This window comes from Bombina bombina, chromosome 7 (assembly GCF_027579735.1).
Source record: "Bombina bombina isolate aBomBom1 chromosome 7, aBomBom1.pri, whole genome shotgun sequence".
Classification (NCBI taxonomy): Eukaryota; Metazoa; Chordata; class Amphibia; order Anura; family Bombinatoridae; genus Bombina; species Bombina bombina.
In genome coordinates, this window is record NC_069505.1 from 240,141,385 (window position 1) to 240,213,473 (window position 72,089).

General features: G+C 38.2%; 1 protein-coding gene across 1 annotated transcript; it reads left to right on the plus strand.

Moving 5' to 3' along the window:
• The first annotated feature begins 24,246 nt into the window (after positions 1-24,246).
• LOC128636321 (pro-thyrotropin-releasing hormone-A-like) lies at positions 24,247-59,900 on the plus strand. The gene is made up of 3 exons (XM_053689351.1): positions 24,247-24,442; positions 27,481-27,495; positions 59,320-59,900. Exons 1-3 carry the CDS (start codon positions 24,247-24,249, stop codon positions 59,898-59,900), a joined length of 792 nt encoding a protein of 263 aa, XP_053545326.1.
• The last annotated feature ends 12,189 nt before the right edge of the window (positions 59,901-72,089 follow it).

The window sequence follows — 72,089 nt, forward strand, 5'->3', positions numbered from 1 at the left end:
CAGCAAAATGAACCTCACAACTCAGTGCCAAGGCAGCAACATGAACCTCACAACTCAGTGCCAAGGCAGCAACACAAAAATCACAACTCAGCACCAAGACAACAACACAAACTTCACAACTCAGCACCAAGCCAACAACACAAACCTCCCAAATCAGCACCAAGTCAGCAACACAAACCTCACAACTCAGCACCAAGGCAGCAACACAAAACTCACAACTCAGCACCAAGGCAGCAACACAAACCTCACAACTCAGCACCAAGGCAGCAACACATACCTCACAACTCAGCACCAAAACAACAACATAAACATTCTAACTCAGCACAAACCCAGCAACACAAACCTCACAACTCAGCATCAAGCAAGCAACACAAACATCACAACTCAGCACCAAGTCAACAACACAAACATTCCAACTCAGCACCAACCCAGCAACACAAACCTCACAACTCAGCATCAAGCAAGCAACACAAACATCACAACTCAGCACCAAGTCAACAACACAAACATTCCAACTCAGCACCAACCCAGCAACACAAACCTCACAACTCAGCATCAAGCAAGCAACACAAAACTCACAACTCAGCACCAAGCCAGCAACACAAACCTCACAACTCAGCACCAACCCAGCAACACAAACCTCACAACTCAGTGCCAAGGCAGCAACACAAACATCACAACTCAGCAGTAAGTCAACAACACACACCTCACAACTCAGCACCAAGGCAGCAACACAAAACTCACAACTCAGCACCATGACAACAACACAAAAATCACAACTCAGCACCAAGCCAACAACACAAACTTCACGACTCAGCACCAAGCCAACAACACAAACCTACCAAGTCAGCAACACAAACCTCACAACTAAGCACCAACCCAGCAACACAAACCTCACAACTTAGCATCAAGCCAGAAACACAAACCTCACAGCTCAGCACAAACCCAGCAACACAAACCTCACAACTCGGCACCAACCCAGCAACACAAACCTCACAACTCAGCACCAACCCAGCAACACAAACCTCACAACTTGGCACCAACCCAGCAACACAAACCTCACAACTCAGCACCAACCCAGCAACATGAACCTCACAACTCAGTGCCAAGGCAGCAACACAAACATCACAACTCAGCACCAACCCAGCAACACAAACCTCACAACTCAGCATTAAGTCAACAACAAAAACCTCACAACTCAGCACCAAGGCAGCAACACAAAACTCTCAACTCAGCACCAAGGCAGCAACACAAAACTCACAACTCAGCACCAAGGCAGCAACAGAAACCTCACAACTCAGCACCAAGGCAGCAACACATACCTCACAACTCAGCACCAAAACAACAACATAAACATTCCAACTCAGCACCAACCCAGCAACACAAACCTCACAACTCAGCATCAAGCAAGCAACACAAACATCACAACTCAGCACCAAGTCAACAACACAAACATTCCAACTCAGCACCAACCCAGCAACACAAACCTCACAACTCAGCATCAAGCAAGCAACACAAACCTCACAGCTCAGCACAAACCCAGCAACACAAACCTCACAACTCAGCAACAACCCAGCAAAACAAACCTCACAACTGAGCAGCAACCCAGCAACACGAACCTCACAACTCAGTGCTAAGGCAGCAACACAAACATCACAACTCAGCATTAAGTCAACAACACACACCTCACAACTCAGCACCAAGGCAGCAACACAAAACTCACAACTCAGCACGATGGCAACAACACAAACCTCACAACTCAGCACAAAGCCAACAACATAAACATCATAACCCAGCACCAAGCCAACAACACAAACCTCACAACTCAGCACCAAGCCAACAACACAAACCTCACAACTCAGCATCATGCCAACAACACAAACCTCACAACTCAGCACAAAGCCAACAACACAAACCTCACAACTTAGCACGAAGCCAACAACACAAACTTCACAACTCAGCATCAAGCCAGCAACACAAACCTCACAACTCAGCACCAACCCAGCAACACAAACCTCACAACTCGGCACCAACCCAGCAACACAAACCTCACAACTCAGCACCAACTCAGCAACACAAACATCACAACTCAGCACCAAGGCAGCAACACAAAGATCCCAACTCAGCACTAAGGCAGCAACACAAACCTCCCAAATCAGCACCAACCCAGCAACACAAACCTCACAACTAAGCACCAACCCAGCAACACAAACCTCACAACTTAGAAACAACTCAGCAACACAAACCTCACAACTCAGCACCAACCCAGCAACATGAACCTCACAACTCAGTGCCAAGGCAGCAGCACAAACATCACAACTCAGAACCAACCCAGCAACACAAACCTCACAACTCAGCATTAAGTCAACAACACAAACCTCACAACTCAGCACCAAGGCAGTAACACAAACATCACAACTCAGCATTAAGTCAACAACACACACCTCACAACTCAGCACCCAAGCAGCAACACAAACCTCACAACTCAGCACCAAGGCAGCAACACAAACATTCCAACTCAGCAAAAACCCAGCAACAAAAACCTCACAACTCAGCATCAAGCAAGCAACACAAACATCACAGCTCAGCACCAAGCCAACAACACAAACATCACAACTCAGCACCAAGTCAACAACACAAACATTCCAACTCAGCACCAAGTCAACAACACAAACATTCCAACTCAGCACCAACCCAGCAACACAAACCTCACAACTCAGCATCAAGCAAGCAACACAAACATCACAACTCAGCACCAAGCCAACAACACAAACATCACAACTCAGCACCAAGCCAACAACACAAACCTCACAACTCAGCACCAAGCCAACAACACAAACATCACAACTCAGCACCAAGCCAGCAACACAAACCTCACAACTCAGCACCAAACCAGCAACACAAACCTCACAACTCAGCACCAAACCAGCAACACAAAACTCACAACTCAGCACCAAGCCAACAACATAAACCTCACAACTCAGCACCAAGCCAACAACACAAACATCACAACTCAGCACCAAGCCAACAATAGAAAACTCACAACTCAGCTCCAAGCCAACAACACAAACCTCACAACTCAGCACCTAGCCAACAACACAAACATCACAACTCAGCACCAACTCAGCAACACAAACCTCACAACTCAGCACCAAGCCAACAACACAAACCTCACAACTCAGCACCACACAGACCTCACAACTCAGTACCAAGCCAACAACACAAACATCACAACTCAGCACCAACTCAGCAACACAAACCTCACAACTCAGTACCAAGCCAACAACACAAACCTCACAACTCAGCACCAAGTCAACAACACAAACCTCACAACTCAGCATCAAGCCAGCAACACAAACCTCACAACTCAGCACCAACCCAGCAACACAAACCTCACAACTCGGCACCAACCCAGCAACACAAACCTCACAACTCAGCACCAACTCAGCAACACAAACATCACAACTCAGCACCAAGGCAGCAACACAAAGATCCCAACTCAGCACTAAGGCAGCAACACAAACCTCCCAAATCAGCACCAACCCAGCAACACAAACCTCACAACTAAGCACCAACCCAGCAACACAAACCTCACAACTTAGAAACAACTCAGCAACACAAACCTCACAACTCAGCACCAACCCAGCAACATGAACCTCACAACTCAGTGCCAAGGCAGCAACACAAACATCACAACTCAGAACCAACCCAGCAACACAAACCTCACAACTCAGCATTAAGTCAACAACACAAACCTCACAACTCAGCACCAAGGCAGTAACACAAACATCACAACTCAGCATTAAGTCAACAACACACACCTCACAACTCAGCACCCAAGCAGCAACACAAACCTCACAACTCAGCACCAAGGCAGCAACACAAACATTCCAACTCAGCAAAAACCCAGCAACAAAAACCTCACAACTCAGCATCAAGCAAGCAACACAAACATCACAGCTCAGCACCAAGCCAACAACACAAACATCACAACTCAGCACCAAGTCAACAACACAAACATTCCAACTCAGCACCAAGTCAACAACACAAACATTCCAACTCAGCACCAACCCAGCAACACAAACCTCACAACTCAGCATCAAGCAAGCAACACAAACATCACAACTCAGCACCAAGCCAACAACACAAACATCACAACTCAGCACCAAGCCAACAACACAAACCTCACAACTCAGCACCAAGCCAACAACACAAACATCACAACTCAGCACCAAGCCAGCAACACAAACCTCACAACTCAGCACCAAACCAGCAACACAAACCTCACAACTCAGCACCAAACCAGCAACACAAAACTCACAACTCAGCACCAAGCCAACAACATAAACCTCACAACTCAGCACCAAGCCAACAACACAAACATCACAACTCAGCACCAAGCCAACAATAGAAAACTCACAACTCAGCTCCAAGCCAACAACACAAACCTCACAACTCAGCACCTAGCCAACAACACAAACATCACAACTCAGCACCAACTCAGCAACACAAACCTCACAACTCAGCACCAAGCCAACAACACAAACCTCACAACTCAGCACCACACAGACCTCACAACTCAGTACCAAGCCAACAACACAAACATCACAACTCAGCACCAACTCAGCAACACAAACCTCACAACTCAGTACCAAGCCAACAACACAAACCTCACAACTCAGCACCAAGTCAACAACACAAACCTCACAACTCAGCACCAAACCAACAACACAAACCTCACAACTCAGCACCACACCAACAATACAAACTTCACAACTCTACACCAAGCCAACAAAACAAACATCACAACTCAGCACCAAGTCAGCAACACAAACCTCACAACTCAGCACCAAGTCAGCAACACAAACCTCACAACTCAGCACCAAGCCAACAACTCAAACCTCACAACTCAGCACCATGCCAACAACTCAAACCTCACAACTCAGCTCCAAGCCAACAACACATACCTCACAACTCAGCACCAAACCAGCAACACAAAACTCACAACTCGGCACCAAGCCAACAGCACAAACCTCACAACTCAGCACCAAGCCAACAACAAAAACCTCACAACTCAGCACCAAACCAGCAACACAAAACTCACAACTCAGCACCAAGCCAACAACATAAACCTCACAACTCAGCACCAAGCCAACAACACAAACATCACAACTCAGCACCAAGCCAACAATAGAAAACTCACAACTCAGCTCCAAGCCAACAACACAAACCTCACAACTCAGCACCTATCCAACAACACAAACATCACAACTCAGCACCAACTCAGCAACACAAACCTCACAACTCAGCACCAAGCCAACAACACAAACCTCACAACTCGGCACCACACAGACCTCACAACTCAGTACCAAGCCAACAACACAAACATCACAACTCAGCACCAACTCAGCAACACAAACCTCACAACTCAGTACCAAGCCAACAACACAAACCTCACAACTCAGCACCAAGTCAACAACACAAACCTCACAACTCAGCACCAAACCAACAACACAAACCTCACAACTCAGCACCACATCAACAATACAAACTTCACAACTCTACACCAAGCCAACAAAACAAACATCACAACTCAGCACCAAGTCAGCAACACAAACCTCACAACTCAGCACCAAGTCAGCAACACAAACCTCACAACTCAGTACCAAGCCAACAACAGAAAACTCACAACTCAGCTCCAAGCCAACACACAAACTTCACAGCTCGGCACCAAGTCAACAACACAAACCTCACAACTCGGCACCAAGCCAACAACACAAAACTCACAACTCAGCACCAAGCCAACAACACAAACCTCACAACTCAGCATCAAGCCAACAACTCAAACCTCACAACTCAGCACCATGCCAACAACTCAAACCTCACAACTCAGCTCCAAGCCAACAACACATACCTCACAAATCAGCACCAAGTCAACAACACAAACATTCCAACTCAGCACCAACCCAGCAACACAAACCTCACAACTCAGCATCAAGCAAGCAACACAAACATCACAACTCAGCACCAACCCAGCAGCACAAACCTCACAACTCAGCATCAAGCAAGCAACACAAACCTCACAGCTCAGCACAAACCCAGCAACACAAACCTCACAACTCAGCACCAAGCCAACAACACAAACCTCACAACTCATCACCAAGTCAGCAACACAAACAACTCAGTACCAAGCCAGCAACACAAAACTCCCAACTCAGCACCAAGCGAACAACACAAAGTTTACAACTCAACACCAAGCCAACAACACAAACATCACAACTCAGCACCAAGTCAGCAACACAAATCTCACAACTCAGCACCAAGCCAACAACACAAAACTCACAACTCAGCATCATTTCAACAACACAAACCTCACAACTCATCACCAAGCCAACAACAAAAACATCACAACTCAGCACCAAGTCAGCAACACAAACCTCACAACTCAGCACCAAGACAACAACACAAAAATCACAACTCAGCACCAAGCCAACAACATAAACATCACAACCCAGCACCAAGTCAGCAACACAAACCTCACAACTCAGCTTCAAGCCAACAACACAAACCTCACAACTCAGCATGAAGCCAACAACACAAACATCACAACTCAGCACCAAGTCAGCAACACAAACCTCACAACTCAGCACCACACCAGCAACCCAAACCTCACAACTCAGCACCAAGCCAACAACACAAACCTGACAACTCAGCACCAAGCCAACAACACAAAACTCACAACTCAGCACCAAGCCAACATTACAAACCTCACAACTCAGCACCAAGCCAACAACACAAACATAACAACTCAGCACTAAGTCAGCAACACAAACCTCACAACGCAGCACCAAGGCAACAACACAAAAATCAGAACTCAGCACCAAGCCAACAACACAAACCTCACAACACAGCACCAAGCCAGCAACACAAACCTCACAACTCAGCACCATGCCAACAACACAAACCTCACAACTCAGATCCAAGCCAACAACACATACCTCACAATTCAGCACCAAGCCAACAACACAAACCTCACAACTCAGTACCAAGCCAACAACACATACCTAACAATTCAGCACCAAACCAACAACACAAACCTCACAACTCAGCACCAAGTCAGCAACACAAACCTCACAATTCAGCACCAAGCCAAAAACACAAACATCACAACTCAGCACCAAGTCAGCAACACAAACCTCACAACTCAGCACCAAGGCAACAACACAAACCTCACAACTCAGCACCAAGCCAACAACACAAACATCACAACTCAGCACCAAGCCAACAACACAAACATCACAACTCAGCACCAAGTCAGCAACACAAACCTCACAACTCAGCACCAAGGCAACAACACAAACCTCACAACTCAGCACCAAGCCAACAACACAAATATCACAGCTCAGCACCAAGCCAACAACACAAACATCACAACTCAGCACCAAGTCAGCAACACAAACCTCACAACTCAGCACCAAGTCAGCAACACAAACCTTACAACTCAGTACCAAGCCAACAACACAAAACTCCCAACTCAGCACCAAGCCAGCAACACAAACCTCACAACTCAGCACCAAGCCAACAACACAAACCTCACAACTCAACACCACACCAAAAACACAAACCTCACACACAAACCTCACAACTCAGCACCAAGCCAACAACACAAACATCACAACTCAGAACCAAGTCAGCAACACAAACCTCACAACTCAGCACCAAGTCAGCAACACAAACCTTACAACTCAGTACCAAGCCAACAACACAAAACTCCCAACTCAGCACCAAGACAACAACACAAAAATCAAAACTCAGCCCCAAGCCAACAACACAAACCTCCCAACTCAGCACCAAGCCAACAACATAAACATCACAACCCAGCACCAAGTCAGAAACACAAATCTCACAACTCAGCACCACACCAACAACACAAACATCACAACTCAGCACCAAGTCAGCAATACAAACCTCACAACTCAGCACCAAGGCAACAACACAAAAATCACAACCCAGCACCAAGCCAACAACACAAACATCACAACTCAACACCAAGCCTACAATACAAACCTTACAACTCAGCACCACACCAACCGCACAAACCTCACAATTCAGCACCAAGCCAACAACAAAAAACTCACAACTCAGCACCAAGTCAGCAACACAAACCTCACAACTCAGTACCAAGCCAACAACACAAAACTCACAACTCAGCACCAAGCCAACAACACAAACCTCACAACTCATCACCAAGCCAACAAGACAAACCTCACAACTCAGTACCCAGCCAACAACACAAACATCACAACTCAGCATCAAGTCAGCAACACAAACCTCACAACTTAGCACCAAGACAACAACACAAATATCAGAACTCAGCACCAAGCCAACAACATAAACATCACAACCCAGCACCAAGTCAGCAACACAAACCTCATAACTCAGCACCACACCAACAACACAAACCTCACAACTCAGCACCAAGTCAGCAACACAAACCTCACAACTCAGCACTAAGGCAACAACACAAAAATCACAACTCAGCACCAAGCCAACAACACAAACCTCACAACTCAGCACCAAGCCAACATTACAAACCTCACAACTCAGCACCAAGCCAACAACACAAACCTTACAACTCAGCACCAAGGCAACAACACAAAAAATCAGAACTCAGCACCAAGCCAACAACACAAACCTCACAACTCAGCACCACACCAGCAACCCAAACCTCACAACTCAGCTCCAAGCCAACAACACAAACTTCACAACTCAGCACCAAGTCAGCAACACAAACCTCACAACTCAGCACCAAGCCAACAACACAAAACTCACAACTCAGCACCAAGCCAACAACACAAACCTCACAACTCAGCACCAAGGCAACAACACAAACCTCACAACTCAGCATCAAGCCAACAACACAAACATCACAACTCCGCACCAAACCAACAACACAAACCTCACAACTCAGCACCAAACCAGCAACACACAACTCAGCACCAATATTTTGTTGATTTTCTAATTTAAAAAAAACACTCACATAGTTAACATATCCTCTGCAGTGAAAAAAAAAACTAAAAATGCGGATTTTAATGAGTTATGTACTTGTCTGTCTGCTCTGATCTGCAGGGGGCGGCATTGCACCAGCAGTTCACAAGAACTGCTGGTGCAATGATAAATGCAAACAGCGTATGCATTTATCGATGTGTAGCGATGTGCAGCGGACATGGTACGCTACTTTGTATCAATATGCCCTGTAGTTATAGGTTTTCTCATTTATGTTTCATGTTAAAAATCCTCACAGAGATTAAAATATATATATTTTATTATATATTTAATTATAAATATATATATATATATTATATATATATGTATATATATATATAATGAAGCAAATAGCGTCAGCACTTATTCATACAAAATTTCCACTTTATTGAGGTAACAGACAAAGTTAAAAACAGCGACGTTTCGAGTCAACACAGACACTTAGGCATGACTAAGGGTCTGTGTTGACTCGAAACGTCGCTGTTTTTAACTTTGTCTGTTACCTCAATAAAGTGGAAATTTTGTATGAATAAGTGCTGACGCTATTTGCTTCATTATATCTATATATGTGGGCTGGCAGATCCCACTCAGCGGACGTGCACTACTCCAATTTTGGAAAAGCTTGCTGAAAAATGCTGAAATAATAGCATTAAGAAAGGTGCTGGACTTACCTGTTAAAGTTGTGTATTTATATATATATATATATATATATATATATATACCAAGGAATGCACTCACTGGTCTTTTCAAAGCAAACGTGTTTTAATTTAACGTTTCGGGGACCGTATCCCCTTCCTCAGACGGTCCCCGAAACGTTACATTAAAACACGTTTGCTTTGAAAAGACCAGTGAGTGCATTCCTTGGTTTAGAGTTATTGATTTACTGTTTGCACCCTGACAGTTGAATGTTGAGTGAGAGTACTCTTCACCTGCTACCATATATAATTCTTAAAACTTCATATTATGTTTTTTGTTTTTTTTAATGAGTTTATAGCTGGTTATGGATAATTGTCTTGTTAGAATATTTTCAGCTTACATTTCTTCATTGACTGTGGGACATAATTTCCACAAGTTGGTTGATATTTAGTAGAACCCACTCTTCACTCTGCATTTACAATACTCCCTGTGCCAATGCCAGCCACACTACCTCAAATGATAATAGATCCAACTCCTTGTGTAACAGCTGGCCAAATGTTTATTTCTTTAAATCTTCTCCTTTTTCCTCCAAATGTGTAACTACAGCCGAAAATCTCAATTTCTACTTGATCAGACCACAGGAGTTGGTTCCAAAATGCCTCTAGCGTATCTGTATGTTGTGTCACAAGCTTCAGATGCAGAGTTTTGTGTTGAGATTGTAGATAAGGTTTCATTCTGCTACCTCTTACAAGCAAATTCCTGTTTTGTGCTAGGATTGCTGCACAGTGGTGTCCGGCTACTTCAGTGTTAGCTAAATATTCCTCAAGGTCTTTTACAGTGATATGGTGAGGGTTTTTTTTTTTTCTTTATTACCAGTCCAGTTCTATTAGATATTTTTCTTCTCTTATTTTTTTGAACTTCTATTTCTTAATATTCATACAGTGGAAAATGCAAGCAGGAACCATTTACAAAGACCTTACAAAGAAATCACTACTGCATAACACATTTAGGGCTAAATTACAGTTGAGTGCAAATTTGTGCTTCTGCAAGTGCGATAATCGTGGGACCAGACTGTTATCCGACAGACATTTGTCCGACTGACATTTGTGTGATGGATAATATTCTGACATACAAATGGCCGTTGGATAACAATCCTGACACAAGATAGATAGATAAGGATAGATAGAGATCGAAAAATTGACAGATAGACAGACAGACAGGCAGATAGATAAGGATAGATAGAGATTGAAAGATTGACAGACAAATAGATAGCTAGATAGATAGATCGATAAGGATAGATAGAGATCGAAAGATTGACAGACAGACAGATAGACAGATAGATAAGGATAGATAGAGATCGAAAGATTGACAGACAAATAGATAGCTAGATAGCTAGATAGATAGATAGATAGATAGATAGATAGATCGATCGATAAGGATAGATAGAGATCGAAAGATTGACAGACAGACAGATAGATAGACAGATAGATAAGGATAGATAGAGATTGAAAAATTGACAGACAAATAGATAGCTAGATAGATAGATAGATCGATAAGGATAGATAGAGATCGAAAGATTGACAGACAGACAGATAGATAGACAGATAAGGATAGATAGAGATCGAAAGATTGACAGACAGAGAGATAGATAGACAGATAAGGATAGATAGAGATCGAAAGATTGACAGACAGACAGACAGACAGACAGACAGACAGACAGATAGATAGATAGATAGATAGATAGATAGATAGATAGACAGATAGATAAGGATAGATATAGATCGAAAGATAGACAGACAGATATATAGATAGATAAAAGCCCGTTGTGGGTGGTGGGACTCATGGTTAGGGTGGCCAGAGGTGGTTGTGGCGCCCGAGACTCTGATTAGAACAGAGGACTCTGGAGCATATCTGCCCTCGGCCATCATTGGAACACAGTCTCTTGGACATATGTCTGACAGACAAATCTGCTTTGGCATTCTGTCCGTCTGAATTTTGTCCGAGCTCCGATAATCGCACGCTTTTTTTTTTTGTCCCATGCACATTAATGCGCTCAAAATGGCACAACATGCAATTGCGATCGCATTTCCCTCTAGACTTTAATGGGGTCTCCTTTCCTTGACGAAAAACTAACAGTCGCATCTCGCGCAACCTCGATCTCAACAACACATTAATATATATGTATATGAATGTATACATATATATTTATGTCTTTATATGTGTATATATGTTTTAAAAATATATATATATACATAAATATATATGTATACATTCATATACATAGATTTATAGACATACAAATATGAATAAATGTGTTCCTATAGATCCCTATGTAAAAGCACTTTTAGCCTGTTTTGTTTCTATTAAACACTTGACATCTCGTAATTTTAAGCCCTTATAATTTTTTTGTGCAATATTTTTGAATAAAAATTTATATCAGGCTGTGTTAATATGAGTGTTACTGTACTATACTGATTTAATGTGTTTTGTGACACTTTTTGTCACTTAACCAGTAGTCTGAGGTTGCAGTGTTTACTTCAAAATTGTAATATCAAGCGGCTAGATTACGAGTTGTGCGTTAAGGTAAAAAAGCAGCGTTAAGAGGTCCTAACACTGCTTTTTTACGCCCGCTGGTATTACGAGTCTTGCAGGTTTAGGGGCACCGAACACTTCTTTGGCCTTACCGCAAAATGACTTACGTAAACTTCGTAAAGTCTTTTTTCTATGGGACTTCCATAGCGCTGATATTACGAGTCTGTCCTGGGAGGCCAAAAAGTGAGCAGCACACCCTCTCCTGTCAAGAGTCCTAACGCATTTAAAAGTCAGTAGTTAAGTGTTTTATGGTACAACGCCGTAGCATAAAACTCATAACTAAAGTGCTAAAAAGTACACTAATACCCATAAACTATCTATTAACCCCTAAACCGAGGCCCTCCCGTATTGCAAACACTATAATAACATTTTTAACCCCTAATCTGCCGCTCCGGACATCGCCGCCACTAGAATAAATATATTAACCCCTAAAACGCCGCACTCCGGCATCGCAAACACTAGTTAAATATTATTAAGCCCTAATCTGCCTTCCCTAACATCGCCGCCACCTACCTACATTTATTAACCCCTAATCTGCCGCCCCCAACGTCGCCGCAACTATACTAATTGTATTAACCCCTAAACCTAAGTCTAACCCTAACACCCCCTAACTTAAATATAATTACAATAAATCTAAATAAAAATTAATATTATTACCTAAATAATTCCTATTTAAAACTAAATACTTACCTATAAAATAAACCCTAAGCTAGCTACAATATAACTAATAGTTACATTGTATCTATCTTAGGGTTTATTTTTATTTTACAGGCAAGTTTGTATTTATTTTAACTAGGTACAATAGTTATAAAATAGTTATTAACTATTTAATAACTACCTAGCTAAAATAAATACAAAAGTACCTGTAAAATAAAAACTAACCTAAGTTACAATAACACCTAACCTAACCCTACAATTAAATAAATTAACTAAATTAAAAACAATTAAATAAATTAAATTAGCTGAAGTATAAAAAAAACACTAAATTACAGAAAATAATAAACAAATTACACGATATTTAAACTAATTACACCTAATCTAATAGCCCTATCAAAATAAAAAAGCCCCCCCAAAATAAAAAAAACCCTAACCTAAACTAAACTATCAATAGCCCTTAAAAGGGCCTTTTGCGGGGCATTGCCCCAAAGTATTCAGCTCTTTTACCTGTAGAAGAAAATACAAACAACCCCCCTAACAGTAAAACCCACCACCCACACAACCAATCCCCCAAATAAAATACTATCTAAAAAAAACTAAGCTCCCCATTGCCTTGAAAAGGGCATTTGGATGGGCATTGCCCTTAAAAGGGCAGTTAGCTCTTTTGCGGCCCAAACCCTAATCTAAAAAATAAAACCCACCCAATACACCCTTAAAAAAACCTAACACTAACCCCCTGAAGATCGACTTACTGTTCTGAAGACCGGACATCCATCCTCAAGGAAGCGGCAGAAGATTCATCCAACCAGGCCGAAATCTCAACGAAGCCGGGAGAAGTCTTCATCCAAGGCGGGCGAAATGGTCCTCCATACGTGCAGAAGTCTTCATCCAGACGGCATCTTCTATCTTTATACATCCGACGCAGAGCTTCCTCTTGAAACGAAGTCTTCTTACTGAATGATGGTTCCTTTAAGTGATGTCATCCAAGATGGCGTCCCTTAGATTCCGATTGGCTGATAGAATTCGATCAGCAAATCGGAATTAAGGTAGAAAAAATCCTATTGGCTGATGCAATCAGCCAATAGGATTGAAGTTCAATCCTATTGGCTGATCCAATTAGCCAATAGGATTGAGCTTGCATTCTATTGGCTGATTGGAACAGCCAATAGAATGCAAGCTCAATCCTATTGGCTGACTGCATCAGCCAATAGGATTTTTGGCTGATGCAATCAGCCAAAAATTGATTGATAGAATTCTATCAGCCAATCGGAATCTAAGGGACGCCATTTTGGATGATGTCACTTAAAGGAACCGTCATTCAGTAAGAAGACTTTGTTTAAAGAGGATGCTCTGCGTCTGATGTCTTGAAGATGGACCCGCTCCGCGCCTGATGGATGAAGATAGAAGATACCGTCGGGATGAAGACTTCTGCCCGTCTGGATGACCACTTCGCCCGGCTTGAATGAAGACTTCTCCTGGCTTTGTTGAGGACTTCGGCCCAGTTGGATGAAGACTTCTGCCGCTTCCTTGAGGATGGATGTCCGGTCTTCAGAACAGTAAGTCGATCTTCAGGGGGTTAGTGTTAGGTTTTTTTAAGGGTATATTGGGTGGGTTTTATTTTTTAGATTAGGGTTTGGGCCGCAAAAGTGCTAACTGCCCTTTTAAGGGCAATACCCATCTAAATGCCCTTTTCAGGGCAATGGGGAGCTTAGGTTTTTTTAGATAGTATTTTATTTGGGGGGTTGGTTGTGTGGGTGGTGGATTTTACTGTTGGGGGGGTTGTTTGTATTTTTTTTACAGGTAAAAGAGCTGATTACTTTGGGGCAATGCCCCGCAAAAGGCCCTTTTAAGGGTTATTGATAGTTTAGTTTAGGCTAGGGTTTTTTTATTTTGGGGAAGCTTTTTTTATTTTGATAGGGCTATTAGATTAGGTGTAATTATTTTAAATATCTTGCAATTTGTTTATTATTTTCTGTAATTTAGTGTTTGTTTGTTTTTTGTACTTTAGCTAATTTAATTTATTTAATTGTTGTTAATTTAGTTAATTTATTTAATTATAGTGTAGTGTTAGGTGTTATTGTAACTTAGGTTTTATTTTACAGGTACTTTTGTATTTATTTTAGCTAGGTAGTTATTAAATAGTTAATAACGATTTAATAACTATTCTACCTAGTTAAAATAAATACAAACTTGCCTGTAAAATAAAAATAAACCCTAAGCTAGCTACAATGTAACTATTAGTTATATTGTAGCTATCTTAGGGTTTATTTTATAGGTAAGTATTTAGTTTTAAATAGGAATTATTTAGTTAATGATTGGAATTTTTAGTTAGATTTATTTAAATTATATTTAAATAAGGGGGTGTTAGGGTTAGGGTTAGACTTAGGTTTAGGGGTTAATACATTTAGTATAGTGGCGGCGACGTTGGGGGCGGCAGATTAGGGCTTAATAAATGTAGGTAGGTGGCGGCGATGTTAGGGATGGCAGATTAGGAGTTAATCATATTTAACTAATGTTTGCGAGGTGGGAGTGAGGCGGTTTAGGGGTTAATATGTTTATTATAGTGGCGGCGACATTGGGGGCAGCAGATTAGGGGTTAATAAGTGTAGGTCGGTTGCGGCGACATTGGGGGCGGCAGATTAGGGGTTAATAAATATAATGTAGGTGGCGGCGGTGTCTGGAGCGGCAGATTAGGGGTTAATAAATATAATGTAGGTGTTGGCGATGTCGGGGGTGGCAGATTAGGGGTTAATAAGTGTAAGATTAGGGGTGTTTAGACTTGGGGTTCATGTTAGGGTGTTAGGTGTAAACAAAAATTTTATTTCCCCATAGGAATCAATGGGGCTGCGTTATTGAATTTTAAGCTGCTTTTTTGCAGGTGTTAGACTTTTTCTCAGCCAGCTCTCCCCGTTGATACCTATGGGGAAATCGTGCACAAGCTCGTATGACCAGCTCACCGCTAATGTAAGCAGCGCTGGTATTGGAGTGCGGTAAGGAGCAAAATTTTGCTCAACGCTCACTTCTTGCCTGTTAACACCGGGTTTGTAAAAACCCATAATACCAGCGCTGCAGGTATTCTAAGGGACGCCATTTTGGATGATGTCACTTAAAGGAACCGTCATTCAGTAAGAAGACTTCGTTTAAAGAGGATGCTCTGCGTCTGATGTCTTGAAGATGGACCCGCTCCACGCCTGATGGATGAAGACTTCTGCCCGTCTGGAGGACCACTTCGCCCGGCTTGAATGAAGACTTCTCCCGGCTTTGTTGAGGACTTCGACCCAGTTGGATGAAGACTTCTGCCGCTTCCTTGAGGATGGATGTCCGGTCTTCAGAACAGTAAGTCGATCTTCAGGGGGTTAGTGTTAGGTTTTTTTAAGGGTATATTGGGTGGGTTTTATTTTTTAGATTAGGGTTTGGGCCGCAAAAGTGCTAACTGCCCTTTTAAGGGCAATACCCATCTAAATGCCCTTTTCAGGGCAATGGGGAGCTTAGGTTTTTTTAGATAGTATTTTATTTGGGGGGTTGGTTGTGTGGGTGGTGGATTTTACTGTTGGGGGGGTTGTTTGTATTTTTTTTACAGGTAAAAGAGCTAATTACTTTGGGGCAATGCCCCGCAAAAGGCCCTTTTAAGGGTTATTGATAGTTTAGTTTAGGCTAGGGTTTTTTATTTTGGGGAAGATTTTTTTATTTTGATAGGGCTATTAGATTAGGTGTAATTAGTTTAAATATCTTGTAATTTGTTTATTATTTTCTGTAATTTAGTGTTTGTTTGTTTTTTGTACTTTAGCTAATTTAATTTATTTAATTGTTGTTAATTTAGTTAATTTATTTAATTATAGTGTAGTGTTAGGTGTTATTGTAACTTAGGTTAGGTTTTATTTTACAGGTACTTTTGTATTTATTTTAGCTAGGTAGTTATTAAATAGTTAATAACGATTTAATAACTATTCTACCTAGTTAAAATAAATACAAACTTGCCTGTAAAATAAAAATAAACCCTAAGCTAGCTACAATGTAACTATTAGTTATATTGTAGCTATCTTAGGGTTTATTTTATAGGTAAGTATTTAGTTTTAAATAGGAATTATTTAGTTAATGATTGGAATTTTTAGTTAGATTTATTTAAATTATATTTAAATAAGGGGGTGTTAGGGTTAGACTTAGGTTTAGGGGTTAATACATTTAGTATAGTGGCGGCGACGTTGGGGGCGGCAGATTAGGGCTTAATAAATGTAGGTAGGTGGCGGCGATGTTAGGGATGGCAGATTAGGAGTTAATCATATTTAACTAATGTTTGCGAGGTGGGAGTGAGGCGGTTTAGGGGTTAATATGTTTATTATAGTGGCGATGACATTGGGGGCAGCAGATTAGGGGTTAATAAGTGTAGGTCGGTTGCGGCGACATTGGGGGCGGCAGATTAGGGGTTAATAAATATAATGTAAGTATCGGCGATGTTGGGGCAGCAGATTAGGGGTTTATAAGTATAATGTAGGTGGCGGCGGTGTCTGGAGCGGCAGATTAGGGGTTAATAAATATAATGTAGGTGTTGGCGATGTTGGGGGTGGCAGATTAGGGGTTAATAAGTGTAAGATTAGGGGTGTTTAGACTTGGGGTTCATGTTAGGGTGTTAGGTGTAAACAAAAAGTTTATTTCCCCATAGGAATCAATGGGGCTGCGTTACTGAGTTTTACGCTGCTTTTTTGCAGGTGTTAGACTTTTTCTCAGCCAGCTCTCCCCGTTGATACCTATGGGGAAATCGTGCACAAGCTCGTATGACAAGCTCACCGCTAATGTGAGCAGCGCTGGTATTGGAGTGCGGTAAGGAGCAAAATTTTGCTCAACGCTCACTTCTTGCCTGTTAACACCGGGTTTGTAAAAATCCATAATACCAGCGCTGCAGGTAAGTGAGCGGTGAGAGCAAACTGCTCGTTAGCACTGCATAGCCTCTAACGCAAAACTCATAATCTAGCCAAAGGTTATTTAACGTGCGCCTAAAAGGCGCATTTTTGCCCCAACGCAATGGCTTACAGATTTGTGCTCCAACTGTTATCTCGCCCTTACTGTTTTACTATTTCAATCAGTTGAATTTAACTGTGCATTAGGGCTGCGCAATTAATCACACAATGCAATTATCCGCAATAAGAACTTATATCTGAGTTGCATGAGGCTTCAAGATTTTTATCAAAACAAAACAAAAACAAGTCTGAAACGCACTGCACAGCAGCCGCACTGATTACTCCTCCAGAGGGGTAGACCATGAAGCGTCACATGAGTGTCACAGAACGTAATGCTACCATTGCTATTTTTTATGCAAAATGTATGTATAAAAAATATTTTAATAAAATTGCAATTAAAATCGTGATTGCAATATTTTATCCAAAAATCGTGATATCTTTTTTCCATATTGTACACAGCCCTATTGCGGGTGTTTGCGCGTATTACAAGTTGAAAGTAAATGCAATCACTTGAGTGTAATTGAACTTAACGTGCGTCGGGTTAGCGCGACCTCAGAGCTCTGGTGAATTGTTTCGTTTAACAAAAAAGTCTAAAAAATCACAGAAAATATATTACAAAGTACAGTTACACTCATAATAACACTGTCTAATAAAAATTATTCAAAAAAATATTGCACACAAAAGTTGTAAGGGCTCAAAGATATGAAGGCAGGCAAAGGGCTTTAACATAGAGATACATATATATACATCTCTAAATATATAAATATATATATATATATATATGTGTGTGTGTACATATTTATTAATGTATTTATATGTGTGTGTATATATGTATTTATATGTGTGTGTACATATTTATTTCTGTATTTATATGTGTGCGTACATATGCATTTATGTATTTATATGTGTGTGTGTGTGTACATATATATTTATGTATTTATATGTGTGTGTACATATTTATGTATTTATATGTGTGTGTGTATACATATTTATTTATGTATTTATATGTGTGTGTGTGTACATATTTGTTTATGTATTTATATATGTGTGTGTACATATGTATTTATGTATTTATATGTGTGTGTGTGTATATATGTATTTACAGACATATATACACATATAAATACATAAATACATATGTAGACATATGCATAAGTGCATTGGAGCCCTTTGCAGTTAAGTAAATGAAAACATGTAAAAGCATTTTTATGCTATATTCATATTTAATGTTATACTGTGTATTTACTGTAAATAGTTCACATTCCAATGTTCTGAACATAGCAGAATATGTTCTTAGTATTTGTAAATACATATTCCTATAGATATCTGTGTATTTCTTTACCTATATATATATATATATATATATATATATATATATATATATATATATAGGTATAAATATATATTTTACAAAAATACCATCAGATATATGTAGAAATATGTATTTATAAATAAATAGAACATATTCTTCTAAGTAAATAACATTGGAATGTGAAATATTCAGATTTTTACGTCGGGATAGAGCACTTATACACAGAATATGAGGTTTGTTAGTGTTAGGTTTTATTTTTGCTTCATTGACTTCTGTAGGGGAATAGGTTATCGTGCTTTTTCCCTGCGTTGGGATAGCGCGTGAGAGAAAACAGTTTACTTTCAAGCTTACTTCTAGCACAGTTAATGATCGAGCAGGAGCGTTAAATAACCCTTCACTTGTAATTTAGCCCTGTGTATTAAAATTTGTAGAAATATGTCAAGTCTAACTTACTGCAGATGTTACTAACTCTTTTTCACTTAGAAAATCAAAGGAATGTGTTTCTCTCTGAGGGTTTCCAAATGTTTGCACAGAACTAATTATTGCTGTGTGTGCCCCGTGGCATTGCCCTGCTCAGTGCCAGTGATTTAGTAATACAAACATTTGCACAGTAATAAATATTGCTGTGTGTGCCCCATGGCATTGCCCTGCTCAGTGCCAGAGATTTAGTATTACAAATGTTTGCTAAATAATAATTATTGCTGTGTGTCCCCGTGGCATTGCCCTGCTCAGTGCCAGTGATTTAGTAATACAAATGTTTGCACAGTAATAAATATTGCTGTGTGTGCCCCATGGCATTGCCCTGCTCAGTGCCAGTGATTTAGTAATACAAATGTTTGCACAGTAATAAATATTGCTGTGTGTGCCCCATGGCATTGCCCTGCTCAGTGCCAGTGATTTAGTAATACAAATGTTTGCACAGTAATAAATATTGCTGTGTGTGCCCCGTGGCATTGCCATGCTAAATGCCAGTGATTTAGTAATACAATTGTTTGCTAAGTAATAAATATTGCTGTGTGTGCCCTGTGGCATAGCCCTGCTCAGTGCCAGTGATTTAGTAATACAAATGTTTGCTAAGTATTAAATATTGCTGTGTGTGCCCCGTGGCATTGCCCTACTCAGTGCCAGTGATTTAGTAATACAAACATTTGCTAAGTAATAATTATTGCTGTGTGTGCCCCGTGGCATTGCCCCACTCAGTGCCAGAGATTTAGTAATACAAACGTTTGTACAGTAATAAATATTGCTGTGTGTGCCCCATGGCATTGCCCTGTTCAGTGCCAGTGATTTAGTAATACAACTGTTTGCACAGTAATAAATATTGCTGTGTGTGCCCCGTGGCATTGCCCTGCTCAGTGCCAGTAATTTAGTAATACAAATGTTTGCGCAGTAATAATTATTGCTGTGTGTTCCCGTGGCATTGCCCTGCTCAGTGCCAGAGATTTAGTAATACAAATGTTTGCGCAATAATAATTATTGCTGTATGTTCCCTTGGCATTGCCCTGCTCAGTGCCAGTAATTAAGTAATACAAATGTTTGCATAGTAATAAATATTGCTGTGTGTGCCCCGTGGCATTGCCATGCTAAGTACCAGTGATTTAGTAATACAATTGTTTGCTAAGTAATAAATATTGCTGTGTGTACCCTGTGGCATAGCCCTGCTCAGTGCCAGTGATTTAGTAATACAAATGTTTGCTAAGTAATAAATATTGCTGTGTGTACCCTGTGGCATAGCCCTGCTCAGTGCCAGTGATTTAGTAATACAAATGTTTGCTAAGTATTAAATATTGCTGTGTGTGCCCCATGACATTGCCCTACTCAGTGCCAGTGATTTAGTAATACAAACATTTGCTAAGTAATAATTATTGCTGTGTATGCCCCGTGGCATTGCCCAGCTCAGTGCCAGAGATTTAGTAATACAAACGTTTGTACAGTAATAAATATTGATGTGTGTGCCCTGTGGCATTGCCTTGCTCAGTGCTAGTGATTTAGTAATACAAATGTTTGCTAAGTATTAAATATTGCTGTGTGTGCCCCGTGGCATTGCCCTACTCAGTGCCAGTGATTTAGTAATACAAACATTTGCTAAGTAATAATTATTGCTGTGTATGCCTCGTGGCATTGCCCTGCTCAGTGCCAGAGATTTAGTAATACAAATGTTTGTACAGTAATAAATATTGCTGTGTGTGCCCCATGGCATTGCCCTGCTCAGTGCCAGTGATTTAGTAATACAAATGTTTGCACAGTAATAAATATTGCTGTGTGTGCCCCGTGGCATTGCCCTGCTCAGTGCCAGTAATTTAGTAATACAAATGTTTGTGCAGTAATAAATATTGCTGTGTGTTCCCTTGGTATTGTCCTGCTCAGTACCAGTGATTTAGTAATACAAACGTTTGCGCAGTAATAAATATTGCTGTGTGTTCCCTTGGTATTGTCCTGCTCAGTACCAGTAATTTAGTAATACAAACGTTTGCACAGTAATAATTATTGCTGTGTGTGCCCTGTGGCATTGCCCTGCTCAGTGCCAGTGATTTAGTAATACAAATGTTTGCACAGTAATAAATATTGCTGTGTGTGCCCCGTGGCATTGCCCTGCTCAGTGCCAGTGATTTAGTAATACAAAATTTGCACAGTAATAGTTATTGCTGTGTGTGCCCTGTGGCATTACCCTGCACAGTGCCAGTGATTTAGTAATACAAATGTTTGCACAGTAATAAATATTGCTGTGTGTGCCCCGTGGCATTGCCCTGCTCAGTGCCAGTGATTTAGTAATACAAATATTTGCTAAGTAATAATTATTGCTGTGTGTGCCCTGTGACATTGCCCTACTCAGTGCCAGAGATTTAGCATAACAAATGTTTGGAAAGTAATAATTATTGCTGTGTGTGCCCCATGGCATTGCCCTGCTCAGTGCCAGTGATTTAGTAATACAATTGTTTGCTAAGTAATGAATATTGCTGTGTGTGCCCCATGGCATTGCCCTGCTCAGTGCCAGTGATTTAGTAATACAAATGTTTGCTAAGTAATAAATATTGCTGTGTGTGCCCCGTGGCATTGCCCTGCTCAGTGCCAGTGATTTAGTAATACAAACGTATGCTAAGTAATAATTATTGCTATGTGTGCCCTGTGGCATTGCCCTGCTCAATGCCACTAATTTAGTAATACAAATGTTTGCACAGACCTAATTATTGCTATGTGTGCCCCATGGCATTGCCCTGCTCAGTGCCAGAGATTTAGTAATACAAACGTGTGCACAGTAATATTGCTGTGTGTGCTCCATGGCATTGCCCTGCTCAGTGCCAGTGATTTAGTAATACAAACGTTTGCTAAGTAATAATTATTGCTGTATGTGCCTGTGGCATTGCCCTGCTCAGTGCTAGTGATTTAGTAATACAAACGTTTGCTAAGTAATACATATTGCTGTGTGTGCCCCATGGCATTGACCTGCTCAGTGCCAGTGATTTAGTAATACAAACATTTGCACAGTAATAAATATTGCTGTGTGTACCCCGTGGCATTACCCTGCTCAGTGCCAGTGATATAGTAATACAAATGTTTGCACAGTAATAATTATTGCTGTGAGTGCCACGTGGCATTGCCCTGCTCAGTGCCAGTGATTTAATAATACAAACGTTTGCACAGTAATAAATATTGCTGTGTGTGTCCCATGGCATAACCCTGCTCAGTGCCAGTGATTTAGTAATACAAATGTTTGCTAAGTAATAAATATTGCTGTGTGTGCCCGTGGCATTACCCTGCTCAGTGCCATTGATTTAGTAATACAAATGTTTGCTAAGTCATAATTATTGCTGTGTGTGCCCCGTGGCATTGCCCTGCTCAGTGTCAGTGATTTAGTAATACAAATGTTTGCACAGTAATAAATATTGCTGTGTGTGCCCCGTGGCATTGCCCTGCTCAGTGCCAGTGATTTAGTAATACAAATGTTTTCACAAAACAAAATATTGCTGTATGTCCCCTGTGACATTGCCCTGCTCAGTGCCAGAGATTTAGTAATACAAATGTTTGCATAGTAATAAATATTGCTGTGTGTGCCCCGTGGCATTGCCTGCTCAGTGCAAGTGACTTAGTAATACAAACGTTTGCTAAGTAATAAATATTGCTGTGTGTGCCCCGTGACATTGCCCTGCTCAGTGCAAGAGATTTAGTAATACAAACATTTGCTAAGTAATAATTATTGCTGTGTGTGCCCCGTGGCATTGCCCTGCTCATTGCCAGTGATTTAGTACTTCAAATGTTTGCACAAAACTAAATATTAGACATGTGCATGGCGAAAAAATTCTGTTCAGTTTGGTTCGGATCGATTCGGATTTTTTCGAATTTCGGTTCGGAGCGATTCGAATTCGGAAAAATTTGAATCAATTTGGTTCGGATTTGTTTCGGATTCATTCGGATTCGAATAAATTCGGTACAGATTTGTTTCGGATTCATTCGGATTCGAATAACCTCGGCTGGATACGGTTCGGAAGTTCGGAATTTCGGTAAGTGTTAGGTGGGATTAGACTAGTATTATGTACTGTACATTAGGTGTAACCCATAGCAGAGTGATATAACCTAATATACTGTACAATACTAGTGTAAGCCATGGCCATCCGAATCTACCGAATAAATCCGAAGTAATTCGGATTTATTCAGTAGATTCGGCACTATTTTAATTCGGAGATTCGGTTCGATCCAAATCTCCAAATTTGCTGAATTTTCCAAATTTCCGAATCGAACCAAACCGAATCGCACATGTCTACTAAATATTGCTGTGTGTGCCCCGTGACATTGCCCTGCTCAGTGATAAACGATAAACCCCTGATATCTTCATTATGTCTGTCTTTTATTGAGTGCATTTTTTCAATACAAAATCAGGAGATTAACAATCATCTGACAAAAATAATTAATGGTATAAAACAACAGATTGTGATCAAGGTCTCATTTGGGAATTCTCATTTATTGGAATGCCTTACATAATCATAAAAAATAAACACCTTAAACACTGCAATAATGCTCTCTTAACATGTAAATATATTTCATACAGCACAGATGGCAGCTGTTTGGTGGCTCCTGCTCTTTGGCACAGCTTTGTCATATACGGTGATGGCAGAAGAACAGCCTGCGACAATGGAAGAGATCCAGTCTGAAGAGAACCAGGAATTGGACAGTATCCTGCAGAGAGCCCATGGAGTACTGATCCGAAATATCCTTCGAAGGATAGAGGAAGGAGCACAAAATGATGGAGGTGACTTAGCAGGAACAAACCTAGTGTGCAGTACAGGCAACTGTAGGTTCACAGTAAATATTCAGAAGAATAATCCTTGAAAAATAATTTGATAGTTAATAATAAATAAAAATAAAAAGTTGGATGATGTTGGCACTGGTGTAAATGGACATGAGTGCCCAGGAGGGTCGAATTTGGTAATAGGGTTTTTCTAAGGATAATTGATGCTGTGTTGAGATTTGGCAATTTATTGGCTTTGGCTCAAAATAGAAGAGTCAGTTGGACTAAAGATATGTATATTGTGGGTTGAAGATAAATATAGGACTAAATTACAAGCAGGGGTCAAGTCAGGTGGGAACACATGGGAACGGAGTTCCTGCACTATTTTTGCCGGAGGAACTCTGGACAAAGAACACTTCAATAAACACTGCTGCTGCTGGTGAGAGGAGCTGGACCAGTCAGATCCTCTAGTAATGGGCAGTAACACTTCCTACAAAACACTAAATGTAACCGGTCCTACTGTGTTATCACCTCTGTTATGAATTTTATCTTTATTATCTTATATTACACATGGTGATTATATTTCTGTGTGGCTTGTTGTGGGGTTATTTAGCTCCCCTCAGCAGAAATAGAACTATTGCACCTTAAGTGGGTGAGAAATAAAACAATATTAATTGTGAGCGAGAGTGGAAGTCTTGGTGAGTTCCCACACTTTGTTTTGTAGGACTTGACCCCTGATTACAAGTGGAGCACTAAATTATCCCCAGCCCGCAAATTTGGGCATGCGATAATTACCAGCCATTACAAGTGGCTGGTTATTGCAACTGCGAGCTTGCGGTAGCAATTAGTGCTTATAAAATTAACCAGAGATTAATTTTATAAATGTGCCCTTAAAGTGAATGTAAAATTTGATGAATGAAAGCCCGTTTTTTAAAAATACTATTAAAACAGGGGCACTTTCATTCATCAAAATTTACAAAGCAGCCGTTTTGATTAAAAACTTACCTCTCTTCTTTGCACAGCCAGAGCAGCTTCCCCCTCCAGGAAATCCTCTCTTCACACGTCATCAAAGACTAATCCGGCTTCCTCCAATCACAGCATGGCCTCAGGCAATGACTAACCTGGGGGCAAAGCCATGATTGGAGGAAGCCGGATTAGTTATTGCTGACATGTGAAGAGAGGAAATCCATGTGGGGGAAGCTGCTCTGGCTGTGAAAAGAAAAAAAGGTAAGTTTTTAATCAAAACGGCTGCTTTGTAAACTTTGATGAATGAAAGTGCCCCTGTTTTTAATAGTATTTTTTAAAAAAACTGGCTTTCATTCATCAAAGTTTACCTTCACTTTAATTACAGTGCAGTGTATTTTATTAAAAAAATAAAGATATCAGCATCTTTATTTTTTAATAAAATCACTGCACTAGGCAGTATTTTGGGGGTAAAGTTGGCGGGAGTAGGGTGTTTGAAAAAAAACCAGCACTGTAAAATTCCTATGCGGTCTATGGGAACTGTGTGTTCCCAGTAAATATATATGTATATATCCTTAATTACATTTATATTTATGTGTTAATATGTGTATATATATATGCATATTAACACATAAATATATATGTATATAATCATATACATATATATTTATATTTGCTGCCATAGGTGCGCTACTTACCCCCATCAGAACGAGGCTCCCATTGGAGCCTATGAAAGCGTGCTCTCATGAGCGCAATGCTTCCCAGAAATGTGAACGCGAGCTTGCATACGCATTGCTGATAACTTGTAATACCAGCACACATTAGTGTGCACTGGTATTACACAGTGGAGCGCAAATATCGCTTTCATGAAATCGATACTTAGTGCTCCACTTATCTGGCCCAAAATGTTTTAGGCTAGCAGCATAGATAGCTGTGTTGGAACACTATTGAAGTTAGTGGGGAGCTGGACTTCTTTCAGCCTAAGGGGTAGATTTAACAAAGGATTTGCTGTAGAGAATAATGTCCGCTCGTCCTCGCTAAATGCCGCCAACATACGCTGTGGGCATTTAACATTGCACAAGCATTTCTGGTGAAATGCTTGTGCAATGCCACCCCCTGCTCACTGGCGGACAATCGGCCGCTAGCAAGGGCCGTCAATCATCCTGATCATATCGGATTGGAATGATTTCAGTCCACCACCTAAAGGGTGGGGGGGGAGTTAAGGAGCAGCGGTCCTATGACCGCTGCTTATTAACTTCCATTTGAGGCAGACCTGAAACAATGGGGCTGCTTAATAAATGAACCCCTAGATGGCTGAGCTGCTGTAGTGTCATATATCATGGATGTGTCAGGAAACCTATACTATTTCCCTATGACGCTGCTTGTTAGTAATATGTAACTTTGTATCAATTATATTGGATTATATGGTTGTAACTTTGCTATCCAATATAAATGAAAGAATAGTTTAGCCTCTGTAATTTTAGGTTAATATATATATATGCAAAGATATTAACTATTTCAGGAGAGGCTTTGGTTATGACAAACACCCAATGTCACAGAATATTGTAAATAGGCAGAATACTGGAATGGATATACTTTAACTGATAAGTTATATTAGAACAAGTATGGTTAACACTTATGGAATGATCAGGATAATCAAATCTTTCAAAGACAATGTTATTCCTTACAAACAATATGAACAGTAGAAAACGCAATTGGCCAGTTCTACATAGTACTCACGACCACTGGAATAACTGCTGCAACTGTCAGGGTAACTGTTCACTGAAGTGGTGAGCGGCGGACAACAACGGGGATGAGCCGTGGCTTGAGAGCAGGTAGAGAGCAGATGTCCAAAAAGGCCGCTGCGTCAGTTGAAAGTCGGATGTTTGTGTACATTGATCCGGTGCAGCGAGGCGGGTCGGAATCTGATGACGTCAGTGGAAATACTCAGAGGAGCGGAACGTATAAGTTCCCGAAGTTGCTCACAGTAGGAATAGTGCTATGATTAGCTTCAGAGCTGGGTTAGGCACACAAAGTGAATTGTTTCAATAATCCAGCAATGAAGTAAGGTAGGTGGGGACTTAAATATACCTGAGATGTACCTGTTGATTGTTTAAGGTGGTATAGGGTATTTGATGATATCAATAAAGGTGGAATATACGGGATACATGACATATTCCCCCAGAAAGAAACCTCAAGGAGGTTTCACGGAGCCAGTCTGTCGGGATTGCGGCGATGAAACAATGATACCAACCTATCTGCAGAGAGGTTGGTAGTGGGTTCCCAGGAGTCTTCAGAAGAATCATATCAAGCCCAATGGACCAGATACTGTAGCTGTCCATGGTGACGACGGGAGTCCAGGTTGGTTTGGACTTCATATTCTAAATCTGGTTGGGGCGGATCATTTGGATGTATTGTGTGAGGGCTTGTCGATATACAAGGTTTGATCAGAGATACGTGGAAAGTGGGATGTATTCGGTAATGTGATGGTAGCTGTAGAGTGAAAGTCATTGGATTGAGTATTGCTGTGATAGGGAATGGTCCTATAAAAAGTTTTTTTAACTTCCTGCAGATGTTTGGCAATTTTAAATTCTTGATGGCCAACCATACCATTTGTTCAACGATGTATTGCGGATGGGGTCTATGACGGAGATCGTAGTATTTTTTGTGAGTTGCTTGTGCTTGCTTAATGTTATTGCGGATAGTTTCAAACGTTTGGTTAATAGAGTTGACTAAATCAGTAACTTGAGGGCTAGGTGAGTCTTGGGTAGAAATTGGATGGAACCATGGATGGATACTGGAGTTAACATAGAAAGGGGAATAACCAGTGGTTGAATTAATGGTGTTGTTATAAGCAAACTCTGCAGAGCTTAAATTATCTGCCCATGCCTCTTGTTTACGTGAACAAAAACATCTGAGATATTGTTCAATCCACTGGTTAGTTTTTTCACATTGCCCATTTGTTTGGGGATGGAAGGAAGTTGTTAATAGTTGATGCATTTGTAGCGCTTTACAACGTGCTTTCCAAAATTTAGATGTGAACTAAGTGCCTCTATCACTTAGCACTGTGGTAGGAATATAGGCGGATTATTTCCTTCAGAAACAAGTCAGCAGTTAGTTGAGCGGTAGGAAGAGTTTTAGTGGGTATAAAATGGAACATTTTAGAGAATAAGTCCACTACCACAAAGATGACAGTGAAACCAGATGATCTTAGCAGCTTGACAATGTAATCCATGGAGACAGTGGTCCAAGGGCGATCGGGTATTGGTAGAGGTTGTAATAAACCTAAAGGTTTTTTATGAGAGGGTTTGGAAGTTGTACATGTAACACATGAGGATACATACGGCCAGATTACAAGTTTTACGGTAAGAGGGGTGCGGTGCTAACTTGCACGTTATTGTCACCGCTCACTTACATACAGCACTGGTATTACAGGTTTTCATAAACCTGGCGTTAACAGGCAAGAAGTAAGCATAAAGCAAAATTTTGCTCCATACCGCACTCCAATACCAGCGCTGCTTAAGTCAGCGGTGAGCTGGTTATACGTGCTCATGCACAATTTCCCCATAGACATCAATGGGGAGAGCCATCTGAAAAAAAGTCTAACACCTGCAAAAAAGCAGCGTAAAACTCAGTAATGCAGCCCCATTGATTCCTATGGGGAAACGAAATTTATGTTTACACCTAACACCCTAACATGAACCCTGAGTCTAAACATACCTAATCTTACACTTATTAACCCCTAATCTGCCGCCCCCAACATAGCCGACACCTACATTATACTTATTAACCCATAATCTGCGGCTCCGGACATCACCGCCACTATAATAAACATATTAACCCCTAAACCGCCACATTCCCGCATAGCAAACGCTAGTTAAATATTATTAACCTCTAATCTGCTACCCCTAACATCGCTGCCACCTACCTACATTTATTAACCCCTAATTTGCCGCCCCGAACATCGCCGCCACTATACTAAAGTTATTTACCCCTAAACCTGTCTAACTCTAACCCTAACAACCCCTAACTTAAATATAGTTAAAATAAATTTAAATAAAACCTACTATTAAAAACTAAATAATTCCTATTTAAAACTAAATACTTACCTATAAAATAAACCCTAAGCTAGCTATAATATAACTAATAGTTACATTGTATCTAGCTAGGGTTTATTTTTATTTTACAGGCAAGTTTGTATTTATTTTACCTAGGTAGAATAGTTACTAAATAGTTATTAACTATTTACTAACTACCTAGCTAAAATAAATACAAATTTACCTGTAAAATAAAACCTAACCTGTCTTACACTAACACCTAACCTTACACTACAATTAAATAAATTACCTAAATTAAATACAATTACCTAAATTAAATACAATTACCTAAATTACAAAAAAAACAACCCACAAAATTACACAAAATAAAAAACAAATTGCAAGATATTTAAACGAATTACACCCAATCTAATAGCACTATCAAAATAAAAAAAAACCCTAGCATAAACTAAACTACCAATAGCCCTTAAAAGGGCCTTTTGTGGGGCATTGACCCAAAGAAATCAACTCTTTTACCTGTAAAAAAAAATACAAACAACCCCTAACAGTAAAACCCACCACCCACACAACCAAACACCCCAAATAAAACCCTAACTAAAAAAACCTAAGAAAAACCTGGAAAGGGCATTTGGATGGGCATTGCCCTTAAAAGGGCATTTAGCTCTAATGCAGCCCAAAGCCCTAACCTAAAAATAAAACCCACCTTTAAAAACCTAACACTAACCCCTGAAGATCCACTTACAGTTTTGAAGAGCCAACATCCATCCTCAACAAAGCCGGGAAAAGTTCTCAGCGAAGCGGCAAGAAGTCCTCAACGAAGCCAGGAGAAGTCTTCATCCAAGCCGGAGAAGTGGTCCTCCAGACGGGCAGAAGTCTTCATCCAGACGGCATCTTCTATCTTTATCCATCCGGCGTGGAGCGGGTCCATCTTCAAGACATCCCTAGCGGAGTATCCTCTTCTTCTGACGACTACTTGACGAATGACGAAGATGGCGTCCCTTAGATTCCGATTGGCTGATAGAATTCTATAAGCCAATCAGAATTAAGGTTGAAAAAATCCTATTGGTTGATCCAATCAGCCAATAGGATTGAACTTCAATCCTATTGGCTGATTGCATCAGCCAATAGGATTTTTTCAACCTTAATTCCGATTGGCTTTTGGCTTTCACAAAACATATGACCTTCTCCAAAGGACTTTTTGAGACAGTGTTTGAGACAGTCAAAAGCTTTTTGGCAGTGTGTGTTCCAGAAATAGCTAGAGTGGTCTTTTGTGAGGTCTGTGAGAGGTTTTGATATGGAAGCAAAATTATGTATAAAACGTCTGTAAAAATTTGCGAATTCAAGGAAACGCTGGACCTCTCTTTTATTCTTCGGTATAGGCCATTTTAATATAGCTGAAATCTTGTTTTTTTCCATCTTAATCTCATTGTGATTTATGATGTAACCAAGGAAGGAAATTGCCAAAGAATGGAAGATACATACTTCTATTTTGACACATAAGTTATGTGTCTTAAGTCTGGACAGAACTATCCTGACATGTTTAATGTGGTCGTTAATGTTACTTGAATACATGAGTATATCATCTAAATAGATTAAAAGAAAAATGTCTATAATTTCACAGAAGATATCGTTAATGAAGTACTGGAATGTTGCAGGGGCGTTGCAAAGACAGAAAGACATGACTGTATATACTCATAAAGACCATAATGGGTCCTAAATGCAGTCAACCATTCGTCACTGGCTCTTATTCTAACAAGGTTATAGGCACCTCTTAGATCCAATTTAGTGAAAAATTTGACACCTCTTAGCCTCTCAATCAATTCTGGAATAAGAGGAAAGGGGTATCTATTTTTTCTTGGTTCGCTTAATTAATTCCCTATAATCAATTATAGGGCGAAGAGACCCATCCTTGTTTTTTACAAAAAAAATTCCAGCTCCCGCAGGAGATGAAGAAGGTCTTATAAACCCCTTTCTAAGATTCTCATTAAGGTAATTTTTAGGTGTTCAAGCTCTGGCTTAGAGAGGGGTTATATGTGCCCACAGGGTATAGAAATGCCAGGAAGAAGGTCGATAGGGCATTCGTACGGCCTATGAGGGGGTAGTGATTCGGCTACTTTTTTTTCAAATACGTCGGCAAAGTCTGTGTATTCTAACGGTATGTTAGAGGTGGTTGTAGCTAATAAAGTGGGTACAGGGAAACATGTGGAGGTGCAATACTGAGAAGGAAAAGAAATAGATAAATTGTCCCAATGACTCTGTGGCTGGTGAAGGCGTATCAATACTAAGTTTTGTCCCTTTAAGAACCAATTCAAAAGTACTTTTATATCCACAGATAAACTGTTTTTGTGAGGCCAGGATAAGATATACAATACAATTTAATTTAAACAGTTGTTTCCCTGCTGTTAAGGTGAACACCTTAGGCGAAGTATTACTCCCAAAAAGAAGAAATTCTGCGTCATATGCACCAGTGTTGGAAAGACAGTCAAAGTCATAAAAAGTATACAATGTTGTAACTCAGTCTTACCCCGGTCCACAGAGAGGGACAGATGTAATCCTAGGACCCTTCCATCCGCTGTGACACCTCTCCTCCTCAGGGTAAGTTGTAGTCAGTGACGGCTTCCTCACTCCTGCTCGGTGCACAAAACTTTTCTTTCCCAGCAATGCCATGTTAGTCTTAACTCCACCCGATATCAGGCAAATACGTCCAAATACTTGGTGAAAATGATCAAACCGGGGAGTCCGCTTCAATAAAAACACTCTTTATTTCTTGCACGTTAAAATACAAACAGTGTATCATCCACCACTGTGTTGTCAAGGCTTCCGGATGTGTCAGCAGCGTCACAGGTCAGCTGACGCATTTCGGCCAAAGGCCTTAGTCTTAGCTGTATGACCTTCCTATCTGGACTAAAAACTTATACATTGTGTCCTTCTTGTGATAGGTTAAAAATCGCTGACGCTGCCGACCCAGCCCCCTTATCAAACAATTCATTTGTTTATTACAGTCTTTGCTCATACTCCTATTCACTTTACAACATACTAAAAAGTTTTATATAAGCACCTGTATTTCATTCATATTGGGGCTAGTTTCTTCCCTCAACAATATTCAAATTGCAAACAGTTAATAGTTTATTCATTTAACGTGTTTTTCTTTCTTGCATTAATAATAAACAGCAGAATGAATGCTAGGTATGATCTTCTTGGTTGTTTTTAAAAATATATAGCATATGTACATTTGTGCCACTAAACAATATCCTAAAGTTTGTTCAGACATACACAGTTTTGTAAAACTTATATGTCCTATGATTATTGGACTATTTACATATTTTGTAATTTATACATTACCATAGGTGAAATAGAATGTATCTCCATACTTTGGCAGATTGTCTATGTAGAGGGACAAAATCTACAATTGATTTCTACAAGGATCTCTCTGAATAACTCATCTAATAGCTTCAGTGACATGGTAATGGTAATGTCATTATGTTAGCCCTGTAGGGTATAGATGGGGGAATAGTAAGGAATAGTCATGATCTTAAATGTCTACATAATATGTATGTACAGATAAGTAGTATACAGAATCCCCATTCCCTAGCATATATACATATATATTCACAAATGTACATATGCTGTATTTTTTTTTTTAAAGAACAACCAAGAAGATCATACCTAGCATTCATTCTGCTGTTTATTATTAATGCAAGAAAGAAAAACATGTTAAATGAATAAACTATTAACTGTTTGCAATTTGAATATTGTTGAGGGAAGAAACTAGCCCCAATATGAATGAAATACAGGTGCTTATATAAAACTTTTTAGTATGTTGTAATGTGAATAGGAGTATGAGCAAAGACTGTAATAAACAAATGAATTGTTTGATAAGGGGGCTGGGTCGTCAGCGTCAGCGATTTTTAACCTATCACAAGAAGGACACAATGTATACGTTTTTAGTCCAGATAGGAAGGTCATACAGCTAAGACTAAGGCCATTGGCCGAAACGCGTCAGCTGACCTGTGACGCTGCTGACACATCCGGAAGCCTTGACAACACAGTGGTGGATGATACACTGTTTGTATTTTAACGTCCAAGAAATAAAGAGTGTTTTTATTGAAGCAGACTCCCCGGTTTCTTCATTTTCACCAATTATTTGTGGTGAAGACGTAACCATGTGATTCCAAAAACTACGGGGTAAATGGGTGAGGAGATGATATCGAAAGAAACTGTCTCAGTGTGACCAGAATTAGTAGTAAGTAGGAGTGGTATGATTTTGTGTGAGACAGGACCAGAGGAAAAGTTGTGAGCCATCAATAACTTTAAGAGGCATAGGATTGCGATTGGGAAAAAAAGGTATTTTATTGCTTTTGACTAATTCAAAATTGATGAAATCGCCACATGCACCGGTGTCGATGATTGCGTCAGTCTTAACACTGTGATGGTCCCACTCTAGAGATAAAGGCAAGATAAGATAGGAGGATGTATTTGTTTTGGAGTACAAACAATGTTTTATTGCTGGTGTCTTACTCTGTTTCTGTTTCTGGAGTTGGGGACATACTCTGACAACATGGTCTGGTGCTGCACAATACATGCAGAGGTTAAGGGTCCGACATCTGTTTTTTTCTTGGGAGGACAATGGGCCTTTGTTGAAGGTGATGTCCATAGGTTGATCGTGACAAGTAGATGGGTTAGGTGGTGTTTTTCGTGTTGGCAGGGAGGAGGAAGTTTTTTCCAACTTTCTTTCATGAATCCTCCTATCGATTCTAATCGACAATGTAAAGAGGTCCTCTATTTGGTCTGGAATTCCTGTTCTGGACAATTCGTCTTTTATACCTTCAGATAGGCCAAGCCTGAACTGATTCTTCAATTTCTAGCCCAGATCTTGAACTGGGTGATGTAATGTTCCACTGGATTCCTAAGCTGTTTGAGACACCTAAGTTTGTTCTCAGCGGTTAGCTAGCGGTAAGGGTCATCGTATAAGCTCGACATGACTTTCAAAAAATTATCAAGAGAGTTCAAAATAGGATCCTGGGACTCATAAAAGCAATCAGCCCATGCACGTGGCTCTCCTCTTAAGTAAGAGAGAACAGTGAGGACCTTAGATCTATCATTTGGATAGGTTCTAGGTCTTAGCTCAAATAATAAAAGACAAGCATTTCTGAATTGCTTAAAAGCAGCACGGTCTCCAGAAAATGTTTCTGGGAGTGAAACCTGTGGCTCTGATGTGTTCAGTACCTGCTCTCTTTGCTGAGAGTGTTTCTCATAGACAGGCTCTTAAATTCTGATTTTCTATCTGTAAATCTCTAAAGGCTTGAGTCAAGTTATCTAAACGTAAGTTTAGACTGTGTAATTGTGCGGTAACATCAGTGGCTTCCACGATACTTCAGAGTAGTGGTTATAGCACAATTTATAGATTTAAGGCTGGATTATTATGTCATATATCATGGATGTGTCAGGAAACATATACTATTTCCCTATGACGCTGCTTGTTAGTAATATGTAACTTTGTATCAATTATATTGGATTATATGGTTGTAACTTTGCTATCCAATATAAATGAAAGAATAGTTTAGCCTCTGCAATTTTAGGTTAATATATATATATGCAAAGATGTTAAAGGGACACTGTACTCAAAAAAATTTCTTTCATGATTCACATAGATCATGCATTTTTAAGCAACTTTCTAATTTACTCCTATTATCAAATTTTCTTCATTCTCTTGGTATGTTTATTTGAAAAGCAAGAATGTAAGTTTAGATGCCGGCCCATTTTTGGTGAACAACCTGGGTTGTCCTTGCTGATTGGTCAGCACCAATAAACAAGTGCTGTCCATGGTCCTGAAGCAAACATTTGCTGGCTCCTTAGCTGAGATGCCTTCTTTTTCAAATAAAGATAGCAAGAGAATGAATTAAAATTGATAATAGAAGTAAATTAGAAAGTTGCTTAAAATTGCATTCTCTATCTGAATCATGAAAGAAAAAATTTGGGTTCAGTGTCCCTTTAACTATTTCAGGAGAGGCTTTGGTTATGACAAACACCCAATGTCACAGAATATTGTAAATAGGCAGAATACTGGAATGGATATACTTTAACTAGTGATAAGTTGTATTAGAACAAGTACGGTTAACACTTAGGGAATGATCAGGATAGTCAAATCTTTCAAAGACAATGTTATTCCTTGCAAACAATATGAACAGTAGAAATGGCAATTGGCCAGTTCTACATAGTACTCACGACCACTAGAATAACTGCTGCAACTGTCAGGGTAACTGTTTACTGAAGTGGTGAGCGGCGGACAACAACGGGGATGAGCCGTGGCTTGAGAGCAGGTGGAGATTAGATGTCCGAAAAACAAGGCCGCTACATCAGTTGAAAGTCGGCTGTTTGTTTACAGTTATCCGGTGCAGCGAGGTGGGTCGGACTCTGATGACGTCAGTGAAAATACTCAGAGGAGCGGAACGTATAAGTTCCCGAAGTTGTTCACAGTAAGGAATAGTGCTATGATTAACTTCAGAGCTGGGTTAGGCACACAAAGTGAATTGCTTCAATAATCCAGCAATGAAGTAAGGTAGGTGGGGACTTAAATATGGTTGAGATGTACCCGTTGATTGTTTAAGGTGGTATAGGGTATTTGATGATATCAATAAAGGTGGAATATACGTGATATATGACATTTGGATACCTGGATTTCTGGTGTTGCTAAGTGAGATGGTGAGTCCCATTTGTTCTGAACGGCTGAGGTTCTGTAGGTAGGTTTCCGTCTAGATATGGCTTCGTATAACAGAAATATGGACACAATAGAAAATTTGATAATAGAAGTAAATCGGAAAGTTGTTTAATATTGTATATTCTGTCTGATTCATGAAAGAAAAAAATGTGTGTTTTATGTCCCTTTAAGATAATATATTTCTTCAAGACGCTGAAAGCTGTGAGTGTTTGATGCTAGATGTTTTGTGTTAATACTGTAGTTGCTTAGCTCAGTATAGAGTGAAATCTAGGTGCTTTGAAGGTTGGATTTTTGAGATAGATAGGTCAAAAGATAATTTGTTTTTAGCAAAATGCTAAAGTAATGCTAATGAAGTAAAAACCTCTAAATCTCTGAGATAAGTAATAATTATTGAGGTTTCTGATGATGCTGATGAACCAATAAAGGAAACATCTCTTCCTTCATTATAGTTATGGATGCATTTATGGTTTATACGATAAGATTAAGGATACATGAAGAAAAAATGCCATTAAAGTGTTGGAGAATGGATGAAGGGGAAATATAACCTGGTATTTTGGCTTTGAGATGATCAATGTTTCATAATGTCCTAATGTAACTAGGGGTTAGAGGTAAATGTGCAACTCCCTGTTTTCATATGATCAAGAGCTGTGGGTTTGTACCTAGAACTCAGTGAAAGGAAGGTGACAATTTGAAGTTAAACTTCTAAAATGGCATAAATCTTATAGCCTCTAATCATAAAAAGTTGGAACATAACATTTAGGGCTAGAGAACAAGTGATTAAGTTAACACGCCTGAGATATTGATAACAATTGCTAATATTAAATGTTGAAAGTATTTGTGAACGCGCAAGCGCAATCACATTTTACTCTTGTCGGGTTAGCGCGACTGAAGATCTAGGGGGCAAATTATCAAGCTCCGAATGGAAACAATGGAAATGATCAAACTCGCCAGAAACAGCAATTATGAAGCAGCGGTCTAAAGACCGCTGCTCCATAACTTGTCCCCCCGCTCTGAAGCTGCGGACATCAATCTGCCCGATCCTATACGATCGGGCTGATTGACACCCCCTGCTAGTGGCCGATTGCCTGCAAATCTGCAGGGGGCTGCACTGCACAAGCAGTTCACAAGAACTGCTTGTGCAATGATAAATGCTGACAGCGTATGTATCAATGTGCAGCGGACATGATACGCTACATCGTATCATGTCCGCTAACACTTTCATAAATCGGCCCCCTGGTGTAAAGGGTAGGGGTAAAAAAAAAAATGTTGCATTAAACACAACATAAATACATTTAAAAATAAAGCTACGGGGCGGAGCTTAGCCGTTCAGGAGAATGGCTGCGTCTTGCTAGAGCTCCCGAGCTGATAGCTAGCCCTAGTAATTCAAATGTCATAACCTAGGCTAAAACTACCCTTAAATTTATTCCTCTGAACCGGGGAACCCCTCCTGTATACCACCTTGCAATTTCAAACTGAGGCGGGCACTTTACCCTACAGAGGAGACTGCAGATAAGACCGGGCCGCAAGCTGCATCAGACAAACAGCCGAAGTGGGCGCCTTACATTACCTGACGACGTGCTCAACGCACTCGACACCCCTGCTCCCCTCACCGCACTCAGAGTGAATCCTACCGAGTCCCTTTACGGTGAATTGCCTACACGCAACTCAGGCGCGGAGGCGCCACGTGGTCCCAGCCTGGATCAGCCTAACAGCTAAGGAATACGAGGATGACCTGTTAGATCCTCACGGGTGCCCTGGCGTGGTGCCAATAATAGCCGCGGACCCTTACCCGCACTCTGTAACACATACCGGAACTTCACCCTTGTATCTTTGGGCATGAGGAGGACTGTCCTTGGGCCTGCTTCAGTGCCGACGTTGGGCCTTGACTCTGGCAGTACCACCAGCTTTCAGGTACGTGGCGGGCCTTTGTCACCTTACCCCTCGCTGGTGTTTGGGGTGGCAGGACTTCTTGCCATATAATAGGCCGGACTCTGACCTTGTTAATTAGTGCCACCCTCTCACCATACGTTGCTAAGCATAAGCCACGATAAGCAGCTACCCTAGATCAGAGGCTGCAGACAGTGAAACATTATTAGGCCTTGGCCTATATTATCAGGACTGTTTAATATTAACCCCCCGGGGCCTGCTTGCAGAGGGCACATTTTATAATCAGCAACCCTGAACATAGTGGCACCATTAAATATATAAACATACTACAGTTCACACTCTGACCAAACCACTGTGTATATACTGCCAGCACCTGTATTTAATATGGCTCAGAAAAAAAGCAACTTCCCTGACAAAGACGCTAAAACAAGAAACATGGTGCATTATCTTAAGAGCGCTGACACCCTTATACATGAGGACAGTAATTCTAACAGCAAACTCAGAACTGATGACCTGGGTAGTAGTCAGGCAGATACCCAGACACTGTCTTATGTAACTAAAGAGGACTTGAAACACCTATCTTCCAAAGAAGATATTAAAGGAATAGTTACAGAAATTAAAAGCCTATTTGGAGAGCTGCGTAGGGATGTCAGCAATCTCTCTCAAAAAGTCACAGCCATTGAGCAAACGCAAGTTACACTGCAGGAGAAAGTTAAACAGACAGCTGCAAAAACCCAATATAATACAGACATGGTGCAGAGCATGCTAGAACGTATAGAAGACCTTGACAACCGGAGTCGCCGGAATAATCTTCGCATCAGGGGAATACCGGAGTCAGTCAACCCGACCGCCCTTCTGGGTTATTTACAAGATTTATTTCGTGTAATCAAGGGAACCACCATGTCCCCTGAGGTGGTGATTGAGAGAGCCCACAGAGCCCTCCGCCCAAAGCCCTCTTCGAAAGCCCCACCAAGGGATGTTATTCTGCGCATACTGAACTACAAAGACAAAGAAGAGATTCTGCGACATAGTAGAAACAAACACCCCCTCACCTACGCAGGCACTAATTTGCAAGTTTTCTCTGACATCTGCCCTGCTACACTGCAGAAGCGCAGGGAACTAAAATTCCTTACTGCAGTTCTCCAAGACAACAAAATCCCGTACCGCTGGGGCTTCCCGACGTGCCTTATCGCCACTTCGGGGGACAAAACAGCTTTGTTCAGATCAATGGAAGATATGGATTTATTCTGTTCTACACTGAACATTGATGCACCCAGTCAAGAAACTCCTCCGTCAGCGGCCTCAAGCCGTGACACCCCTGGCCCCTCAGCCTAACTCTTAATTCAAGAGACTTGCATTCTTTTTATGGACCTGGACTCCCCTTAGGGAGTAGCCCTGACCTTATGGACAGCTGTTGAATCTCGCTGGGTCATATTCTTTGTCTTCACAGGTTTGGCCTTACACAAATTATTTGTTATGTAATGTTTTTCTATCATTAGCATTTATACCATGGGTGCTTCTTTGCACTCTCATTGGACATATGTATTGAACTTTACCTGAAGGTCCATCCCTGGCTCCCGGGGCGAAGGGCATGTTTCACTGGAATGTGCTCATTACCCAACGGGTTAGATTTAACATAAGTTAACTGATATGCCCCACACCACCATTGCATGCAATTGTAATAAGTCTGTTTTGTAATAATGCAACTAACTTGACTTTTTATATTTCAGATATGTCCCCCTATGCTCCCCTTTGGTCAGGTCTGTGTCACCTATAGTTATTTGATAATTTGCAGGTCTCTCATGTTAGAATCTGCTCTATGTTTGCAGAGTTTGGGGAGCCTGCTTTGGCTATACGTATTACTCTAGCCCCCACAAAAAGTATTCTCGCATTGATTACTTTTACACAGACTAACAGGGGATTGCGTATGTTAACCTTAGTGATATCTCCTCTATCACATGGTCGGACCATGCGTCTGTCACCTGTGAGATGCTTTGGCCTGACAAACCAGACATCCCGTACATCTGGCGGTTAGATGACTTGCTTCTGAGTAACCCACTAGTCTCGGACGATATAACCACACTATTAGAAGAATACTTTAACATAAATACAACACAGGATGTCAAGTTAACTACAATTTGGGAGGCACACAAAAGTGTAATGAGGGGGCACCTTATCAAGCATAAGGCTAGATTAGCTAAACAAAATAGAGAAAAGTACAACCACCTTTTGCAGAACATACAGAGATTAGAGACACAGCACAAACAGAGACCTAGTGACCCCGACCTTGAAATGGAATTGACACAAGCCAGGCTTGACTTTAAGCACCTCTTACAGGAGGGAGATCAACTGAAGGCCTTCCGTCTCAAACAAAAATACTACGAGGGAGGTGACAAGGCGGCCAAGTTGCTCGCAAGGGCGATACGTCGTACACAGCTTAAATCCCAAGTTTACACGATAGTGGATAGGGATAACATCACCCATAGAGATAGCCCCAACATAGCAGAAGCCTTTCAGGCTTATTACAGCACACTGTACAATCTGAAAACAACACCTCCCGGGGACCTAGGAGAATGCAATCCCCTCGAGGCTAACATTCAAACTTACCTACAAAAAACACAACTACCTAGACTTGAGAAAGACGCGGTGGATTTTTTTGAATCCCCTGTGTCTATAGAAGAAGTCCAAAGAGCTCTAGCTGATTTGCCTAATGGCAAATGCCCAGGACCTGATGGGTTTGGGGCTAAATACTATAAGGTATTTGCACCTATACTGTTGCCACATCTCCAAAGGCTGATTGATGAGCTGCCTGAAACGGGAGTTCTGCCAGCCTCTATGCTCAAAGCCTATATAACTGTTATACCAAAAGCAGGTAAACCTGCGAACAAAACACAAAGCTACCGCCCAATCTCACTCCTGAATACGGACGTCAAGCTTATAGCAAAAGTCCTGGCCAACAGAGTTAATAGATTTCTTCCCTCACTGATCTCACTGGATCAGGTGGGGTTGGTCCCTGGGAGGGAAGCAAGGGATAATACCATCAAAATACTGCAAATTATGTCACACTCCTCGAATAACGGTTCCCCTCTGGCTCTGTTGTCTACGGACGCCGAAAAGGCGTTCGATAGAGTGAACTGGCAGTTCCTTCGTTATACTCTTGGGAAAATGGGCTTTGGAAGTAGATTTGTGTCGATGGTCTTTGCCTTGTATTCCACACCCACGGCACAAATTAGAGTAAATAGTATTCTATCTCGCCCTTTCACCATTACGAATGGCACTAGGCAGGGGTGCCCACTGTCGCCCTTGCTGTTTGCCATTTCGGTGGAGGCTCTGGCTAGTAATATTCGCACGAATGTTTTGATACACGGTGTGAAGCTGGGATTGAAAGAGCATAAAATCGCTATGTATGCTGACGATCTGTTGTTTACATTAACAGACGTAAAATCATTGATCCCCGCACTGCTGAGCGAGTTCAAACGATATGGGGAGGTCTCTAGCTTCCTCTTGAATGATACAAAGTCGGAGCTGTTGAGAATTGCCATGCCCACCACGACCATGACTTGGTTACAGCAACACTGCCCCTTCACGATAAAATTAAACTCCTTGAAATACCTAGGGGTAACTATTACACCATCGATAGCCGACATGTATGAGGCCAACTATGTAACTCTTAGAACAGAGATCTCGCGTGACCTCTCAGCGTGGAGACACAAAGCGATCTCCTGGCTCGGGAGGATAAGTGTGGTGAAGATGAATATTTTGCCTAGGATCTTGAATCTATTTCAAACAGTTCCAATTCCTCTCCCATATTCCTTCCTCCCGAAGCTACAACAGCTGATTGAGGAATACGTCTGGAAAGACATCAGACCCAGGGTGAATAAAAAGATGATGTATCTGCCCAGAGAGGGAGGTGGTCTGGGACTTCCCAACCTATGTATGTATAGAAGGGCTATTCTTTTACAGAGGGCGGTTGAGTGGTGCAGGAGTAATGCGCCAAAAGATTGGATCCATATTGACTCCTCCATTCTTGGAACTGGGGACTTGGAACTGGGGACTTGTCTACCATGTTGTGGACGGTCGAGATGTATAGGCCAAAATGCATACCCAAGTTCCCACTGCTAGATGAACTGCTGCGCGAATGGGACAAAACAATTTGGACTGAGTCGCACATTTCTACTATCTTTTCCCCGTTGACACCGGTGTATAACAACCCGGAAATTCCCCTGCAGGTTGGGTTCTCTCACCTGGCTGGAACACTTAGTAGTAACTTTGTTTCTACTTTTATCAACAATGGGAGGCTTAAACGAGGCAGGAGGTCCTGGACTCCTATCCGAACCGTCCGTTGTCTTGGTACATGTATCTACAGATTCATCACTACATTTCCACTCATAAACATAAAAGGCAGCTTCTTAGGGAACTCACCCCTTTTGAAAGTTTGTGCACACAGGCGACTGCCCCCCGACATCTGACTTCTAAGATTTACCGACTGCTTACGCTCCCTGTGGGTAGCCCACCCCCGACTTTCGTCGGGATGTGGCATAAAGAACTGGACACTGAACTGACGATAGAGGACTGGCATCGCGTCTTCAGAGCAGCCCATAAGGTCTCTGTCTCAGCGCGCATGCAGGAGTCACACTACAAACTACTGAGTAGGTGGTACCTAACACCAACCCGACTTAAGACCATTTACCCTAACATGTCAGATAGATGCTGGAGGGGCTGTGGGGGGGTTGGCACACTTCTGCATATTTGGTGGGATTGCCCCCTCATTGAGAATTACTGGCGAGATGTCTGGGAAAGAATGACACAAATCTTAGAGATGAACATACCTAAGACCCCGGAATCCCTGATTTTCCACTTTTCACTTAAAATAAAGGATTCAGGGAAAAAAACCCTATTGATGCTCATGTTGTTGGGGGCCAAGGCTTTGATCCCTCGAAATTGGAAATCAACAAACGTGCCCACAGTCAATTACTGGAAGCAGAGTGTCTCCGACCTCCTGCGGCTGGAGAGATATCACTATATGCTCACAGCTAAATTGGATGTTCATGAAAAATTACTCCACATGTGGAATGCTGGAGTATAGGCGGATACTGTAGGGGGGCGTGGGCATGGTACTGCTTTCCCTCCCCCCCCCCTCTTTTGTATGCTGCTGGCCCCTTGGAGTGTGTCCTAAGTGTCCTTTGGCTGACTCCTTTTTCCCCCTCCCCTCCTCCCCCCCCCCCCTCTTTTTGAACTGCTCATCTCTGGATGGGCTGTTGTGTGGGGTTCCGCCCCTGGCCCGCAATATCAACTTATAGTAATATTGGAAACAGCATAACTCTTGTGAATGTCGCTTTAACGTTGTTTTAGTTATTATATTCATTACTTATCAGATTTAGAATTTCACTAAGTGGAAGGAAAATGGAAAAAGCTGGAGCTTGTTCTCTTATTATAATCCTACACCCAGGTAATTAACATCGGGCTTATACCCCGGTTACTCTTTATGCAACCTCTACCCATGTCTGGATATATCCCTTGTTGTATGTCATCTTGAACTCAATGTAAGGGTGGATGTTGTAAACCCTAGTTGGGCACTTGTGGTGCTTGAATTTTTGTATCTGATTGTTTTCAAATAAAGCTCCTTTAAAAAAAATAAAAAATAAAGCTACACTCGTATATACACTATCTGCTGAAAAATATAAGTTATAAGGGTTCAAAGGTATATGGTATATGACAAGGTGTATAAATGGAAAGGGCTATAACATATATATATGTATGTATTTATTTATTTGTATATATATATATACAAATAAAATACATATATACATATATATATATACACACACACACATTTGAGTCCTTTCCAGTTGGATATCTGAAAAATAATTTCTATTCAGAAATGAATATATAATAATGTGTTTAACTGTACTTTAAATATTATACATTCAAATGTTCTTCACATAGTAGAACATGTTCATTGTATTTTTAAATAGATATTTCTATATGTATCAGTATATACCTAGATGTATTATATATATATAAAATAAACAGGCTATGGGGTAGATTTATCAATGTGCAGGTGGACAGGATCCACTGTAGCGGATCATGTCCGCCTCACATCGATAAATGCCGACAGCATATGCTGTCGGCATTTATCATTGCACAAGCATTTCGTGTGAAATGCTAGCAGGGGGTGTCAGTCATGCTGCTTCTTAATTCCTGATTCCGGCGAGCCTGAAGAATCGCACGGAATAAGCTGGTTGACAGCTTAATAAATCGGCCCCATAATGAATACTGAAGTACACATAAGGCCCCTAGGGGGCGCTCTCATCTCAAAGTGTCCAGTGCAGTATAGCTGGTCATCAAAAAATAAATTCTGGAAGACTTAGGCAGCTCCTTGTCAAAGTATGGTCAACCTCTCTGGAACAGGATCTACAATGAAAACAACAACACAATGGTGCCAATGTCCTAGTACAATCACCACTCAGAATAAAGATATGGTCAAATTAAACTCATATAGAGAATGCACTATTAAGTGCTGACAGTACAGACTGGAGCTAACTGATTCTTGCCAGGATCATAACCATTGCACCTCTAGGTGCAATCTTAGCAGGCTGGAACTTCACAGCGGTCCAGCTGACTGAACTTCCAGGCAAAAGCAGGATCCAAAACTTTACTTCAATTGATAAAACAGATATTCCAATTGGGAAAACAGGCAAGTGTGTATCAAATAAAATCTATTTTATTTAAAACTAGTCGATAAGCCTGCCCAGAGGGAGGTCTATTTATTTTTTAAGCTACAGATGCAGAAACAACTTATTTTGTAACTCTGCTTTTATATAAATATTTAAGCTACATAACAATACCGTATTTTTATGGACTGTTGTCCTAAATATATCAAACATATTTTATATATAATAAACTACAGGTGTAGCAACACCCTATTTGGTCACACTTATTTTATATATAATAAACTACAGGTGTAGCAACACCCTATTTGGTCACACTTATTTTATATATAATAAACTACAGGTATAGCAACACCCTATTTGGTGACACTTATTTTATATATAATAAACTACAGGTGTAGCAACACCCTATTTGGTCACACTTATTTTATATATAATAAACTACAGGTGTAGCAACACCCTATTTGGTCACACTTATTTTATATATAATAAACTACAGGTGTAGCAACACCCTATTTGGATGAACTACTATCTAAAATAAATAATTATATAAATATATATATTACATTTTTCCAATAAACTATATAAATCTCTATATAACATAAATAAGCTACACCTATTTGTAGGGGCATCCTGTTCAAGTTTTTACCTAGCTCTCTATTGATTTATGACCATCTTACAATTTATTTTATAAGTGTTGCTCTGATATTTGTTGCATAATATATTGGGGGGAAGGAACTATAGTATATCTAGTACCATAATAAAGGATGATACAGGACATAGATCCTAAATAGAGGCTCTCGGACTTACAAAGTATGTATGGTTTCTGTTTTTCCTCCTACTATATAGCCCCACTTGATAGAAACATTATTTCAGCAACATTGTGGCAAATTATACTAGTTATAACAATAGAGTTGTGTTTTTAATTTGTTTTCTGACAAGATACTAAAACAATTTATCTAAATCTCAGCTGCCTTTTTAAACAATTATCAGTAAAAGTTACATTTTAAAGTTGTATCCCAATACTCAGTGTGTAGAAAGAGCATCTCTCTTTCCCTATTCTCTTAAATAAGTTTTTTTTTCTTTTTTTTTTTGTACCTATTTGTAAGGCATTTGTTATATTAATGAAACTATTGTATATATCAACCAATTTACCCAAACTACTTTTAAAAAAAGAAATGGTATACCTTATAAATAAAGAGTATACTATATATATATATATATTAAAAAATATTTATTTGATATAACTTAGCTACTTATGTAGCAAAACAATATTTTGAAAATATTTTTTTAAATGTACTATAGCTTTAAGAAAATTTAATTAACTTCCTTTAAATAATAAATGATTTCTATATAACTTTACAACAGATTACGAGTTGTGCGTTAGGTTTAAAAAGCAGTGTTAAGAGGTCCTAACGCTGCTTTTTAACGCCCGCTGGTATTAAGAGTCTTGCAGGTACAGGTGTACCGCTCACTTTTTTGGCCAGACTTGGAAATACCACAAATCAACTTACGTAAATTGCGTATCCTCTTTTTTCAATGGGACTTGCATAGCGCCGGTATTACGAGTCTGCCAAAAAGTGAGCGGTAGACCCTCTCCTGTCAAGACTGGTACCGCATTTTAAAGTCAGTAGTTAAGAGTTTTACACTACAACGCCGTAGCATAAAACTCTTAACTAAAGTGCTAAAAAGTACACTAACACCCATAAACTACCTATTAACCCCTAAACCGTGGTCCTCCTGCAAACACTTAAATAAAAATTTTAACCCCTAATCTGCCGAACCGGACATCGCTGCCACTATAATAAACATATTAACTCCTAAACCGCTGCACTCCCGCCTCGCAAACAGTTAAATATTATTAACCTCTAATCTGCCGTCCCTAACATCGCCGACACCTACCTATATTTATTAACCCCTAATCTGCCGCCCCCAACGTCGCCGCCACTATACTAAAGTTAATAACCCATAAATCTAAGTCTAACCCTAACATCCCCTAACTTAAATATAATTAAAATAAATCTAAATAAATATTCCTATCATTAACTAAATAATTCCTATTTAAAATTAAATACTTACCTATAAAATAAACCCTAAGATAGCTACAATATAACTAATAGTTACATTGTAGCTAGCTTAGGATTTATTTTTATTTTACAGGCAAGTTTGTATTTATTTTAACTAGGTAGAATAGTTACTAAATAGTTATTAACTATTTAATAACTACCTAGCTAAAATAAATACAAAGTTACCTGTAAAATAAAACCTAACCTAAGTTACAATTACACCTAACACTACGCTATAATTAAATTAATTCCCTAAATTAAATACAATTAAATAAAATTATCTAAAGTACAAAAAAAACACTAAATTACAGAAAATAATAAACAAATTACAAGATTTTTAAACTAATTACACCTAATCGAATCCCCCTAACAAAATAAAAAAGTCCCCCCAAAATAAAAAAGCCCTACCCTACACTAAATTACAAATAGCCTTTAAAAGTGCCTTTTGCGGGGCATTGCCCCAAAGTAATCAACTCTTTTACCTGTAAAAATAATTACAAATCCCCCCCAACATTAAAACCCACCACCCACACAACCAACCCTACTCTAAAACCCACCCAATACCCCCTTAAGAAATCTAACACTAAACCCTTGAAGATCACCTTACCAGGAGAAATCTTCATCTAACCGGGCCGAAGTCCTCAACGAAGCCGGGAGAAGTCTTCATCCAAGCCGGAGCGAAGTGGTCCTCCAGACGGGCAGAAGTCTTCATCCAGACAGCATCTTCTATCTTCATCCATCCGGCGCGGAGCGGGTCCATCTTCAAGACATCCGACGCAGAGCAGATGAAGAGGATGCTCTGCGTTGGATGTCTTGAAGATGGACCCACTCTGCGCCGGATGGATGAAGATAGAAGATGCCATCTGGTTGAAGACTTCTGCCCGTCTGGAGGACCACTTTGCCTGGCTTGGATGAAGACTTCTCCCGGCTTCATTGAGAGCTTCGAACCAGTTGGATGAAGACTTCTCCCAGTAAGGTGATCTTCAAGGGGTTAGTGTTAGTTTTTTTTAAGGGGGTATTGGGTGGGTTTTAGAGTAGGTTTGGTTGTGTGGGTGGTGGGTTTTAATGTTGGGGGGATTTGTAATTTTATTTACAGGTAAAAGAGCTGATTACTTTGGGGCAATGCCCCGTAAAAGGCCATTTTAAGGGCTATTTGTAATTTAGTGTAGGGTAGGGCTTTCTTTATTTTGGGTGGGCTTTTTTATTTGGTTAGGGGGATTAGATTAGATGTGTATACTAATAGATCATACTATATACTAAATACATGTGATGTGTATAATAATAGATCATACTATATCATAAATACATGAGATGTGTATAATAATAGATCATACTATATACTAAATACATGAGATGTGTATAATAATAGATCATACTATATACTAAATACATGAGATGTGTATAATAATAGATCATATTATATAATAAATACAAGAGGTGTGTATAATAATCGATCATACTAAATACATGAGATGTGTATAATAATAGATCATACTATATACTAAATACAGGAGATGTGTATAATAATAGATCATACTATATACTAAATACATGAGATGTGTATAATAATAGATCATACTTCATAATAAATACATGAGATGTGTTTAATAATAGACCATACTATATACTAAATACATAAGATGTGTATAATAATAGACCATACTATATACTAAATACATGAGATGTGTATAATATTAGACAATACTATTTACAAAATACATGAGATGTGTATAATAATAGATCACACTATATAATAAATACAGGAGATGTGTACAATAATAGATCATACTTTATACTAAATACATAAGATGTGTAAAATAATAGATCATACTATATACTAAATACATGAGATGTGTATTATAATAATAGATCATACTATATACTAAATACATGAGATGTGTATAATAATAGATCATACTATATACTAAATACATGAGATGTGTATAATAATAGATTATACTATATACTAAATACAGGAGATGTGTATTATAATAGATCATACTATATACTAAATACATGAGATGTGTATAAAAATAGATCATAATATATACTAAATACAGGATATGTGTATAATAATAGATCATACTATATACTAAACACATGAGATGTGTATAATAATAGACCATACTATATACTAAATACATAAGATGTGTATAATAATAGATCATACTATATACTAAATACATGAAATGTTTATAATAATAGACCATACTATATACTAAATACATGAGATGTGTATAACAATAGATCATACTATATAATAAATACATGAGATGTGTATAATAATAGATCATACTATATACTAAATACATGAGATGTATATAATAAAAGATCATACTATATACTAAATACATGAGATGTGCATAATAATAGATCATACTATATACTAAATACATGAGAAGTGTATAATAATAGACCACACTATATACTAAATACATACGATGTTCATAATAATAGACCATACTATATACTAAATACATGAGATGTGTATAATAATAGATCATACTATATACTAAATACAAAAGATGTGTATAATAATAGACCATACTATATACTAAATACATGAGCTGTGTATAATAATAGATCATACTATATACTAAATACATGGGATGTGTATAATAATAGATCATACTATATACTAAATACATGATATGTGTATAATAATAGATCATACTATATAATAAATACATGAGATGTGTATAATAAAAGATCATACAATATACTAAATACATGAGATGTGTATAATAATAGATCATACTAAATACATGAGATGTGTATAATAATAGATCATACTATATACTAAATACATGAGATGTGTATAATAATAGATCATACTATATACTAAATACAGGAGATGTGTATAATAATAGATCATACTATATACTAAATACAGGCGATGTGTATAATAATAGATCATACTATATACTAAATACAGGAGATGTGTATAATAATAGATCATACTATATACTAAATACAGGAGATGTGTATAATAATAGATCATACTATGTACTAAATATATGAGATGTGTATAATAATAGATCATACTATATAATAAAAACATGACATGTGTATAATAAAAGATCATACTATATACTAAATACATGTGATGTGCATAATAATAGATCATACTATGGGGGGTAGTTATCAAGCCGTCTACTTTTCTGGCTTCGCCGGCCCAATACGTCCGCCTAAGCTCGCCTACCTTCGCCGCCGCGGACCTTGAATACGTTCGCCTAAGTTATCAAATAAAGCTGTCAAAAAGCCGCGGGGCGATGAGCAGCGGACTGTGAGAGTTATCACTCATCCGATCTCGCTGCCCTTCGGCTTTTTCCCAGCTTTATTGCTAGCCTGTCACTAAGCACTCACACTAAACTACACTGTTCTACCCCCTATACCGGCGCCCCCGGAGGCCCCCGCAACTAAATAAAGTTACTAACCCCTAAACCGCCGCTCCTAGACCCCGCCGCAAGTCTTATAAATGTATTAACCCCTAAACCGCCGCTCCCGGACACCGCTGCCACCTACATTATACCTAGTAACCCCTATCCTGCCCCCCCTATACCGTCGCCCTCTATTATAAAATTATTAACCCCTATCCTGCTGATCCCGCACCTCTCCGCAACTAAATAAATAGTTTAACCCCTAAACCGCCGCTCCATGAACCCGCCGCAACCTATAATAAATTTATTAACCCCTATCCTGCCCCCCACTACGCCGCCGCCACTGTAATAAAATGATTAACCCCTAAACCTAAGTCTAACCCTAACCCTAACACCTCCCTAACTTAAATATTAATTAAATACATCTAAATAAATTAACTCTTATTAACTAAATGAATCCTATTTAAAACTAAATACTTACTTATAAAATAAACCCTAATATAGCTACAATATAAATAATAATTATATTCTAGCTATCTTAGGATTTATATTTATTTTACAGGTACCTTTCAATTTATTTTAACCATGTACAATAACTATTAAATAGTTATTAACTATTTAATAGCTTACCTAGCTAAAATAAACTGAAATTAACCTGTAAAATAAAAACTAACCTAAGTTACAATTACACCTAACACTACACTATACTTTAATAAATTATTCCTATTTAAAACTAAATACTTACCTGTAAAATAAACCCTAAGATAGCTACAATATAATTAATAATTATATTATAGCTATCTTAGGATTTATATTTATTTTACAGGTAACTTTGTATTTATTTTAGCTAGTTAGAATAGTTATTAAATAGTTATTAACTATTTAATAACTACCTAGCTAAAAGAAATACAAAATTACCTGTAAAATAAATCCTAACCTAAGTTACAATTAAACCTAATACTACACTATCATTAAATTAACTAAATAAACTACCTACAAATAACTACAATGAAATACAATTACATAAACTAACTAAAGTACAAAAAATAAAAAAAGCTAAGTTACAAAAAATAAAAAATTAAGTTACAAACATGTTCAAAATATTACAACAATTTTAAGCTACTTACACCTAATCTAAGCCCCCTAATAAAATAACAAAGCCCCCCAAAATAAAAAAAATCCCTACCCTATTCTAAATTACATAAATTTCAAAGCTCTTTTACCTTACCAGCCCTTAAAAGGGCCATTTGTGGGGGCATGCCCCAAAAAGTTCAGCTCTTTTGCCTGTAAAAGAAAAATACAACCCCCCCCCCAACATTAAAACCCACCACCCACATACCCCTAATCTAACCCAAACCCCCCTTACAAAAACCTAACACTAATCCCCTGAAGATCATCCTACCTTGAGTCGTCTTCACTCAGCCGAGCCACCGATGGAACTGAAGAGGACATCCGGAGCGGAAGAAGTTAATCCTCCAAGCGGCGCTGAAGAAATCTTCCATCCGATGAAGTCATCATCCAGGCGGCGCTGAAGAAGTCTTCGATCCGGCCGATGTCATCTTCAAAGAGGCGCTGAAGAGGTCTTCTATCCGGGCGAAGTCATCTTCCAAGCCGGGTCTTGAATCTTCCTTCCGCCGACGCGGAACCACCTTCTTCACCGACGGACTACGACGAATGACGGCTCCTTTAAGGGACGTCATCCAAGATGGCGTCCCCTCAATTCCGATTGGCTGATAGGATTCTATCAGCCAATCGGTAGGAAAAGTTCGGTAGGAAAAGGTAGGAAAGTTCAATCCGATTGGCTGATCCAAGACCCGGCGCCGCTTGGAGGATTAACTTCTTCCGCTCCGGATGTCCTCTTCAGTTCCATCGGTGGCTCGGCTGAGTGAAGACGACTCAAGGTAGGATGATCTTCAGGGGATTAGTGTTAGGTTTTTGTAAGGGGGGTTTGGGTTAGATTAGGGGTATGTGGGTGGTGGGTTTTAATGTTGGGGGGGGGGGGGTTGTATTTTTCTTTTACAGGCAAAAGAGCTGAACTTTTTGGGGCATGCCCCCACAAATGGCCCTTTTAAGGGCTGGTAAGGTAAAAGAGCTTTGAAATTTATGTAATTTAGAATAGGGTAGGGATTTTTTTTATTTTGGGGGGCTTTGTTATTTTATTAGGGGGCTTAGATTAGGTGTAAGTAGCTTAAAATTGTTGTAATATTTTGAACATGTTTGTAACTTAATTTTTTATTTTTTGTAACTTAGCTTTTTTTATTTTTTGTACTTTAGTTAGTTTATGTAATTGTATTTCATTGTAGTTATTTGTAGGTAGTTTATTTAGTTAATTTAATGATAGTGTAGTATTAGGTTTAATTGTAACTTAGGTTAGGATTTATTTTACAGGTAATTTTGTATTTCTTTTAGCTAGGTAGTTATTAAATAGTTAATAACTATTTAATAACTATTCTAACTAGCTAAAATAAATACAAAGTTACCTGTAAAATAAATATAAATCCTAAGATAGCTATAATATAATTATTAATTATATTGTAGCTATCTTAGGGTTTATTTTACAGGTAAGTATTTAGTTTTAAATAGGAATAATTTATTAAAGTATAGTGTAGTGTTAGGTGTAATTGTAACTTAGGTTAGTTTTTATTTAACAGGTTAATTTCAGTTTATTTTAGCTAGGTAAGCTATTAAATAGTTAATAACTATTTAATAGTTATTGTACATGGTTAAAATAAATTGAAAGGTACCTGTAAAATAAATATAAATCCTAAGATAGCTAGAATATAATTATTATTTATATTGTAGCTATATTAGGGTTTATTTTATAAGTAAGTATTTAGTTTTAAATAGGATTCATTTAGTTAATAAGAGTTAATTTATTTAGATGTATTTAATTAATATTTAAGTTAGGGGGCGTTAGGGTTAGGGTTAGACTTAGGTTTAGGGGTTAATAATTTTATTACAGTGGCGGCGGCGTAGTGGGGGGCAGGATAGGGGTTAATAAATTTATTATAGGTGGCGACGGTGTAGGGGGGGCAGATTAGGGGTTAATACATTTAATATAGGTTGCGGCGGGTTCAGGGAGCGGCGGTTTAGGGGTTAATACATTTATTATAGTTGCGGTGGGCTCCGGGAGCGGCGGTTTAGGGGTTAATATGTATAGAGTAGCTTGCGGTGGGCTCCGGGAGCGGCAGTTTAGGGGGTAATAACTTTATTTAGTTGCGGCGGTGTAGGGGGGGTCAGATTAGTGGTGTTTAGACTCGGGGTACATGTTAGGGTGTTAGGTGTAGACAGCTCCCATAGAAATCAATGGGATGTCTGTCAGCAGCGAACTTGTACTTTCGCTATGGTCAGACTCTCATTGATTCCTATGGGATCCGCCGCCTCCAGGGGTGGCGGATTGGAAACCAGGTACGCTGGGCCGTAAAAGTGCCGAGCGTACCTGCTAGTTTTTTGATAGCTAGCAAAAGTAGTGAGAATGTGCCGCACTTGTGTGCGGAACATCTGGAGTGACGTAAGAATCGATCTGTGTCGGACTGAGTCCGGCGGATCGAAGCTTACGTCACAAAATTCTACTTTTGCCGGTCTCGAGCCTTTGATAACTAAGGCGAATCAGCCTCGCCACAAATACGCTGCGGAATTCCAGCGTATTTGAGGTTGATGGCTTGATAACTACCCCCCTATATCATAAATACATGGGATGTGTATAATAATAGATCTTACTATATACTAAATACATGAGATGTGTATAATAATAGATCATACTATATACTAAATACATGAGATGTGTATAATTATAGATCATACTATATAATAAATACATTAGATGTGTATAATAATAGATCATACTATATAATAAATACATGAGATGTGTATAATAATAGATCATACTATAAAATAAATACATGAGATGTGTATAATAATAGACCATACTATATACTAAATACATGAGATGTGTATAATTATAGATCATACTATATAATAAATACATGAGATGTGTATAATAATAGATCATACTATATACTAAATACATGAGATGTATATAATAAAAGATCATACTATATACTAAATACATGAGATGTGCATAATAATAGATCATACTATATACTAAATACATGAGAAGTGTATAATAAAAGACCACACTATATACTAAATACATAAGATGTGTATAATAATAGACCATACTATATACTAAATACATGAGATGTGTATAATAATAGATCATACTATATACTAAATACATAAGATGTGTATAATAATAGACCATACTATATACTAAATACATGAGCTGTGTATAATAATAGATCATACTATATACTAAATACATGAGATGTGTATAATAATAGATCATACTATATACTAAATACATGATATGTGTATAATAATAGATCATACTATATACTAAATACATGAGATGTGTATAATAATAGATCATACTGTATACTAAATACATAAGATGTGCATAATAATAGATCATACTATATACTAAATACATGAGATGTGTATAATAATAGATAATACTATATACTAAATACATGAGATGTGTATTATAATAATAGATCATACTATATACTAAATACATGAGATGTGTATAATAATAGATCATACTGTATACTAAATACATAAGATGTGCATAATAATAGATCATACTATATACTAAATACATGAGATGTGTATAATAATAGATAATACTATATACTAAATACATGAGATGTGTATAATAATAGATCATACTATATACTAAATACATGAGATGTGTATAATAATAGATCATACTGTATACTAAATACATAAGATGTGCATAATAATAGATCATACTATATACTAAATACATGAGATGTGTATAATAATAGATAATACTATATACTAAATACATGAGATGTGTATAATAATAGATCATACTATATACTAAATACATGAGATGTGTATAATAATAGACCATACTATATACTAAATACAGGAGATGTGTATAATAAAAGATCATACAATATACTAAATACATGAGATGTGTATAATAATAGATCATACTAAATACATGAGATGTGTATAATAATAGATCATACTATATACTAAATACATGAGATGTGTATAATAATAGATCATACTATATACTAAATACAGGAGATGTGTATTATAATAATAGATCATACTATATACTAAATACAGGAAATGTGTATAATAATAGATCATACTATGTACTAAATATATGAAATGTGTATAATAATAGATCATACTATATAATAAAAACATGACATGTGTATAATAAAAGATCATACTATATACTAAATACATGTGATGTGCATAATAATAGATCATACTATATCATAAATACATGAGATGTGTATAATAATAGATCATACTATATACTAAATACAGGAGATGTGTATAATAATAGATCATACTATAAAATAAATACATGAGATGTGTATAATAATAGACCATACTATATACTAAATACATGAGATGTGTATAATTATAGATCATACTATATAATAAATACATGAGATGTGTATAATAATAGATCATAATAATAGATCATACTAAATAAAGGAGATGTGTATAATAATAGACCATGCTATATACTAAATACATGAGATGTGTAGAATAATAGATCATACTATATACTAAATACAGGAGATGTGTATAATAATAGATCATACTAAATACAGGAGATGTGTATAATAATAGACCATACTATATACTAAATACAGGAGATGTGTATAATAATAGACCATACTATATACTAAATACAGGAGATGTGTATAATAATAGACCATAATATATACTAAATACATGAGATATATATAATAACCCCTCTGAGGAAGCGTAATGTGAAACGCGTGTCAGGGGCACGAACACGGGTTACTGAACCTCTATTTTTAATTTGCTGACTCAGCCTTAGCACTCTAATTATATGCACTAAACTTATAGACAGTTAAAAGTAATTAGGTCTCCGCTATAGAAGAGACCTTTTTGTAGCTTAGTCCTTCTTTATTCTCAAATCTACAATTGTTTGGTGTTTGTAATGGGACAGTTTTAATGGTGATCCTTGAACGACTTATTTATGCCATTTGATAGATCAAATTAGACCAGTGACTTGTTGCAATCGAGTCAGAGCATTGCTGTGGTATTTCTCCTGCTAATAGTAGGGAGGATACTTCTATTTTTTAAGCTAACAATATTCAGGTGGTTAAACTACATAGCATTCAGACTAGCTGACATAGCACAATAATGCAAGTTGCTAATTGACACTTGTGACTCAGATAAAGATTGGTGAATTGATAAGCGTTATGCTAATGAATATAGACATTTTACCATATACACACATCTGAGACTTCAATGTAATGTATGTGTAAAACGCATACTTTGTAAACTAATACTGCACTTGTTTAAAATCACATGATCAACAGTGATCTGCTCGTCTGGATACTGGGGGATTTTGTATATCTTTAGCCCTATTATTTCTAGTTACCACATGATACATTGGATACATTTGCGGCAACGAATGTCAGTTTGTAGCAAATAGTATCCATTTAGCTATTCAATTTAACATTACCATCCCGAGTAGCAGGTGACACACAGCAATTGCAACGCTGGATATTTGAATTAAAGGCATATACTACACTTCATTTGGAATTCAAGGTTGATACCTAATATCGGTGGGTCCTATAAACCTAACAATTACCAGTAGCAATACTGGGAATAACAATTATAGCGCAACCTTCACCTATTTTGTGAATAAAATATTAATATATTTAAGTTTGTGCAGGGATAGCTTACTAATGCACCAATACCCAGCACATTAAATCATACAGTATTTTGTTTATTCCTTTTTGTGCAGGTTTGCTCCTATGGAGGACTAACTAATTTAGTAGACATTTTCTCTTGCTGTCTATAGTCAATTGCACACTGCCAGGGATTAATTATTAAAATACTATAACAGTCAAGATCCCTTGACAGTAATTAATTATTGATTTTTTTGAGTGCTATTTGATAATAAACTATTATTACCTGAGTTCCAGCTAGTTTTAATCTTATGTGTGTGTGTGCATGTGTATGAGTCCAGTCGGACTTTCAAATATTTTTCTCCAATAAAGTTATTTAGTATAAATGAGTATGTTTGTGTGACACAATCCACATATTTATCTATCTTTACCTGTCTGACCTCAATCATTAGTGGGTCGAATTATTATATAATCCAGTAACCTGCAGTCTTTCCTTTTGTGGTGCAAATCTCTTTGCATACATTTTTGTACATTTTCATGTATATTACTGCATAATGTTCTGGAATTCAGGGACGACAAGTATTATACAAAGTGATTTAGCCCCTGAATCTAAAAATTACAACCCACTTCTTTTCCCTCACCATCTCCTGTCAAACGATATATAATAATAGATCATACTATATACTAAATACATGAGATGTGTATTATAATAATAGATCATACTATATACTAAATACATGAGATGTGTATTATAATAGATCATACTATATACTAAATACATAAGATGTGTATTATAATAATAGATCATACTATATACTAAATACAGGAGAAGTGTATAATAATAGATCATACTAAATACTAAATACAGGAGATGTGTATAATAATAGATCATACTATATACTAAATACAGGAGATGTGTATTATAATAGATCATACTATATTTTAAATACATGAGATGTGTATTATAATAATAGATCATACTATATACTAAATACAGGAGATGTGTATAATAATAGATCATACTAAATACTAAATACATGAGATGTGTATAATAATAGATCATACTATATACTAAATACAGGAGATGTGTATTATAATAATAGATCATACTATATACTAAATACAGGAGATGTGTATAATAATAGATCATACTATATACTAAATACAAGAGATGTGTATTATAATAGATCATACTATATACTAAATACATGAGATGTGTATTATAATAATAGATCATACTATATACTAAATACAGGAGATGTGTATTATAATAGATCATACTATATACTAAATACAGGAGATGTGTATAATAATAGATCATACTAAATACATGAGATGTGTATAATAATAGATCATACTATATACTAAATACAGGAGATGTGTATTATAATAGATCATACTATATACTAAATACAGGAGATGTGTATAATAATAGATCATACTAAATACTAAATACAGGAGATGTGTATAATAATAGATCATACTATATAATAAATACAGGATATGTGTCTAAAGACTGCTGCTCCATAACTCTGTCCACCTGCTCTAAGCAGGCGGACACACATCACTGAATTACGATCGGGTTGATTGACACCTCCCTGCTGGCGGCTGATTGGCCGTCAATCTGCAGGGGGCGGCATTGCACCAGCAGCTCACAAGAGCTGCTAGTGCACTGCTGAATACGGAGAATGTATTGCTCTCCGCATTCAGCGAGGTCTGGCGGACCTGATCCGCACTGTCGGATCAGGTCCGCCAGACCTTTGATAAATATCCCCCTATAAACCAAATACATGAGATGTGTATAAGAATAGATCATTCCTATATACTAAATACATGAGATGTGTATAATAATAGATCATAATAGATCATACTATATACTAAATACAGGAGATGTGTATAATAATAGATCATACTATATACTAAATACATGAGGTGTATAATAGACCATAATATATACTAAAAACATGAGATGTGTATAATAATAGATCATACTATATACTAAATACATGAGATGTGTATAATAATAGATCATACTATATACTAAATACAGGAGATGTGTATAATAATAGATCATACTATATACTAAATACATGAGATGTTTACACTCAAGCTGGAGCGGTAATTAGCACGCTACTTGTCATTTAGCCCTTACTCAATTTATAATTTATTGTATTTCAGAGGTGAGTAACAATGGTAAGATGTTGGTCTCTGATAGCTAAGTCCAAACTCAGGTAGATTTAAAAACAGTCTCTCCCATCACTCAAATCTTACCAATCTATGTTATACTTTCAAGCCCACTCACAATGAAACTGGGCTCTATATGATATTTTATAAAATAGGAATTGTGAGACTATAGAGATTAGAAAGGTATCTAGTGAATTTACCCCACTAACCAATGTGTTACCTTGTTCTACACAGAGTCTGAGTACCCAGCCCTTGAATGGATCTCGAGACACCAACACCCAGGAAAGATACTTCAGGAAAGCATAGAAAAGAGGCAGCATCCAGGTAAAAGAGAAGATGGGGATTTGTACCTGGAACTGCCCAAGAGGCAACACCCTGGGAAAAGAGAAGATGGGGAATGGTACCTGGAACTGCCCAAGAGGCAACACCCAGGAAGGAGATCTCCCTTAAGTGACCAGTACCTAGATAATCCAAGCACTTCATTTGGCTTGCTATCTGAGCTTACCAAGAGGCAACACCCAGGCAAGAGGAGCTTTCCCTACACCAAACGCCAACATCCAGGCAAGAGAATGGGGGAAGATGAGGAAAACACAAAAGATGGTGTCCCTCAGGATATAGAGAAACGTCAACACCCAGGCAAGAGGTACCTAGAACCGAATAACATTGAATATCTTTCCCCATGTGAGGGGCCAGATCTTTTTAATTGTAATAAGAGAAGCCTACTTATGGAGATTCTAGACAACGTGAGTGGAGGCAGGCTAGAGGAAAAAAGACAGCACCCTGGCAGGAGGGACGTCTGGGGTGAGGAGGTGAATGATGCCCAAGAGTGACAACCCTTAAGTTTCCAACTCTAAAAACCTTAATCCCATCACTGCTGGAGAACATCAAACACACATCTATGTATCATCTCTCAATAACATTACCACTGGTGTGGTGCAGTTTACAACTGTTCTGCGCAAATGACCCTGTCAGGGAAACTTTGTGATTTACCAATAGCTTACACCTAGTCCCTAGTGTGGTCTTCTAACTATTTTATGCTGAACTGATGTATGGCTAATAAAAAGGTGGTCTACCAATAAAGTATTTTACTAAATAAAAAGGATTTGTCATTAAAGAGAACTATAGCTATATATATATATATATATATATATATATATATATATATATATATATATATATATATATATATATATATATATTGCCTTGCAGTCCTAATCCTATAGATGGAACAGTCTGTTAGCTCACACATATTAGCCACAAAGTCACTTGCCACATTTATTGTTAAGATTATCAGTTGTGTATAAATGACCAGTGTATGGAAAGATCAGCCTCAACAGAGACTTTATAACAAACTATGGACAGGGAGCCTGTGCTGTTCTCTGCTTTTTTTTCTGGCTTGATGAATTGCCCATTGACTCTCACCCTTTAAATAACTTTCTAATTTACTTCTATTGTCAAATTTGTTTCATTCTCTTGTTATCCTCTGCTGAAGGAGCACTACTGGAAAATAGCTGAACACATCTAGTGAGCCAATAAAAAGAGACAAATGTATGCAGGCACCAGTCACCAGCTAGCTTCCAGTAGTGTAGCATATGTACATATCCCCTTTCAACAACAGATACCAAGAAAACATTGAAATTAGAAGTGAATTTAAAAGTGTCTGACAATAATATGCTCTATATGAATCATGCAATTTAATTTTGACTTTCCTATCCCTTTAACTTCCACAGGGTAAGGACAAGCATAGACAGTTACCAGAAACATTACATCTTGTTATTCCTTGGGTTGTGATGGAATTTAATTCTGTTTCTTTAACATGAACGTCACCTCCCTCTGAGTTGTACAATCCCTTCTACATATAGTTTTTGTCTTTGATTGGTGTTTGATTACATAAGATGCACCAGACCTTGTTTTTCATATTTAATTCAGTGATTCAAAACATGCCCCAAAATGGCCAAATACATATTAATTGATAGTATTGTTTGTAGGTCTTGTTAGATAGTTGAATGAAAGTTGCATCTCAATATTTTTTATATTATCACAGCTAGAAAACTCTAGATAGCTATAATTTAATTCAGTTGATCTCAGCTGCTAATTACATAAATCTTTAATTTGTCAATTCATTAAAAAGGGTATATCCGGTAAACTAGAACTGTATTATTTGCAATTATTACATTGCTGTGCAAACCTGAAACAGTGAAACACACTTTCCATTCAGATGATTATTTAGAATTGTTATCACATTTTAGAGGATTATTTAGAAGTATTTCTTCATATCTGTCACCACAATAAAATAATAAAGGCAACTTAACTGCAAGAATTAGGTCCAATTCTCTGATAAAAATTAGCCTCAGCAGGGTACTTTCCTGAATAACATAATCTATGTAAGAACTTACCTGATAATTAATTTCTTTCATAGTGGCAAGAGTCCATGAGCGAGTGACGTATGGGATATACATTCCTACCAGGAGGGGGCAAAGTTTCCCAAACCTCAAATGCCTATAAATACACCTCCCACCTCACTCATACCTTTGTTTAAAGTATAACCAAGAAGGGAGGCGTATAAAAAACAAGGAGTAAAAAGCATTAAAAAAAGGAAATGGAAAAATAATGTGCTTTATACTAAAAAAAAAATCATAACCACAAAAAATAGGGTGGGTCTAATGGACTCTTGCCACTATGAAATAAATGAATATATCAGGTAAGTTTTTACATAAATTATGTTTTCTTTCATGTAAGTGACAAGAGTCCATGAGCTAGTGACGTATGGGATATTATACCTAAGATGTGGAAGTCCACGAGTCACTAGAGAGTGAGAGATAAAATTAAAACAGCTATTTCCGCTGAGAAATTAAATCCCAAAAAATAATTAAGTTTTCTTAAAAAATAAAAAAAAACTCAAATCATAGGCACTAGAATCAAACTTAGACAGCTGCCGGAAGAACCTATCTACCAAAGGCTGCTTCCAAAGAAACAAACACATCAAAATGGTAACATAAAGAAAATTAGTGCAAAGAAGACCAAGTTACTGCTTTGTAAATTTAAACAACTGAAGCTTCATTCTTGAAAACCCAAGATATGGCGACTGATCTAGTAGAATGAGCTGTAATACGCTGAAACGGAGACTGTCCCACCTTCAAATAAGCCTTGTGAATCTAAACTTCAACCAAGATGCCAAAATAAATGGCAAAGGCTTTCTGACCTTTTCTGGAATCAGAAAAAATAACAAATAGACTAGAAGTCTTTCTGAAATCTATAGTAGCATCAACATAATATTTCAAAGCTCTTACCACATCCAAAGAGTGAAAATCCCTTTTAGAAGTATTCTTAGGATTAGGACACAAGGAAGAAACAAAAATCTCCCTATAGATGTTGTTATAATTCACAACTTAAAGCAAAAAAAATAAAAACAAAGTCCGCAAAACAGCTTATCTTGATGGAAAATCAGATAAGAAAACTTACAATAGAAAGCAAACAATTCAGAAAACTATTCTAGCAGAAGAGATAGCCAAATAAATAACAGTTTCTAAGAAAGTAGATACAAATCCAAAGAATGCATAGGCTCAAAAGAAGAGCCTGCAAAATCTTAAAACTCAAATGGAGAATTTTAAGAAGGAGAAAAAGATTTAATAACAGGCTTGATATGAATCAAAACCTGAACAAAACAGTGAATATCAGGAAGCTTAACAATCTTTCTATGAAATAAGACAGAAAGAGCAGAGATTTGTCCTACAAAATATTTGCATACAAAACCTTTAATCCAAACTATTATTATTATTATTATTATCGGTTATTTGTAGAGTGCCAACAGATTCTGCAGCGAAACTGTAAAATCCTAGGAATTCAAAAGAATGCCAAGAATAATCATGAGTGGAACACCATTAAATATATAGGTTTACCAAACCCTATGATAAATCTTGAAACAGACGTACGAGCCTGTATCATTGAAATAATTACAGAATCAGAGAAACCTCTATGACTTAAGAACTAAGCGTTTAATTTCCATGCCTTCAAATACAAAGATTTGAAATCCTGATGGAAAAAATGGTCCTTGAGACAGAAGGTCTGGTCTTATAAAAAATTACCAATGCTGACAACTGAATATTCAGACAAGGTCCGCATACCAAAACCAGAGAGGCCATGTTGGTGCTATCAGAAACACTTAAAATTGTTCCAATATGATCTTAGAAATCACCCCTGGAAAAAGAACCAGAGGGGGAAAATGTAAGTAGATTGGTAAAACCAAGGAACTGCTAGAGCATCCATCATTTCTGGACCTGATGATCACTGGACCTGGAAAGGTATCTGAAGTCTCTTCTTCAGACGAGAGGCCAACAGATCTAGAAGACCCCACATCTATACAAGTTGAAAAAACACATCTGGAAAAGGAGACCACTCCCCCGGATGTACAGATGACAGCTGAGATAATCCGCTTCCCAAATGTCAACACCTAAGATATGAATCGCAAAGTCTTGACAAGAGTTGGATTCTGCCCAAGAAAATATCAGAGATACTTCTTTCATTACTAAAGGACTGCGAGTCCCCATTGATGGTTGGCATATGCCACTGTAGTGATATTGTCTGAAAATTAATGTAAAGTTCTCTCTTCAAAATAGACCAAGCCTGAAGAGCTCTAAAAATAGCACAGAGTTCTAAAATAATTATTGGTAACCTTGCCTCTTGAGGATTCCAAACCCCTTGTGCTGTCAGAGATCCAGGAAAAACAAACAAAGGAAGCCCCTTGAAAAATAAGGTGATGGTTTAAACACCAAAAACAGAGAGAGTTAAGTGTTAGGATTTAAGTATATCAGCTGTGATAGCTGAGTAAAATGAAAATATTGAGCTAGTATCACCCAAAATACCACAATACCTTGCTCTCTGATTACAGAAAGAAGAGCACATAGAACCTTAGAGAAAATTATTGGTGCAGTTGCTAGACCAAAAGGAAGAGCGACAAAATGTTAATGTATGTCTAAAAAAGAGAATCTCAGAAAACGATAGTGGTCTGGATGAATCAAAATTTGAAGATAAGTGTCCTGTAAGTCTATTGTGGACATAAAATGACCTTACTGAACAAAAAGCAGAATAGTCCTTATAGTCACAATCTTAAAAAATGAGGACTTTTACAAAACGATTAACATTTTTTAGATATAGGATTGGTCTGAAAAATAATCCTTTTCTGGGACAATAAATAGATATGAATAGAAACCCAATCCCTGTTCCTGCTGAGGAACTGGTACAAACACCCAGAGAACTCTAGGTCTGAAACACACTTCAGAAAAGCCTGAGTCTTCACAGGGTTTGTTGAAACATGAGTAAAAAAGAATCTTCTCATGGAAAGTCTTATTCTAAAAATCCTATGCAATAACCTTGAGAAACAATATTCTATTAATTTTCAACTGAAACTGTCCAAATGTCTTGAAATAAATTAATCTGCCACTCAACAGAAGAACTGGATTGAGGGCCGCACCTTCATGCAGACGTAGGAGCCGGATTTGGATCCTTATAAGGCTTGGATTTATTCCAATTTGGAGATGGTCTCCAAATAGAGCCAGAGGCCTTAGGGGAATGAGAGGTTTTCAGTTCTCTATAAAGACGAAAGGAACAAAAACAATTGAGAGCTTAAAATTTACCCTTAAATTTCTTGTCTAGGGCCAAAAAACTCCCTTACCCCTAGATTAGAGGAACCAAACAAATTATTTCCCTGAAAAGTTAGAAATAATAATTCAGATTAGGACACTATGTCAATATTTCAAGATTTAAGCCATAAAACTCTTCAAGTCAGAATAGCTAAAAATATACGCCTAGATTACTAGTCTTGCGTTAGCCTTAAAAAGCAGCGTTGAGAGGTCCCAACGCTGCTATTTAACGCCCGCTGGTATTACGAGTCTTGAAATGATAGGCTCACCGCTCACTTTTTCTGTCAGACTCGAAAATACCGCAAATCCACTTACGTCAATTGCGTATCCTCTTTTTTCAATGGGACTTGCATAGCGCCGGTATTACGAATCTTCCAAAAAGTGAGCGGTACACCCTCTCCTGTCAAGCCTGGTACCGCATTTAAAAGTCAGTAGTTAAGAGTTTTATGGGCTAATGCCGTAACATAAAACTCTTAACTAAAGTGCTAAAAAGTTCACTAACACCCATAAACTACCTATTAACCCCTAAACCAAGGCCCCCCCACATTGCAAACACTATAATAATTTTTTTAACCCCTAATCTGCCAAACCGGAGATCGCCGCCACTATAAAAAACATATTAACCCCTAAACCGCCACACTCCCGCATCTCAAACACTAGTTACATTTTATTAACCCCTAATCTGCCGTCCCTAACATCGCCGACACCTACCTACATTTATTAACCCCTAATCTGCTGCCCCCAACATCGCTGCAACTATATTAAAGTTATTAACCCCAAAATCTAAGTCTAACCCTAACCCTAAAAAACCCCTAATTTAAATATAATTAAAATAAATCTAAATAAAACTACTACAATTAACTAAATTATTCCTATTTAAACCTAAATACTTACCTATAAAATAAACCCTAAGATAGCTACAATATAACTAATAGTTACATTGTAGCTAGCTTAGGATTTATTTTTATTTTACAGGCAACTTTGTATTTATTTTAACTAGGTAGAATAGTTACTAAATAGTTATTAACTATTTAATAGCTACCTAGTTAAAAGAAATACAAATTTACCTGTAAAATAAAACCTAACCTAAGTTACAATTACACCTAACACTACACTATAATTAAATTAATTACCTAAACTAAATACAATTAACTACAATTAAATACAATTATATAAAGTATGGAAAAAAACAAACACTAAATTACAGAAAATAATAAAATAATTCCAAGTTTTTTAAACTAATTACACCTAATCTAATCCCCCTAATAAAATAAAAAATCCCCCCAAAATAATAAAAAGCCCTACCCTATACTAAATTACAAATGGCCCTTAAAAGGGCCTTTTGCGGGGCATTGCCCCAAAGTAATCAGCTCTTTTACCTGTAAAAAAAAAGTACAATACCCCCCCCAACATCAAAACCCACCACCCACACCAGTGTTCCCTCTAAGGCCAGTTTTGTGTGCGGCCCAGCAGTGAAACAGTTAATAAGAGAACCATACCTTCCAATCTGCATTGTGAAATGTTTGCTAATTGCAGGGTGTGGTTACATGATTAACTGTTTCACTGCTAGGTCGCACACAAAACTGGTCTTACAGGGAAAAGTGACCCACACACCAAACCCTACTCTAAAACCCACCCAATCCCCCCTTAATAAAACCTTACACTAACCCCTTGAAGATCACCCTACCTTGAGAAGTCTTCACCCAACCGGGCCGAAGTCCTCTACAAAGCCGGACGAAGTGGTCCTCCAGACGGGCAGAAGTCTTCATCCAAGCCGGGAAGAAGAGGTCCTCCAGACGGGCAGAAGTCTTCATCCAGACGGCATCTTCTATCTTCATCCATCTGGCGCGGAGCGAGTCCATCTTCAAGAGATTCGACGCAGAGCATCCTCTTCTTTCCACGTCTTCTTAATAAATTACAGTTCCTTTAAATGACATCATTCAAGATGGCGTCCCTTCAATTCCGACTGGCTGAATTCTATCAGCCAATCGGAATTAAGGTAGGAAAAATCCTATTGGCTGATTGCTGAACTTGCATTCTATTGGTTGTTCCAATCAGCCAATAGAATGCAAGCTCAATCCTATTGGCTGATTGGATCAGCCAATAGGATTGAACTTCAATCCTATTGGCTGATTGCATCAGCCAATAGGATTTTTCCTACCTTAATTCCAATTGGCTGATAGAATTCTATCAGCCAATCGGAATTGAAGGGACGCCATCTTGGATGATTTAAAGGAACCGTCATTTACTAAGAAAACGTCAAAAGAAGAGGATGCTCCGTGTCAGATGTCTTTAAGATGGACCCGCTCCGCTCCGGATGGATGAAGATAGAAGATGCCGTCTGGATGAAGACTTCTGCCCGTCTGGAGGACCTCTTCTTCCCGGCTTGGATGAAGACTTCTGCCCGTCTGGAGGACCACTTTGCCCAGCTTCGTAGAGGACTTTGGGTAAAGACTTCTCAAGGTAGGGTGATCTTCAAGGGGTTAGTGTTAGGTTTTATTAAGGGGGGATTGGGTGGGTTTTAGAGTAGGGTTGGGTGTGTGGGTGGTGGGTTTTAATGTTGGTGGGGGGATATTGTACTTTTTTTTTACAGATAAAAGAGCTGATTACTTTGGGGCAATGCCCTGCAAAAGGCCCTTTTAAGGGCTATTTGTAAGTTAGTATAGGGTAGGGCTTTTTATTATTTTGGGGGGCTTTTTATTTTATTAGGGGGACTAGAATAGGTGTAATTAGTTTAAAAAACGTGTAATTATTTTATTATTTTCTGTAATTTAGTGTATGGTTTTTTTCGTACTTTATATAATTGTATTTAATTGTAGTTAATTGTATTTAGTTTAGGTAATTAATTTAATTATAGTGTAGTGTTAGGTGTAATTTTAACTTAGGATATGTTTTATTTTACAGGTAAATTTGTCTTTATTTTAGCTAGGTAGTTATTAAATAGACTATTCTACCTATTTAAAATAAATACAAAGTTGCCTGTAAAATAAAAATAAACCCTAAGCTAGATACAATGTAACTATGTAAGTATTTAGTTTTAAATAGGAATAATTTATTTAATTGTAGTAATTTTATTTAGATTTATTTAAATTATATTTAAGTTGGGGGGGTTAGGGTTAGACATAGGTTTAGGGGTTAATAACTTTATTATAGTGGTGGTGACGTTGTGGGCGGCAGATTAGGGGTTAATAAATGTAGTTAGATTGCGGCGACATTGGGGGCGGCAGATTAGGGGTTCATAAATATAATATAGGTTTCGGCGATGTTGGGGGCAGCAGATTAGGGGTTCATAAGTACAATGTAGGTGGCGGCGGTGTCCGGAGCGGCAGATTAGTGGTTAATAATATAATGTAGGTGGCGGAGATGTTTGGGGCGGCAGATTAGGGGTTAATAAGTGTAATATTAGGGGTGTTTAGACTTGGGGTTCATGTTAGGGTGTTAGGTGTAGACATAAAATGTATTCCCCCATAGGAATCAATGGGGCTGAACGTTACTTTTTTGCAGGTGTTAGTTTTTTTTCAGCCGGCTCTCCCCCATTGATTCCTATGGGGAAATCGTGCACAAGCACATACGACCATCTTACCGCTGACTTAAGCAGCGTTGGTATTGAGGTGAGATGTGGAGTAAAATTTTGCTCTTCGCTCACTTTTCTGCGGCTAACGCCGGGTTTAAAAAAAAGTAATACCAGCATTGTCTGTAGGTGAGCGGTGAGCATAAAATGCTCATTAGCACCGCACAGCCTTACCGACAAAACTCGTAATCTAGGCCATATATTTGACATTAAATTTAAATAACATCAAATATAGCAACATTAAAATAAAAAGTATGTTGAAATAAAAGAAAGTTATATACTTCAGGATCTAATAACTGCTGTGCTAAACTGTCCAACTAGAAAGTTGAAGCAGCAGCAACCTCAGCCATAAAAATAGCCGGTCTAAGAATATAACCAGTATAAAAATAAGCTCTTTTAAGGAAAGATTCAGGCTTCCTTAAAGGATCCTAAAACAAAGTACTATCTTCCATTGAAATAATAGTACGTTCTCAAAACTCTAAACTAGCCATAAGTAAAAGATACCAGGTTAAGACCATTCTTAAACAATTATATTACTGATAGCATCTGGAATAGGAAAAAAAACTTCAAGAGCAACCGCAGAAGTCTTAAACACAGAATTTAAACGAGTATTAGCTTAGCAATTATGAGGACTAGACTCATTAATGCCTAAAGTAAACAATACAAATATGTTCAAATGAAAAAATAAAAAAGAAGATTTGTCAATTTCTGTATCTGATGCAGGATCCTGTGAATCAGAGGAACCCTCATCAGTACAAAATTCATTAAATCTATGACAAGTTTGGAAAGACTTTTACGTTTATATGAAGACAAAATAGCAGTCATAGCCTTCTTATGGCTGCAGAAATAACATGTTTCATATCTGCAGGAATATCAGGTACATTAAACTGAGAAAAAATAACAGTAAATGTAATTGTACTTATAGAAACATTATCAACATGTAATACACAAGTGCCACATAAATGAGCTGAAGAAATAAAATTAGCTTATTTACAATAACACACTTAGCTTTGGTACAATTCTGCTCAGGCAAATTAGTTCCTAGAGTAAAATCAGAGGCAGGATATGTTTGAGACATCTTACAAAATGTAAAAGAAAAAAAAACATTAAAAGAAAATATCCAATTTACTCAAAATAACAATTTCAGGATTTGGAAAAAAATGCTTATGATAAAATTCTTATACAAAAGTAAAATCAAAAGCAAACATCAAAGACCTCTATAAACAAATGAGAGCAGAGAGTAAAAGAGGGAGAGATAAGGAGGCCTACTTATCAAGCCATCAACTTTCTTGCCTTCAACGGCACCAATACGCTCGTCTGACATCGCCTAACATAGCGGCCGTGGACTTGAATATGCTCTCCATATTTATTAAAAAAAGCTGTCAAAAAGCCGTGCACCAAGTATGGGGCGATGAACAGCGGACTGTTGTTAACTAACAGTCATCGATCTCGCTGCTATTCTGCTTTTTCTCAGCTTTATATACTGCCACTAAACACTGCCACTATACTAAAATGTTTAACCCCTATCCCACCGCAACTAAATAAAGTTATTAACCCCTATCCTGCTGCTCCCAGAACCCACCGCAACTCTAATAAACGTATAAACCCCTATTCCACCACTCCCCGACACCGCTGCAACCAACTAAATGTATTAACCCCTATCCCTCCGCTCCCGGAGCCCACCGCAACTCTAATAAAGGTATTAACCCCTAAACCCCTGGCCTCCCACATCACTACCACTTACTAAACCTATTAACCCCTAAACCGCCAGCCCCCCACATTGCCATAAACTAAATTAAGCTATTAACCCCTAAACCTAACAACCCGCTAACTGTACATTAAAATTACATCATCCCTATCTTATAATAAATTTAAACTTACCTTTAGAATTACATTAAGCTATATTAAACTATTAATTAATCTACCCTAACTATTATACTAAAATTACATTAAACTATATTAATCTATTAATTAATCTACCCTAACTATTATACTAAAATTACATTAAACTACAAATTAGATTAAATATATTATATAGTTAAAAACCTAACCCTACTCAAATAATTTACAAAGTTACAAAAAACTAACAACTAAGTTACACAAAATACCAAACATTAAGTTGCAAAAAAATAAACACTAAGTTACACAAAATAAAAAATAAATGATCAAATATTTAAACTAATTACACCTAATCTAAGAGCCCTATGAAAATAAAAAAGCCCCCCCAAAATAAAAAAACATAGCCTACAATAAACTACCAATGGCCCTTAAAAGAGCATTTTGTGGGTCATTGTCCCAAATAATTCAGCTCTTTTACCTGTAAAAAAATACAAATACCCCCCCAAAAGTAAAACCCACCACCCACACAACCAAACACCCCAAATAAAACCCTAACTAAAAACCCTAAGCTCCCCATTGTTCTGAAAAGGGCATTTGGATGGGCATTGTCCTTAAAAGGGCATTTAGCTCTATTGCAGCCCAAATTCCTAACCTAAAAATAAAACCCACCCAATAAACCCTTAAAAGAACCTAACACTAACCCCCAAAGATTCACTTACAGTTTTGAAGACCGGACATCCATACTCAACGAAACGGCAGAAGTCCTCATCGAAGCCGGCAGAAGTCTTCATCCAAGTGGGCCGAAGTCTTCCTCCAAGCCGGCAGAAGTCTTCCTCCAAGCCGGCAGAAGTCTTCATCCAGATGGCATCTTCTATCTTCATCCATCTGGTGAGAAGTGGCTCCATCTTCAAGACATTCGGTGTGGAGCATCCACTTCAATCAACGTCTTCTTTCGAATGAAGATTCCCTTTAAATGACGTCATCCAAGATGGCGTCCCTTAGATCAGAATTAAGGTTGAAAAAATCCTATTGGCTGTTGCAATCAGCCAATAGGATTGAGCTTTCATCCTATTGGCTGATCCAATCAGCCAATAGGATTGAGCTCGCATTCTATTGGCTGATTGGATCAGCCAATAGGATGAAAGCTCAATCCTATTGGCTGATTGCAACAGCCAATAGGATTTTTTCAACCTATCAGCTAATCGGAATCTAAGGGACGCCATCTTGGATGACGTCATTTAAAGCGAAACTTCATTCGTAAAAATGACGCAAATGCAGAGGAAAAAACTTTTGGTGCAAAAGCTAACAAAATAAAATAATGAACGACTTTCGTCATAAAAGGCACAACTTTTAGGCAAAAAAAATTTGCGTCAATAAAGACGCAAAGAATGACGCAACTCGCGTCACAACAGACGTGACTTCACTCCAAAAATTTTCAGAACAAAAATGACGCAAGAAAAAGTAGCATTTTGCATCATCGCAGGCCTAGTTAGCCCAAGAAAATTTGAAAAACAGACTCGAAGTTACAACTAACTGGAACCCCAGGTAAGAAAAAAATACCTAAAATCTCCCATAAACATAATTTCCATGCTGAAACTGTTAAACTGCAAAGGGAAATACACAGACCTGACTCATGGCAAATATATACAATATACATTTAAAACTTTATAAGATAAAGTGAAAAACATAGCTGAGAGTGTCTTAAAAAATGATATATACTTACCTGAAGACACCCACCACATATAGCAGACAGCCAAACCAGCACTGAAACATGTCAGCAGAGGTAATAGTACAGGAGTATATAACAGACAGCTAAACCATTACTGAAACATGTCAGCAGAGGTAATGGTACAAGAGTATATAGCAGACAGCTAAACCATTACTGAAACATATCAGCAGAGGTTATGGTACAAGAGTATATAGCAGACAGCTAAACCAGTACTGAAACGTATCAGCAGAGGTAATGGTAC

Coding starts and splice junctions, on each gene's coding strand:
- LOC128636321 (XM_053689351.1), top strand. CDS start 24,247: ATGGCAGCTGTTTGGTGGCTCCTGCTCTTTGGCACAGCTTTGTCATAT.